The sequence below is a fragment of the Martes martes genome, assembly GCF_963455335.1.
Source record: "Martes martes genome assembly, chromosome: 14".
Taxonomy (NCBI): domain Eukaryota; kingdom Metazoa; phylum Chordata; class Mammalia; order Carnivora; family Mustelidae; genus Martes; species Martes martes.
This window is the reverse complement of record NC_137902.1, coordinates 4,373,752-4,443,357: the sequence shown is the minus strand read 5'-3', so window position 1 is coordinate 4,443,357 and position 69,606 is coordinate 4,373,752. Positions and strand designations below refer to the sequence as shown.

Below are 69,606 nucleotides of genomic sequence, written 5' to 3'. Positions count from 1 at the left end.
CAAACGGGTGTCCAGGGGAGACCGGGTAAGCCCACCGTGGCAGGCACACGTGGAAAATTCTTCCCAATGGAAAGGAACGGACACGGGCACGAGCGTGAACCTCCAACACAAAAGACAAAAAAAACAAAACAAAACAAAACAAAACAAAACAAACAAACAAACAAACAAAAGACAACACAAAAGAGTGCGTGCCGTACAGTTCCATTTATACGACGTTCAAGAGCAGGCGGAGCTAATCTGCCGGTGGGGATCAGAACAGTGTCGGCCTCTTGGGGTCGGGGGAGAGTAGGCTGACATTACAGCCTGGGTTGCGGGGGCCAGACGTTTGTCAGAAGACCCAACCATCGGCTTCAAGTGTGCGCGCGGACTGTATGGGATCAGACCTTTCAAAAAAGGAAAAGCTTCTGAAACACATCACGGGCCAAACGCAGGCTGTCTGTGGGTCGCCTTGGGTCCGCAGGCTCTGATCTGCGACCTCTGGGCTGCAGTGAACTTTCACCCTTAGAGCCCCTGGGACCCTCCGTTTGCAGGCGGAGAACCACATCCCTCCGAAACAGGTGTCTGTGTGGTGTGGCTCGGAGCAGGTGTGCAGTCAGGCCCCCATCCCACCAAGTCTTGGCCCACCCAGTGGTCCCTGCGGTGGCACTAGTTTGAATTCACGGCTGTGACTCGGTCTCCCGGAGGAATGTGCTCCCCTGGGTCAGGCCCGGCTGGAAGCTTCCGTTGGGTAGACCTTTTGCTGGCAGGTGGTTGTGCCAGCCGCGGTCTCAGTGGGACGGGGACGGCCAGGCATTTCGTGAGGTCCTTCCTTTTCCTTCTTTACTCTGAAAGTGGTTAGGAAATGCGGGCAGAGGATGGCGTACACCTGAAAAATGGAAGGTAGACACATTTGTGCGCGTGGGTTGAGCGCCTCCTGTTTGCCCACCAAACGCCTGAGCCGAGGGAGCTCAGATGCTGCGGGGGACGGACAAGTGAGGAAGTGGCCTGGCTACCGAGCGCCCAGATCACCTGAGGACACAGGCTCCTGGAGAGTGTGGCTGGGGTCCCAGAGATGAAGGCTGGAGGGGGTTTGCCCGACAGAGCCAGTGGGAGGGGCGTTGCAACACTGAGAGCTGGGAACTGCGGAATACAGAGGGTGGGAAGCCTGGCATGCTTTTGCTGGGGGCGGGGAGCACCATGCACAGGGTGGGGGTGGGGGCCGCCACCCCAGCTGGCCCACCGAGGAGTCTGGGCTCAACCCTTCAGGCAGCAGAAGCTGCTGAAGAGGAAGACGGGGTGAAATTCACCCTTTTTGAAAATCACTCTAAAAGCTGCAGGAGCTGTCCAGGGGGACAATCTGGGGACCGAGGCACAATAGGGGTCTGCTCTTCATTTCCCCTGGGACGCCTAAAGGTCACTGCAGCAGGCAGGGCCACAGAGTCCCCCATGCAGTTTTGGCACAAAACTTAGTGGGCTTCTCATGCCCACCACAGGGCCATTTGAGACCCCTGGCGTCTGCCCTCCACGCTCACCCGGGCCAGGCTGAGAGGGCTCCGGAGGTTCCCAGAGAGCAAATGACAGTAGCGCGTTCCAGAGGTGACCAGAGCTTTGGGGTGGGGAACGTGTGAGTGACGTCTGGGATCCATCCTGCCCCATCTGTGAACCCAGATCCAGTGCTGCCGGCCTCTCCAGCTGGAGGGCAGACTCCGATGCAGCCCACCTGACGCTGCTCCGGGGGGCTCGGGGCTCTTCTGGGGGCTTCCAGGCATCCAATAGGAGGACCGGTGTGCACAGCCGTTCCCAGCTCCAAGTCACACTGGAGTCACCAGTGTCTCCCAGCTCGGGCCACTCTTGCTCTTGGACTTTCCATCCCGAGGTCCAATCAGAACAGGTCTCAGGGACCCAGCCAGCATCTGCTCTCGGGTGGTCTCCACGATGCGCGCGTTTCTTCTGTTCCCGGAAGCTGAGCAGGACCGGAGGCCAAGTAGGTGAGCTCCTTGATGGCAGACGTGGGGAGAGGAGGCTCCCCACAGGCTCCTGTTCTTCTGTGATTGGGACCCCCAACCCCCCGGGGTTAAGTCTCCAGCTGCCCCTGCCCAGTGCCCCCTGAGCAGCCCTCCTGCCGTGTGCTCCCCCCCGAGATGACTGAAGTCAGAAAACAAGACAGCTGGGAAGGGGGGGCCTCTCGCCCTTGGGGGTGTGCTACCCGCAGGCTGTCCCATTCTCCAGTCCCCCTGGATTCCCCCCTTATGTCCCTTTCCCTCTGTCTCTGTCTCACACAGACACACAGACACACAGAGCGTTTTTAGTGGGTTTCTAGAGAACGATTCTGTGATGTGTGCGCTGCCCTGGGGAGACCCCACCTTAAAACCAGGGCTCTCACAGGTGCCGAGCTAAGGTGTTTCAGCTCAGCCTCTAGGGATCTCCCCAGTCCCTGGGCTCCACCTCCCAGGTAGGACTGTGCAGTGGTTCAAACAGGGCCTTCGGAATCTGGGAGTTCTGGCTTTGAATCCCAGCTCTGCTACTCACTGGAGTCCAGACGGCCTCCACGCCCGAGCTGTTACAGCGCCGTTGTCCTGGGCTGCCCGGGCCTGAAGCTCTGGGGAGGGAGTGGTCAGGGCCAGACCCGGTCCAGTTTTTTCTTGTTTCTCCAAGATACCATAACGCCCAGGTATGGGATTTGCCTCCAGGAGGCAGATGTGACACCAAGAGTATTAGCCTGGGCTTGGGTTTGCCATTCTGTGGCTCTTTGATTGTGTGTCCTGCTTAAGCCCAGCCCATTCATTCATTCATTCTTTCTTTCGTTCATCTAGTAATTAGTCCCCCAAACATTCCTGAGTATCCACCATGTGCTCTGGGGTTGTCCCCGAGGTGCCTCCTGGGGTCTCAGACCAAAGCCAGATTGATGAGTTGAGGTGGGGATTGGAAGGGGTGCCAGGCTGGGGTCCTGTCGGGGGTGCAGAGCACACAGTGTGTCTCCCGGAGGACCCTAGGCCCTGTATCTGTGCCGGGAGGGTGGAAGGTCGAGAGGGACAGTGTGTGTCTCCAACCCTTTGTGATGCTCCCTGGGGGACCCTTGTTATGTCCACAGAGAAGCACGAGAGTCCTCCCCGGGGGATCCGGATCCTTCCCTGGGGCTCCCCAAAGGCTTTGCTTAGAGCCGCGGGTGGTGCAGCTGTGTGGCTGAGAGGCAGAGAGATTGTGCTCAAAGCAGGGGTAACTGCTGGCTGCGGGCGGACCTTCTCACTGAGGGGTCAGAACTTGAGCCGTGTCGGGATGTAACTTCAGACACCGTGAAGCGTGTGAGTGCTGCGTCTGGCAGGAATGGAAATCCATTTCTAACTGATGAATGTAACCCATTTTCTCACTGATTGGGTTTTGTTGATTGATCTCTTGATCGCTGTTTCAAATATGTAAGCAGACCACAAATAGAAGCAGTTTTTTCACTAAATTTCTGCTGTTTGGCTGACCGTAACCGGAAATTTACTTAAGGACATTTTACCATAAAAAGACAAAACAACAACCTGCCTAGTGTCAGCTCGGCTCAGTATTCAGGTTTTAAGATTTTATTTATTTATTTGTCAGAGAGAGAGAGCGAGCGAGTGCACAAGCAGGCAGAGAGGCGGCAGAGGTGGAGAGAGAAGCAGGCTCTCTGCTGAGTAAGGAGCCCGATGCGGGACTCGATCCCAGGACCCCTGGGATCGTGACCTGAGCCGAAGACAGCGGCTTAACTGACTGAGCCACCCGGGTGCCCTAGTATTCAGGTTTTAGAGCATGCATCACTAAATAAATCTGGATTTATCCTCTCCTCCATTTATATTTAAATATGTATGGTGTGTGTGTGTGTGTGTGTGTGTGTGTGTATCCAAATAAAATACCCCAAAGCAAACGATTTGGCTTTGTAATAACAAAATGGCCAGTAGTCTTTGGGACCCGGAGGCTCGTGGGCCGGCTGCACTGGGACACAGCAGCCCTCCCCGGGTCTGCCCAGCGGGGCCCTCAGTTTCCAGCTGCACGTGGTCGAGTGATGGAGAATGATCACAGTTGCCGCTGTTCTCCTCTGTCCTGAAGGTTTCAGTATGGGTTCCCCGGGGAGTGATGGAATTTAGTGGGAACCCTGGGTTTCGCTAGGAGTGCGTTAGCCGAATTTCAGCCCTGCAAGCGTGCCGTCTTTCTTCACGTAGAGTTGTAGTGAACGCAGTGAGAGAGCCTTGTGCCCGCCTGCAGACCTCGCCTCTCCAGTGGCAGAGGGCATCGGTCCATTCGTCCGTCCGTTCCCCACATCCTGTGCTGGCCACCAAGGAGACTGTGACCTCATTGGGCAAGGGTGGGGTTTCGGACATCCGTGAGCCTCTGCAGTGTGATCATACCCCGCATAATGGAAAGAGGCGCACTGAACCGAGGCGGGCGGGAATTAACAGAAGCTGAAGCACTGGGGTTGGTTGGCACCTTGTCCTGTAGCTACGTGCGGTCCCAGGACGTCTCCTGTCCTCAGGCCACCTCCATCCTTCCCCCTGGGGAGTGGGTGCTCAGGCACATAGGCTGTTTCCAGAATTGTAGCACAGTCAGAGGACTGGTAAGAAGGTAAGGCTACGGCTGTCAGCCTCCCCGAGGATGTGATGCCCTGCAAAGCCGAGTTCATGCTTTCATTCCGTGTTTCTTCACCCGCTCCTTTCAGGACCCCAGGCACACGGAGCTCTCTTCTTGTTACGTCGTGCCCAAGAGTCTTGCCGCGGCCCGAGATAGATGCCTGACACAAGGGAGAGGACAGGGCTCCACGGGCTCCTTTAAAAATGCTGTTGGGGGAGAAAAAAAAGAAAAAAGAAGAATATTGGAGGTCCCAGTGTCCTCCTGGGTCTTTTAGCGCTCCCTTCCCATGAGGTCACTTTTAGGTGAAGGTTCAGCGTCTTTATTCGACTTCAATGTTGACAGCGCATTCCTCTCCCAGGACTTGACTTCAGTGTAATCAGCTGCAGTTTTCACTAACGGTTCTAGAATATGCATTTAGGTATTGATGTCTGATAGAATGCTGTGCCCCGGCGATTGACGTATCTCACCACGTAGGTGGAGGACGTTGGTTTGTCGTCCCACCTTGGCATCAGCCCTGGAGGCAGGGGAGGAAGTGCCGGTCCATTTATGGATCCTGTTTGAAGGATGGCAAAAATTGATTTACTGACCCAGCCCAGATGAAAGTCAAACGAAAGTCTGACGATATTTACCTGATTACCACCTTGAAGGTGTCCGGATCGTATTCTGAAGCCCTGGAGGTCTCCACCCACCATGCTTACAGCCTAGCTCCCTCCGGCCGCAGGGCCTGCCCTCCCCGGGGGCACCCAGCGCACCTGCTCCCTGCACAAGGCCCGAGTGAGGACATGGGGCGGCCCTGATTGCTCTAGGCCTCTGTGCTTGGGACCACCTTTCTACTGTGCATTCTTTGGGGTTTCAGTGAAATGCAGGTCCAGAAAAGGAGGTGTTTAACGGTTTGACAATGGCCGGCCTACCTGAAGAGGGTACATGGGACCTCTCCTGGCCCTCCCCAGACTCTCCTGCCTTCCCAGTCACAGGTGTAGCCTTCCACCAAGTCTTGTTCTGATACATCTCTGCAGTCTTACCGGCTGCTGCTATAGACTCTGCCCTCTGCCTGCAGGGCCCCTCCAAGAAGTACAAGGCCATGAACTGATCCCAGCTCACTGAGAGCTCACATTCAAGTTCAGAAGGAAGAGGAGACAGAAGATTCATGGAGCAGAGACCTCCAGCTGTGGGTCCCAACCCAGACCTCCAGGCCCGGGGACTGTCATGGAGAAAGCAGGGCTTCCCTGAGCAGTGGCAGGTGCCGGGCCCCGGACGTGGGCTAGACGGGGAAGCGGCCTGGGCGAGGCTGGCATCTGCCTGCGACAGCCACGTGAGCAAGGGTCAGGAGATGGCAGCTGGATGGAAAGAAGCCACCCTCGCCCCAGGGTCCCCCTCCAGGCACAGTGCTTTGGCAGGCTGTTGCCTCTGAGTATCTCTGTTAAAATTAAAACACAACATGAAGAGAATGAAGAATTCGCTGAGCCCTTTCCCGGGAGGAAAGATCACCGTTCAGATTTGCTGCAGAAAAATCGGGAGCGCCTCCGCCAGGGCCGAGGCCATTTCTGATCGAAAAAATGACAAGAACTGATAACGTATCAGGGGCAGCATCCTTGGTTTCTATTAATTATTGTTTACTTTACCTGTTCAGGTCAACTTTCTGTCCTCTGGGCCTTTCCCCCGCTCCTTTGAATTATAGTCTACTCTCTAATAATTTGGTTTGGGTAAAATCAGCACTCTATCCCGAACACAGCTGTCTTGTCACTGCTGAGGTGGTAATTTTTAATGAATACGGAATAAAGTGAAGTTATATCGCATAGGAAATGACAGTCTACAGGCCAGTACAGGTGTAGAGAAATTAATCACTGCTAGTTCGTGATGCTCATGAGCCGTGGTGACACGTGGTCCACAATGCTTGAGAAGAGATGGCGAAGCCTTCGGCGGTGGCGGCGGCTTTGTGGGAATGTTTTCAGGAATGAAGAGTTGCCAGTTACAGGTTTCCAGGGTTCCTTCATTTGTTTTATTTTTTTTTTTCCAATATAAGAGGGATGGTTTTCTTCAATGGAAAAAAATGTCTCCGAAAAGTCTAGCTGTAGTGCATTCTTGTCTTGTCTGTTCCCAGCATGGAAACTTGGTAAGTTTCCTCTGCGTTCACGGCGGGTGAGTGGTCCGTGGGCTTGTTGATGATGAACTAAAGGCAGGTGTGGCATTGGAATCCGTGACTATGTATCCTTGAGAAGCTTCCTTGCATCTGTGGTTCTCCTGTCTTTACCGCAGTGGAGGACTTCATTCCTACAGAATAAGCTCTTCTCTTTGTACTCGTCTTCGAGAGGGCAAGTCGCGTAATTGGAAATATGCAAATTAGCGTGGGGTCCATAGGAGATTGAAACTGAAATGGTCCCTTAACAGACTTACTGACATGCTGCATTCTTAAGAGTCTTTGCTGGCGGGGCGCCTGGAGGGCTCAGTGGGTTAAGCCTCTGCCTCAGGCTCAGGTCATGATCTCAGGGTCCTGGGATCAAGCTCGGCATTGGGGGGGGGGGGCGGAATCTCTGCTCAGCGGGGAGCCTACTTCCCCCTCTCTCTCTGCCTGTCTCTCTGCCTACTTGTGATCGCTGTCTGTCAAATACATAAATAAAATCTTAAAAAAAAAAAAAAAGAGTCCTTGCTGGTAGCCTAGGCAGAGGGCTCTCCTGTCCTCAGGATGGTCCAGGGCCCTGCTCAGGAGGGACAGCAGGAAGCCCATGCGGGCCAGGAGTACAGAAGAGGTTGTGATATGCTGGGGCTTTACAATTTTCTTGCATATATATGGGTTTTTTTTTTTTAAATTCTTTGATGAAACCAGTTTCAGCATGTAATCCAGAAATGTGCCCATGGGCCTTTAGCAGTGTGTAATGTAATAAAGCACAGAAAAGAACGATAAAGGACCTTTTACTCCTGAACATAAAGGATTTTCTAGATTCTTTGAAGACCAGTTGCCACTGTGTTACTCTGTCAGCATCAGCGGGGAGGATCAGCGGACTCCCAGCGAGGAAGCTTTGCTCGGCCTTCTCTGTGCCTTCCTTTGACGGAGCTCCTCCTCGGCGCAAGGCAACGCCTTCTGCAGATTCTGAGCCTCCCATAAGGGAGGGAGGTTCTGCCCCTGGCCAGCTGGGGATGGCCCTTCAAAAGATACTTACTGGCCTGCTCTGTGGAAGAGTAACCTGAGACCTCATACCTTCAGCCGCCCGCTTCTTCCGCTTTTCTGTTTTCTCATCTAGTAACTTGGGTTTCCAGGAGACCAGTGGAATCCGGGCAAAGGTGGAGCTTAGAGTCAGATCTCCACATTTTATGCTCTCTCTTCCAGAAGTTAACCGCTCCTTTAACACGCCATTCTTGTTCTGGAACGGAGACTCAATTACAGGGGTCAGCTGAGGAGTCCGGCGGACCTGGGAGTGAATACAGACCTTCCTCCCCGCCGCCTCCCTGCCCCCATGCCCCTGCTTCCCTGCAGACCCCGTGGGTTCTGCATGCTGCTCCCTGGGGGGCCTCCTTGGAGTCCCCAAAGCTTCCTGGACACAAGACATGAGCGACACGCCACCGGGACGAGAGAGAACAGCGAAATTAAATGTCATGTGGTCTCTGTCCTCTCTTAAAGAACAAGTTGCCCATTTGTTCGGGGAGAAAACAGAAAATTGAGTGGATAAAGATCCATGTCCAATCACAATGTCCAGTGCTACTGAGCTTGCTAGACAAGATTTCTCCGAAGACTTTTAATTTCAGCTCGAGCAGTCCTCAAACCCAGCCTGAGGCCTCTGAGAACTCCCATTCTGCTCTGAAAACATCCAGACTCCCCAAGAGCTGCTTCTGCTTGTGAGGCCTTTGACCTTGGTAACCTGACACCAGATGTAGGGAGCCCTTAAACCCTTTTGCACCTAAAAAGAGGCGGTCCTCTTGTCTTCCAGAAATAGCTCTTTGTCATTTACCTGGCAAAGTGCATTTTCAGATGCTATTTCATGATTTCATGAGCTGGTTTTATTTCCCCCAATTCACAGGAAGAGTAATGAGCTTTGTTGAAGAGGCTTTTTCTTTCTTTCTTTTTTTTTTTTCCTCCTAATGAGTTGAGAACAAACGACCTAAAAATATGAGCCTATCCATTACTGCGGGACCGTCTAACCTGGCCCAGGGTCGGCAGGGAGGTCCCCTTGCCTCCCCCAGGAGGGCCGTCCCACCTCCCAGAGCGGCCTCCTCCCTCGGAACCACCTGTGGCTCCTCCAGGAGCTCTGGTCCTCTGTGGCTTGTCTCAGGGATGCGCCCTCTCTCCGGGATGCGCCCAGAAGCAGGCGAGGTCCCAGGAGGTCCTTCACGAACTGGGAGAAGAAGGTCCAGGAGTTTCACTTCCCGAACCATCTTTTCATCCTGCCCCCATGGAGGAAAAGCAAAATCAAGAACCCAAAGAGCCCCCCTTAATCTCTCTTCTTGGTCTGCTTGGCCAACCGCTCTCTTGGGCGAGGGCATACCACCCAGGCTGGAGGCCCGAGCCCGTGGTGACCCGAGGAGAAGGAGCTCTCCTGTGCGGGGCTCATGGTAAGGCTGCGGGCAGGCAAGGGCAGCCGGGGGGTGGGGGGCGGCCTGTTTGGAAACGACTGAATCCAGCGCCCTGCTTGGAAGGCGCATCGAGACCTCCTAGTAGACTGTCTGTGCTTCGTTTATCTCACGGCTGCGTCGCGCCCAGGGATTTAAGTATAACGCGATCAGCACCAACTTGTGAAAATAATTTCCATCTCCTTATCTCTCTTTTAAGAAACACTGCCCCTTGGTGCTTGCATAGTAAGAGAAAATGCAAAGCAAGAAACAAAAATGAAGTTTTCCGGGAAGTCGGTTCATTCCCTGTGCCTGATTTCCTAACTGAGGAGGGAACTCTGGCTGGGCGTTCTCAGAATGGTCCCTGCGTTGGTGTGTCGTGCCCAGTTTCCATGTGCCCAGTACCCGGTGGTCGCAGGGCCTGGGGCTGACTAGCTGTGGTTCAGCGGGGGACACAGCGTGCGTGAGGAAGTGGAGATATTCTTGGGGCAAAGACACACCACTAAGCTCCCCAGCGTCTCAGCTCCTGCTGTCGTGCTCTGGCTGAGACCCTTTCCCTGGGCTGGGCCGGCAGCGCCCCAGGGGCCTCATGCCACCTCCCGGCCGCCTTCCCCGAAGGCCTGCCTCCCAGGTCTCCTCTGGTTCTGCGGGCCGAGAGCAGCGCCGTCCCCAGGGACCTGGATGACTGTTCCCCCAGGACCTGCTGCAGAGAATCTGTGGGCTCCGTGCCTCCCCAGCTCCCCTGGCCTCCTGGGCAGGCCCCTTCCCCAGGGCATGCTGTGTATTCCCCAGGGACCTCAGCCATCTCTGGACATACCTGGCCTGTGTCTCTGGGGGTCTAGGGGGCAAGGGTGTTTGGGGAAGGAAGCAAAATATGTCCCTGACTCCATTCCACTGGTCACCCCCAGCCCAGTACTTCAGGTATAGCCGTACAATTCTATGTGCTCACAGTTCAGTCTCCTGAACCCTGAGGGTTCTGTGTGTCCCAGGGGACCCCAACAAGACTCTGTGTGTGTGACTAGTGGGGAGCTGTGTGGTCTCACCCCTGCAGAGCCCGGGATGTGCCTCAGTCTACAAAAAGAGCCAGTGCTCTCTGTTCTGAGAGTCTGGGCATGGTGGGCAGGCACCTCACTGTCACTGGCTTCCCTGTCCTCGTCTGTCAAGGCCAAGGTGGCCCCTGCCTCTCTGAGTAGCTGTCTCATCAGGGGAGGAGCCACACAAGGGGCCTTTGGAGTGCATTAGGGGGGTGTAGGTCTCTGCCGGGCGACAGTCAGCCAGACCAGGGCAGGGACACGAGCCAGCAACTCCTCATCTCCTTGTCATTTCTGCGTGTGGGGTTTGTTTTTTTGTTCATGTTCTCTCTTAATAGGTGGACTTCTCTGCCCATCTCCTCTTAATGATGTATCAGTGCTTCCACATTTAGAGGTTTGCAATTACCTTTGTTCAAACGCAATTAAGTTCCAGCCTTCCCCTACTCGGATAAAAAGCAGGCCCTTTGTACCTTTTCCAACAAGCAAAACCTTCTCCAGAAAGGCAGGATCACAACGGATGCATCTGGAACACACTGAGGCTGCACGTCAGCCTGCTTGAGGGATTTTACAATTATTATCTGGACCTTGCGTTCATGTAAGTGTGTTCGCACCCGAAGCTCGGGCAAGTTCTAGATTTGTCCTTCCTTTACTGTGAAAACATGTCTTCGTTCTTTGAGGTTCTGTTCTTCCCCAGCGTATAACAAAACGATCGTCTTGCCCTGTGAGTGACGGCGCCTTGATTTTATGGGAAACAGGTGCAGTGTCTGTAGGTGCCAGACAGGTGGCTAGGCACGGCCCCGGAGGCTCACGGGGGTCCCTGGTCCCTCGATGACTTGCCGGGAGCCAATGGATAGGAGAGGGGTGGGGGGCTTAGCTCGGGGCTCGGGGCAGGAGGTGTTTGACTTGTGGTTTTAGCCGTGATTTGAGAAAATTGGTGCTGTCCTTCCCAGTCTGTTTCTGGAGTCAGCAGGCGGACGGGGCTTGTCCACCCACGAGTGCCTGCCGGGACCATCTCCCAAGCAATGTCTGTTCTCGGTGGCCGGCTGGGTGGAGAATTCACCCCTTGCACACCTGAACCCCCACAGATGTCGAGGCGATATCTGACCTGTGGGTGCAAAGAAGGGCTTCTCCGTCTTCTGGGAACATTGGGGTCCTGTGTGTCGTCATCCCTGTTGAAGTCGACTGACTTTCTGCTCTTGAGACCTGTCAGTAAGCAAAAGGGTTTGGCTCGGTCTTCTGGCCTTTGCTTTGCTGTCTAACCCAAAAGGTATGGGTAGCGCCTGGCTTGATTGTGGTCGCCCCATAAAGTGGGCAGCGGGGACATTGGGGAAGGTATGGTGCCCCTTCCGTGTCTGCACTCACGGGATTTCTTGGTGCACGGAGCGCCTTGAAGGGTCTATAAAGCAGCCGGGGACCACCTAAGAGGGGCCATGGCTGGTCTCTCTCGTTTGGCTCACCTTTCACTGGAAAAGCCTGGAAAGGCTGGAACAGAAGGAGACCCCATTTGGGATCAGAGACACCAACCCTGGCGGTTAGGCAGACCTGGCTGCAGAAACACAGAGGCCGAGAGGCCTGGCTTGCAGGAACATGTCAGAACGGTCAGCAGCCTTGGAGCGGCTTGGGCTTCAGCGGGGAACGTGGGAGCGTCCTCCTGCTCTGGAGACCAGAGGCAGCGACTATGAATCCTTGGACTCAAGGAATGCCGAACCTCACCGGGCGGTCATGTCCATTATCCTCAGAACCTTCCAGAAAGGAGCAGTGAACATTCTTGGCCACCTTTTCAGGCTCAGCAGCGGAGTGAGGAGCTGTCCCCATCTTCAGGTAGATAATGGATCTCGTGTCCCTGTGCCTGCCTCCTGTTTCCATGACGTAAGGTGACCGCTCTTGTGGGAGGCACACAGGCAGCCGTGCCCGGGGATTTGAGCACCGCCTGCCCAGACTGGGAGCAGTCCGCTGTCTTCTTTCCTGCCTCGGAAGGTCACTGTGACCCACATTCCCAGGAAAGACCAGGGCGGGGGCAGGTGCAGGACGCACAGTGAGCTCAGCTCTGCATCTGCCGCCACATGTGGAAAGGGTTCCGCGGGCTGCCGGCCACTGCCCAGCTGGACAAAGCCCACCCCCAGTGCTCAGTGGGACAGGGGGGCCGGTTCTGCTCCTGGGGCCCTGTCTCCCACCACGGCAAAGTGGCCTGTTGGAACACCAGGGCCAGAAAGTCAGGGTTCCTGCCTGTCGGCTCTGGCACCTTCACAGAGCAGCCAACCCAGGCCAGGAGTGGGGATCTGCTCCAGGAAGAAGCCCTCCCCGGGAGGCCCGGAGAGCCTGCCGCCAGCACGTCCACCCTGCCCACGTGTGGCTCACCGGCCTGCGCTCCCTGAATGTCCCTCCTGCTCCATTTCTCCTGGGGTCTCGCAAGCGCCCCCGCAGGCTTCCCTCCCGCCCTCATCACAGCGGCTGCCGCTCCTTTTTTCGTTCTGACCTAAAAGCCCCGCCATCCTGAGATTACTTACTCTACAGCCCTGTTGATGGCAAATTCTCGAGGCAGAAAGAGGACCCTGGCTTTTTCCATCCGCGACTCTTGGGCTCGTGCTGAGCCGGGCCAGGTGGCTGTGTGACGGCCAATTCAAAGGGTCACAGGACACCTATGCTGGAGCCACCTAGTGACTTGGTGTCTGAGCCGGAGGGAACAGCCCCGAGGACACCTGGGACCCACTTTAGCTCTGGCTCTTGGAGACTTACTCTGGGGCAGAGCCGTGTGGTTCCCCAAACACTACGTTTTCCTAATACACGGTGGGGCCACGGTTCACGGGACGTCACTGTCCGCCATCGCAGACTGAGCACCCGCTGTGAGCCAAGCCCAGTGTGGGCACCCACGCCAAAGTCAAGACGTCACCGGGCTCACGGGACATCTGGAAACAGGCAGCACCTCGGCCCCGCCCAGCATGAGCGCTGAGTGCCCGAGGTCACTGTCCCTGACCGCAGTCCCCGCAGATGAGATGGACATACGGGTCCCCCCAGGGGAGATGCCCAGAGCCTCTGGGTGCACTGTGCCTGTGCGTCTCCTTTCTGGATAATGCCAGATCCCAACAGAAGCTCTAGTCTATTTCTGAATACCGAAAAATGTGTTGAATCACACACACGCCCCAGGGGAGTCACGAGCCTTCTCAACAGAGGACGGGGAAGAGACAGCGTGTGTCCGGTTGGGGCTGAGCTGGGATTCTGAGCTTGGGTGCCTCTGGGGTCCCTACCAGGTGGGGGCTGGAGGTTTGGGGGCTGCTGGCCTCCGCCCCCCCTGCATTCCTAGGTGGCCCCAGGGCCTCTGCCCAGCCCCAAGGTCTGTGTCCATTATTTCTGAAACGGTCCTTCCTCGAGGGGAGAGGGTACTTCTCTCCCCCAATACCCACCGTCCGAAGACCCAACCTTCCCAGAAGAGGACAGAGCAGACATGGGTGCAGACATTCTCCGCAGGGCCGCAGAGTGGGCTCCGTGGTGGCGACCACGGGCTCACCCACAGCTCTGGCTGCTTCCAGAAGGGAGTGAGAGGCCGCAGGCTCTGTGCTGAGTTCAGAGCTGCCCGGAGGCACGGCGATGCCTGTGGGGCCGATTGGTTCTAACAGCTCAGTCTGGTGACTCAGGTTGACTGTCCCTGGGTCCTCCTGTTTGGCTCATCGGAAAGCAAGGTCAGAGAGGGGACGTGTTCTGGCAAAGGCTCTCATTGGCTTAAGGAGAGGAGAGGAGGAGGGAAGCGAGGATGACAGAGACCGAGTCGGAGAGACACTGAGCCCGGCTGGGCCTTCGGCGTCAGAGGCCCAGGCTCTTTGGAACCCGACATGGGCTGATGAGATGGAGAGAAATCTGCAGGGAAAGCCCCCGATGACCTGTTTCCTTCAAGAATGTTCATCGGGCGTCTCCGCGGTGCCAGATGGACCGGCCCGAGAGCTGCCCTGCCCGCAGAAACCCTAGGGCCTGGAGAATTCCGCCCAGTGTCATTAGCTTCTGCTTCAGAGCGGTCCTGCTGGGACGCTTCTCTCCCCCGCCCCATCCTTAAACACTGCCGTCATCAGTCCTGCCAGGAGACACTAGGCGTCTCTGGGCCCATGTGCAGGCTCCGGGGCTTCCTGGAGGCGCCGTGTTCCCCCCGGAGCCCCCCAGTTCAAGCTGCCCCTCCCTTCCCCTCTTCCTCTCCCCTGGACCGGTCGGCCGCTGCCCTAGGCAGCCTTGCGACCCCCATGGACTGGTTTGTCCTGCCTCCAGCTGGAGCAGGTGGTGGGTCGGCTGTACGGTGATGGATTCTTTCATGTCTCCAGGCGGAAAGCAAGCCCCAGGGGAACAAGGGGGGTGCTTGTCTTGTTCACGTGTCTCTTGGCAAACAGGTCTCCTAAATATCGCCGAATGAATGAGTGAGCAAATAAACCCGCAGATACTTGAAGTCCACAGTTCCACTCGTTTCTTTAAAATCAAAGATCTGCTGTATGCCCAGCCACGGAAGTCTAGCCCCCCTGCTTCACCCAAGGTGGGTGGCGGAAGCATGACCCAGGGCTCACCCAGAGCGGGGGGCTGCCCCACCCCCGGAGTTGGCCAACGTCTCTGCCATCGTCCGTACTGCCAAGGGGAGGGTCCGTGGAGGCAGTGACCCTCTGTGCTGGGTGCCTGTTCCTGGGGAGAGGTGGGGAAGGGGCTGTGCGGTTCCAACATTTATCATTACCTTTTTCCCCACTATTGCTGGGTCCCAAGGGTAGATGGGTGGGGCTTTGTCTTGTTTTCCTGCTCAGGGACTTTGGGCAAGGGCTTCCACCTCCGTATGGACCTTCCTGAGGGGTCCGTCCGGGGGTCCTCTGATAAAATGTATCTCTTCTGAGTGTTGGGTGAACAGGCCTTTGGGGAACATGGAGGACCCGTGGGTGTGAGTCAGATGGGGGAGGGGTGCCAAGCCATTGGTCAGATGTGAGCGTGACTGTGCTCTCTACCTGGCTCTACCTTCAGAAGAGATGAGATAGGGTGACCCCCAAGGTGTATTTTGGTGAGAGAAGGAAGACCAGAAGCTCGTGCTGACGACATTGGCCTCGGACTGTGACAGTCCCGGAGAGCTCACGCTCCATTCCCGACACCCCACCGTGTTCTGTCCACGTGCCTTCCCAGTTCCTTCCGGGGGCCGTCGTTACCTCTCTCTCTGTGCTTCTTGTCCCTGCATCCTATCCATTGTCATGTTTCTTCCATAGTTTTCATCTCATTGTAATTAAAAATGAGAATTTTAGTTGTGAAAGGTTGCAGTGAAGGAGTCCAGGAAAGGCTTGGTGGCCCGTCCCCTTGGCTCCCCCAGCTTCTCCATGGTCTCATCTTAGGGCAAGAAAGCCACAGGCAGGGATTGCCTCTGTTTAGGGGCAGTCACATCTGAAAGAGGAACCCCTGTGCTCTGCACTCTTTCACTACCCTTCCCGAGCACGGTGGGGCCAACACTTCCGTTTCAAAGATGCGCCGTGGTTAGAAAAGAAAGCGCGAACGCGTGCGGAGGCGCCTGGATGGCTCAGCCAGTCAGCGGCAGGCTCTGAATTTCGGCTCAGGTCAGGATCTCAGGGTTCTGGGATCGAGCTCTCCAGGTGCTCTGTGAAGCGTGACCGTTCATTTAGATCAAATGACTGTCTGTAGTGATCCCTGCTCAGTATCCAGTCCAGGTCTCCTTGCGCATTTACAGAAGGTGAGGTTCATAGCTGCTCGTGCTCCCGAGAGCAGGTGAATTTCACAAACGGCCCAATGATGCTGTATGATGCCCAATGATCCGCATCCTTTTCAAGCCGTGATGTTTCCAACGGAAAACGAGAGAATTCCCAGACTGGTTCTGCTGTTTTTCATCCATTTCACGGAATCCAGCCGTAATTGGGAGGCTCCTTCTGTGAAAGGTGAGCCCTTGGCGTGATTGCGGAGGTCCCCGGAATGCAATGAAAGAATTCCGCCCCGACGCTGTGGCTGTCTGTTTTCTGGGATAACGTAAATGTAGACTTGTTTGCGGAGCTCAGTGTTTGTGGTGAACACATCACACCTAGAGTGGATGGGGACGCACAGATCATTTTTAATTGTGCCCACACACCAACTAAATATTCCGTCAGTTAAAATAGAAGCCATGGATGTCAGATTTTACCAACAGTTCCGCATACTGAGTAACGGAACTACACATTTACATAATGAAGCTGATGTTGAGTTTTTAAAAATACTTCAACTTGGGAGTGTACATGTTCTCTTCTCTGCTCGTCAGATTATGGAATGTTGGGGCCTTCAAAAAACTTGCTCTGTAAATCAACCCAAGTGTCCTACAGAGATGGTGAACTTTTCTGTAAACAAGGCCCTACGTGTTGGTTGCATTTTGTTCTTAATTAGTTGAATAAAAGTATTCAACAGAGCAGCAAAAAATACAACCACAAAAAAAAAAAAAAGGAAGAAACAAAAAAACTCTCAACAATTTAAACTTTGGTAGAACTACGACTATTGAAAACATAGGTAGTGAACATGAAGACATTATTATCTTTTCCTGTAAAAGCCAAAAAGGAATAAAGCAAATGAAACGAGAGCTCACAAGATACTCATTTGGCAAACTCTGAAGATGATTTTGTGAAAACGTTTAAATAGGAAGGATATTGTAAACTATATTAGAAGTGAAACGTATTAAGAGCAGACAAGGCTAAGATACTGATCGAAGCCGGTGAACATGGACTGCGAATAGGTATTCTGTTCATGTCCTCATTTTATTTTCATATAACCAATTTAAAAAGGGGTTGTTTTATTAAAATATATTGCTTTAATGTGCCCTGGTCGTTTTATTTTCTAGGAAGGTTGTTTTTTCTTTTTTAATTTTTTAAAAATAGTTTTCGAATAAAGCTGCTTAGTGGGTTCCCATTTTAGTAAAACCAACTGCTGACCAACAATGAAGTCTTGTGGGAAAGCATATGACTTGAACTATTTCAGCTTCTCGTTCGCACTCAAGAGTCCTGTTTTGGGTGAGAAATTGCACGTGGCCCGTCCCAGGGGCTCTGCTCAAAGCTGGTGCGAATCTTTATGTCTGTTCCTTTGTGGAGGAGCTGAGTCTCTTTCGTGAGTGAGAGCGGAAGAGCCCGCCGTTCCAACCACACCTGGCGGGTTTGAGGGGCAGGGGGCAGCCTGGCACGATCGTCTCCAGGAAACCCAGCGCGCCTTTCCATCCCTTGGGACGGGAGGGGTCAGCCAGGTGGCCCCTCCCCAAAGACACCGGCTCAGGGTCTGCTCCACACCCTCAAAACCCGGCAGTTCCCAGTCAGCTGGGAAGGCCAGCTTGGGTGTGGCGGGAGATGGCCCCTGTCCTCGGGACACTCAAGGATTCGGTGGGACATGCAGCGCCCAGACGGGTTCAAACAAATCGGTGTATCCCAGGATGAAAGGGCGCCTCACTGGGCAGAAGCATGTGAGCAAGGGCTGGGGGGAGTGGACAGGGGTGAGGAGAGTCCCTGCCCTGCCTTGAGGTCTCTGCCTGCACCAGCCTCCTGTCCTCCTGTCTCCTGGCTGTCATTTTGCAGACGCTCAGCCTGGGTCCTCTTCCCCGGTCCCTACGTGTAGTGGCCTCCTTCGGTGTTGCACCGCCACCTCACCTCTGCCCCTCCACACACCCCCAGAGTGAACTCACCCACACCCTGAGCCTTCAGCACCAGCTCCAGCCGAGCCCTAGGCCCTGAGTGTGATTCCTGTTGGCACTCTCCACTAGAATGCTCCAGAACCCCGAGATGCAACAGGTTGTCTCTGAGGACAGCAGGACGTTCGACATAGGATGGCCGTGAGGACTGGGGAGGTAACTTACCGCCGAGGCTCAGACGGCCTGTCACACTTTATAGGAGCTCAGTAAATGGGAGCTTGTATTATCACTTTTTACCGAGCCCAAATCATCTCTACCCCCAGGCCGGGGACCCCGTTCCCCCGATGTCAGCTAATGAGTGATCCCCTGGGATTTCCCAAGATGGAAATCCCAGTACCTCTGACGCCCTTACTCATCCCCACGTCCAGGTGAACACCGTTCCTACAGATTCTGCCTTTGAACCCCTTTCAAATCCCTCCCTTCTTGTAATTCCCATTGTCCTGGCTTAGTCCAGCCCTTTCTCTGCTGCAGAGGCCAGTGTGTGTCAGATTGTATGTGCGTGGGAAGCATGCAGGGGTCTGGTGAAAATGTGGGGGGTCCGGTGGCTCCTGAGAGGCTGCCTCCCTAGCAAGGTCCGGGGGATGCCCCTCCCCCCGGCTGTTCTGGGGCGGCAAAGCCTAATGCCGGGTCTCTGGTGGCTCCTGACCGGCTCCCAGCTCTCCCTCTGGAAACTTCAGTGGCAGCTCGCAGCCGAGGTGGTCAGCCGCGGTTCGTACGAAACCCGTCGCTTGCCCTTTACTTGGATGCTTTGCATCTGGAGTTGGGCCCAGGAATCAGCGTCGTTTTGTCATGCACTCGAGCGGTTCTCGTAAGAGAGGCTGTTGATGGAAAAGGAGACCGTACTGTCGAGTTAAACTCTTGAACATGACCCTCAAAGGCCTTCTGGACTCAGTCCTGGGAGAACCGAATCATCGCCTCGTCCTCTTCGAGCTCGGCACTGTGGACACTCGTCTCCAGGGCACTGCGGCCGCTGGGTGGCCGCTTTGCCGCGCGTACTTCCCGCTCCGCGAAGCTGCTGTGAACTTGCCCAAGAACGAGTGTTAGAAAGACGACAGACGGAGTAAAAAGGCGATTCTAATCAAACCGATAGCGGGCTGGCTTTCGATAGGAGTCAAAGTAAAGCTGCTTCGCTGCAAACTACTGTGATAATCTCAGTTCTGAGACCCAGCGTGTAAATGCCCAGAATACTTAACATTTGGTAGATTCACGACAAATCCTTAAAATTCACGATGGATTTAACTACTGTTTCCAGGATTATTTTTGCAAAGACTCGTGTCTATGCTTATTGGTAGCTTGCACAAACCCTTTGAGGGTGAAGAGCCAGGGACAGGAAAGTTGTCATCGGTCTGGAAATAAAATGCTGCAATTAGGGAACTCCCGGGGCTTGAATTCAGCAAGGTTTAGTGCCCCCTGCTGGCCATAGTGGCCAAATCACCTGCCGACCCAGGAGATGCGGCCGACCCCGGGGGTCGGATGGGTGATGAGATGGTCTTTGTCTGGCTCACAAGTGTCAGCTTTCTCTTAGGTAGTTGGACATTTGGAGAGGAAGGTTTTGAATGAATGCACGTAACAAGAAAATACGCTTCGACTAGGAAGTCTGCGTCTCTGAGTTGTATTAAACCAGTGGGTACTTCCTAGTCAATTGCTCTGCAGCTTATTCAATCACGTAAAAGCTTTGTTCAAGAGGAGACTCTGTTTAATGCAGCCTGTGCAGAGCTGCCCGTCAGGGCTTGAGGGCTTTTGTCTCTGGCGGTCCTGGGTTCGAATCGCGACTCCTCCTTCTCCTCTGACCCGACGTTGGGTCAGTTTCTCGTTCTCACGGGGCCTCAGTTTCTCAGTCCTGGAGGGTTACTGTGAGGGCAGTGCCTAGACGAAGGGCCTGGTGGTGGTGGGTGCTCCCAGGACACAAGCGTGTGTGTGTGTGTGTGTGTGTGTGTGTGTGTGTGGCTCACTTTAAAAGTCTAAAATGTATTTGGTAAAGAAACAAGAAGAAGGAGGTGAAAGGATTGATTGTGGCTGTCACTGTCCCTGGATAGTTGCGGCTCAAAATGGTTCCATTTCAGCTGAAACATGATGACAAGTTTTTGTGCTCATTCAGATGTCTCCTCTAATTACAAGGGACGGTGCTTCTGGGCCTCGGTCCGTTTGTCTGGGTCAGCGAGGCTTTTTGCAGGGAAGTCCTGTGTGAGCGGACAGGCACCCAGGCTGACCATGGAGTGGGGAGTGCAGGAGCGGGGGAGCCCACCCCTCCATCCACCGTATCACCATCACCACCGCCAGGTCTCCCTTGGCTCCGATGGCCATGCCCCTTCTCCGGGGGCCAGTCCCCCCTCCACCACCAGGAGGTCGATGCCACATTTCCTCAGGATCCAAGGCTATTTTGGGAATATGGGACACCAAGTGGGGGTCTGAGGTGGGCCTTACAGGTCTGGGTAAAAGAACCTTTTCCTGTGTTGAACCTCATCGCATTAGCTACCCACCCAATAAAGACTGACCTCCGTCCCCAGGGTGCCCACGTGACTCCGTCAGAAAGGAGCTGATGGTGGCCCCTTGTGGGGGACAAGGGGTCTTTCCTCTGCCTCACCTGGGGGCTCAGACGGGAGGCAAGGCCATGTTCCTGGAGCCACACGTGAAGTTCAGGAGAGCAGTGGGGAAGTACAGGGCTCGAAGGAGCACTGACCAGGCAGGCCGGCCCATCCCCGTTCTCACTGTTAACATCTCAGGCCTGGGGGGACGGGCTGGCCTTTGGAGGCTCCATCAGGCTCCAGAGTGTGGGAAAGGCCTCAGAATAAGGCACTCAGAATAAGAGACGGGGGTATGGGTTGTGGTTGTGGTCAGGGGACAGCAGAGGTGGACCCTGTGCAGGGAGGCTGGACCCCCGCTTCCCAGCACCCCCCCATGACCACCTGCCAGTGACTCTGACTCCCGAGCCCGCAGTTCTTCCCAAGGGGGTGCTCTTCTCTGGGCTGTCATGCTGCAAAATAGAAATGCTACACCCATGTCACAGCAGACACCATAGAATGTACCCGAAATGTTGAACAGATCATTCCACGTGGCAATCCAGAAGCTGTGGGTAAAGGGCCTCGCTGAGGCTCTGTGAAGCGGCCTTTCAGAATCATTGATCTGGTATTTTCAGACTTTACCCTCCTTGGGTACCTCCGCATCCTTGTTCACCTCCTCTCTCCCTGCAAAACCAGACAAACAAACAAGAAAGGAAATTAGGGGCGCCTGGGGGGCTCTGTCGGTTAAGCGCCTGCCTTCAGCTCAGGTGATGATCCCAGGTTCCTAGGATCGAGTCCTGCATTGGGGTGGGGGGTCCCTGCTCATCGGGGAGCCTGCTTCTCCCTCTCCCTCTGCTGCTCCCGCTGCCTCCCTCTCTCCCTGTCTGGATATAAACAAATGGATAAATAAAATCTTTAAAAAAATAAAAAGAAAGGAAATTAGCCTGAATAGCAAGAGTTTTACAACCTGGGAACAGCTCCTGGAGTTGTTAACTTTTTTTGTCCCAAGGTGAGATCACTTCCCTAGTGCAGGAGTAAACCACGCCAGGAGTGTCCCCAGACCCGCCTCCCAACCCAGTGCTCCCCCACCGGCATCCTGTCCCCAGTCCGCGCTGTCCTCCATGAGTGGCCCTTCTCAGCAGGGGGCCCTGCCACCCAAGACAGGTGGGGGGCACCTCTGAGGCTGTCCCTGCTTCTTGCAGATTCACCATGGAGCCCTTCTGTCCGCTCCTGCTGGCGGGTGTTAGCTTGCCGCTCGCCAGGGCTCTCAAGGGCAACGAGACCACTGCGGCGGTCAGCAACTGGACCTCGACGACCTCAGGTGAGGCCCCGGCCGCCCCCCCTCCCTGGCCCTCTCCTGCCCCTCCAGGTAGGCTCTCAGACTGGGATGACATGGCTGAGGGAGGAGACACAGGGTGTGGCTGACTTCCTTAGTGAGCAGAGCATCTCACGCGTCCCTCCTGTCCACACCAGCTGGCCAGACAGGCCGGTTGTGCGGAATTGGAGCAGAACAAATTACGATCCGGGGCAGCAAACACGACCCTGTGCTAATCGTTGGTGTCAGCTTCGGTGGGAGGCAGGAGAGCAGCGGTGACTGTTCCCGCCCCCAACTCCTGGGGAGCTGATTGAAGCAAGCCTAGAGGAGCAGTGATGAGTCCGCAGGGGATACTGACCCACTGACATGACCGTTGCTGCGGTCGAGAAGTTAATATTAATATTCTTGGGCAAGATATTGTATAGTGGTTAGAGTTATACTTTTGGAAGAAGAGCCCTTACATTTTAGAGAGGCATGTTGAAGCCCTTGTGAGGTCTAGGAGTGACTCGGGAAAGAGCAAATGGGGAGCAGAGGTGGGGGCGCTGGACCAACAGAGCCTTCTCGTCCTGATCAGAGAGGTGGGTGGCAGACACGCGGGGGTTCATTGCTCTGTTCTCCTGCCTTTTCCATATTTTGAAAGTTAGGGGTAGGAAAGAGTGAACAGACATGGATGAACCCCAGAAACCCGCTCAGTGAAAGAAGCCAGACACGAGATCCCGTGTTGTGTGGCTCCATTGAAGGGAGATGCCTGGAATAGAGAAGCTGATGCCAGAGAAGGGACAGGAGTGCTGGGCCGGGCTTGGGGGGCAAACGCCAAGTGACCCCAGGTGGCCGAGAGGTGGATGGAAATGTTCTGGAATGCTGAAAAAAATCTGTGAATTAGCTGAAAATCACTGAATCTTAAGCTTAAAACAGGTGACTGTGTAGTATGTGAATTTTACATCAATGAAATGAGATACATGCTGTGCAGAGGTCAGAGGAGGCGGCGGCAGGAGGAGGAGTGGCAGCTAGAGTGAAGGCTCTCGAGACACGTGGCCCAAGTTCGGTTCTAGCTCATTGGCCGCTCATTGGCCGAGTGATCCGGAGTAAGACCCTGAACCTCTTTGTGCCTCAGTGTCCCCGTCTGTGAGACAGAGGTGGTAATAGTGCCTGCTACTCAGCAGTGCAGATTAAAGAGACAACCAGCTGGGGTGCAGGAGCTCGTCCATGGGGCCACTGCTGCGCTTGGCAGGACACCCCGTCAGAGGAGGCCTGTCTGTCCCCCGGCCGATCTCTGACGGCCCAGACATTGGCTCTTCAGTGTCCCTTGATCTCTCCTCCTTGGATGTTTGCCCAACACAGAGGCCCAACTGGTGTTTTCAGGGTCCCCAAGGACTGGGCACAGAATCCCTGGGCCACACCTCCCTAGTAGATCGAGGCCCGTCTGGCTGCCAGCTCCGGCCCATGACCAGGGTGGTAGGAATCTGTAACCAGCAAGATCTGTTCCCCCGAGGGTGCCTCGGAGCCTCTTGCCAGTCCCCATATGCCTTCTCCATGCCCCCCTTCGTCTCCATTCCCGAGACTCCCAGACATAAAACTCAAGGACTTCTCTGATACGGTATTACTTGGTGAATTGGTTAGTGTTCTCTAGAGACACAGAATCCATAGATAAATATTTATATTTTCATTTATATCTGCACCTGTGTCTATATCTGTAGTTATATTTATTATAAGGAATTGGGTCACACAATTGTGGATGTTGTCAAGTCCAAAATACACAGAGCCAGTGTCCTAGTTTGAGTCTGAAGGCTGGCAAGTGGCTACAGAACCAGAGAGAGTGATGCCCCAGTTGGAAGGCAATCAGGCAGAAAGAATTCCCTGTTACTCACAGAGCGCCTAGCACTTTTATTCTATGTGGGCCTTCAACTGATTGGATGAGGCCCACCTGCAATGGGGGGAGGGGCTGTGATTTTTTTTTTTTTCCTGAGACACCAATTTAAATGCTGACTCTCATCTGAAAAGCAACCCCCCTCCCCAGAAACACCCAGGACAATGTTTGACCAAGTATCTGGCAGCTCGTGGCCCAGCTAAGTTGACACACACCAAAAAATGCTTATCACAAGGCCTTGGGAAAACAAAAATGATCAACATCCCTCTGGAAGAGAAAGCCTGGATGAGGTGACTAGAAGTGGTGCCATTTGGGCTGTTGTCAAGGGTTCAACACCCATCCAGCTCAGAGCTTTGCATGATTTTCTAACCCCACAAATGTCCTACAAATGCACCCTTAGTCCCCAAGAGGAGGGAGAGGTGGGGCTCAGTCTCTGATGCCCGCCCCCAGCAGGGGGTGGCAAGCATAGCATGGTCCTTGCATGGAAAGCCAGAGAAATCTAGAGCCACATGAAAGGAAAGACAGATGCTTCCAGCACATGGAAACTGCATTTGTCATCCCACATCACCACCAGCTGGTCTCTGGGAGCCGGGGCGCGGGGATCGCTGGCACTGTTCCACAGCCTGGACCGTCCAGACCCGCCCTGAGGACAGTGTGTCCCTGCAGCCCGCAGAGAGGAGCTGGCTGCTGCTGGCCCGAGGCCGGACGCCACCTGCAGCAGCGCTTACAACAACAGCAACAGATCTACCAGGCAGAACATCATTGGCCCAAAGCGGAGAAGTGACGTGGGGCTGTGTGGGCGCTCCAGAGAGGACATCTGTCGGGCGGGGTGACTCAGCCTCACCCCTCGGCCTCCTCAGTTCACTTGAAAGTGAAATGATTGGCTCATGAGATGGCTGTGGGTGTTGGGGGCTCCTTTCAGGGAGGGGGACTGTGGTGAGATCTCATGCCCATCAGAACGGATGTGACACTCGCAGCTCTGTGCTGCTTCTGCTGGGGGCCTTCTGGGCGGGGCGGTGGCTGCTGGTCACACAACCAGGAGAGAAGGTCTCGGTGTTACCGCGTGGACAGGCTCCCCTGACCTAGAATCCCAGGGCGGGGGGGAGCCTGACTGTGTGAAGGTGCCCTTTGCAACTTTGTTCCCCGAAAGAAGGATTATTTGGGATAATCCCAGCACACCGCCCTGGTGTACCAATTAACCAGAAATCATCTCATTTGTTCATCGAACAGAATGTTTTAAATAATCATCAAGAGACATTCCTTTACACAGGAGTTGAGGGTAAAGATTCACAAACAGTGTAATAAACGTTCTGTCCTTGTTACAGGAAGGATTCCTAAAAAATTAATAAGAAATAGATGACACAGGAAAACGGTGGAGGTTGTGACCGAGCCAAATGCAAATATTGAATTGATGATGCTTTATTGATCATGAGATGATGCTTAACTCTATAGAAGGTAGGGAAATGCAGATTATTCTACTTATCAGATTGACAAAAAATAAGAGGATTGCTCATAGCCGGGAGAAATCACTCCATCACCCAGTCGACGCGAGTGCGGAAGCTGGAAGTGCTGCAGGGGACGTTCGAGCAGTTTCTACTACAATGCACTGTGTGTGCACACAGAGGCACAGGGTCCCCTTCCGGAGCCTTCTACAGAAGCACTTTCAAGATACACCGAGATAAAGATACAAGATGGAAAGTTGTCACAGCCAAAGAATTGGAAACAACCTAAATGTCCATTGAAATCTCAGGTTATTCAGAAAGTGGATGTCCAAGCAGGCATGTGTGTACTGGCGCAGAAGCTTCCCAGGACAGACGGCCCAGGACAGACGGCCCAATGAGGAAGGCAAGTCACAGAGCTGACTGTTAGCCAATGTCATCCGTTTTTTTTGTTTTTTTGTACATTTCACTTGGCGCAGAAGTCACGGCCTGTAGAGGCTTTTTTTCTAGACCGTAGTGTTTTTCAAAAACTGCATTTAGGTTGCATTACTTATCTACATTTAAAAATCAGATCATTTTTTACATGAAAATGCGAATTTCTTCTTTTGGCAAGCTGGAGGAACTGGATAGTGGCGGGGCGGGGAGGAGGGGGGGGAGAACACTCTCGGTTCTCCAGGCCCCCGTCAGGCCGCCAGCTCCTGAGTGTTCCTGCCGGATCTCTGCCTTCCAGAAAGGGGCAGCTGCTGACATTGGACCTTGTGATCTGCAGATTCTGCCTTGCACACAGCCCCACTCCGGATCTGTGGGTCGTTCTGCCTGGGTCCTCAAGGGTGTGCTGTAACGGTAGCCTTTACTGGAGGCAGCCTGAGCCTGGAGGCCAGACCCTGGAGCCTCCTGACCCTAGGGATGGGCTGTCTGTGGTCCAGGCGCCCCTCAGAGCTCCAGGTCAGGCCAGGTCCCCCCAGCCCTCAGACAGGCAAGCTAGCCAGGCAGCCACTGCCAAGATGGGTGCTGAGCTGGGGCCGCCTGACCTCTGTGCAAATGCAGAAGTTGGAGGAGGCGAAGGGCACCCGCCCACGCTCTGTGGTTGCATTTGGCAGGACAGGGATAGAGCCCTGTCTGGGGTGTGGGGCTGGGCCCAGCTCTGCCCCTTGGTGTCAGGCATCTCCCCCATCAGCCTGTACTTGAGTTGGCGCCAATGCCCCCGCAGAGCAGGGAGGGTACTCACTGGATGCGGAAGTGTGGGAGCCTCAGGCCAGATCTGCTCCCCGGTGAGCTCTGCAGTGGAGGGGGCGGGGAAGAGGAGAGGACTCGGGGCTCTTAGCGGCTCAGCCTGGGTCACCCTGGCTTTGCCCTCTTGCTTGGCTGGTAGGTTGCTAGTCAGAGGGGAGAGGCATTGGCTCAGCCTGGAAGGAGGGTGTCTTGTCGGTTGGCCCCCTTCTCCTCACAGACCCGCTGCCCCCCAGGGCACTTCTGCATCAGCTGGTCACTCGAGTCATTGACATGCTGTCATTTCTTAGAAATACCTGCATTAGCCGCTTACAGGGACAGGAGTCAGCATGAGGTCCTGGGGGGAGGTTGCTTAACACCTGGGACATGAGATGCACATTAAGACCTTTAGAATACACCAGGACTGGGATGTGGGGGAAGGAGGCTGCAGGCCTGCAGTGCCCCCCACTGGGCTCCAGGCTGTGCTTGGTGCTTCTGGGAACTCAGAGCCAAGGAAGCTGAGTTGTTGCCTTTGAGGGGCTTCCGCTGAATCTGAGGGAAGGCAGTCACCCCCCCAGGGCCAGTTCACTCCAGCCGAGTGGGCTCTGTGCTTATAGAGAGCCTCTGGGATCCACAGGAGGAAAGCCAAGTAGGCTTCCTGGAGGAGGAGGCATTTGCTATGCTCCTTGGGAGCTGGTCCATTTTGATGAGGAGAGGGCGGCACGGCAGTCTGGGGTGGCAGGGGCTCAGGCAGAACTTCAGGGGGAGGGGTGGGAGCGAGGCCACCAGAGCCCCTCAGGATCGGGATTCGCTGGGCCGGTCCCAGGGAGCCACAAGGCAGCTGCTCTTGGTCCGAGGACATGCGACCTTCTGAATGAGGAAAGTCAGCCGGGACCAGTAGGACTGGGAGCTCGAAGTTCCGGAAGACTTGATCGTGGCCTGGCCACAGACCATCTGACCCAAGGCCCAGGCTGCACCCCGTGCCCTGAGCTCCTGCCCGAGGCCCTGGGAGCTCCCCACGCTGTCCTCAGAACAGAACGGTGGGCAGCTCATCCCCCACCGTCCTCTACTTCCCCATGATGGGGAGAGGCAGGTGCCCCAGGAACGCAGGGAAACAGGTTACTTGAGGGTCAGGGGCTCCCCACTGTGCCTTCACTGGCCCTCCCCAGCGAGTCTGGGATGAAGCCACCAGGCCCTAAGTTCAAGCTCCCTTCCGTGGACCAACACCACTCATCTCTTCGATGGGGAGCACGGCGGACGGGGCCGGTGGCGGCCTTTGCAGGCTCTCAAGTGTGGTGCTGGGGTCCAAGAAGAGCTGAAGACGGTTCTGGTGTCAGGGAAGAAGTTTTAATGGGACGGAGGGGCAACAAATTTGCAAACTGTAAAGTGCAGCCTAGTGTTGGGGATCTTTCCTTGCCCAAACCCCGCTTTCCCTGTTATCTGAGTCCTTGCCTGGGGTCTCCCATTGCGATGGGGCCCGGCTCCACCCGCAGGCCCTCCTGCCCCGGGCACGCCGCAGCCGCTGCTGGCCTGGCTTCTGTTACCTCTGATGCTGCTCGTCCTCCTTCTGCTCCTCGCCGCCTACTTCTTCAGGTAGGAGTGTCCCTGGGGCGCAGGCGGACTTGCCCCGACCAGCTCTGAAGAGGAAATGAGCTGCTCGAGGCTGCAGGGCGGGTGTGGGCCCAGACAGAGGGTGGCGGGGCTGGTGACGGGAGGGGCTGGGGACCCACGGGGCTGGGGACCGGAGGCCAGGGTGGCTCGGCCCAGCCATGAGCAGCAGGAAGAGCTTCTCCCGGCTCACCTGGTGGGTATCGCCGCGCAAGGTCCCTGTGGTCTGGGAAATGCCCCCGGGCCCGGGGCTAACCGGTCTGTGTCTCCAAGGTTCAGGAAGCAGAGGAAAGCTGTGGTCAGCGCCAATGACAAGAAGATGCCCAACGGGATCCTGGAAGAACAAGGTACGGGAGGCGGGGGCGGGGGCGGGGGTTGCGCTCTTCCTGACCTCACTGGGGGCCGTTGTCTGCCTTTTGTTTTAAACGTTAAACTCCCTCAGCTTTGAGACTCCCGTCTCGCTCTCCCTGGTTTGACGCTAGCCTTTACGATGGTAGAATTTTACCATTTCAAGACTTTTCTCCATTTCTCTCTGGTGGGAAACAGACACTTGCTTTCAGTTTGTGGCTTTGTTGGAAACGCTGTTCACATCCTGTCGTTTTTTACAGGGTTTTGACATGTAACGTTTTTCAGTAAGCCCTCACGCTCCTTCTAGGACGAGATGGCCTGGCTCTTACTCTAAAGCGCTCCGAAGGGTTTCCCTGAAATTTGCACTGTTTTCGGATCGCGATGCAAAAAGGGAGCCGACATGTGTGTATGTGTAGCGGGCGTGGTTGCCGTCGGCGGCGGGCCTTCCAGACCTTTCTTTCTCCGCGCTGAGTCCAGTTCAGAAAGTGTTAATGCAACTTACAAGGCACATTGGTTCTTGCCCCCCCCCCCCCCCATCCAGATGGCCGAGAAAGTTGTGTGAGGCAAAAGTTTTCAAAAGTCTTGGTTCACACCAGTGGCTGTCACTTCCTCCGGTCGCTTGCTGCCGGCTTGCTCCCCGCTAGGAGGGAACAAACACGCTGTCAGACTTCAGACGCGGTGGCAGGACTGGCAGCAGAGACGGACTTGGGGGCGCTGGAGGGCAGTTTCTCAGGCTTGGGGCCGCAGCACACCTTGTTAGGTGCTAACGTGGCCTCTGGGGGCCCCCTTCCTGCCCCATCTCCCTGCCCTGCACCTTTGAGCAGCCTGAATGGGAGGGAAGAAGGTGTGGCTGGTGAGCCCCGGAGGCCCCCGGCAGACTCCTGACACATCTTCTCTCCGAGGAATGAGCCCGGGGAGGAGTTCTTGGCTGGGCTGCCGAAGACGCTGCAGGTGGGGACAGGCCCTCGGCAGGCATGACAGCAGAGGTTCCGTGTTAACCGTGTCGAGAATATTGGCGCATTTTCCAGGGAGGGGAGCACATGCCAGGGATTTCTCCGTTTGTCTCACTCTGAGTGGATGGAAGGAATTTGTCCAGGAATTGCCCTGCAGCCAGCCCTTCCCGGGCCTCCCTGTGCGCTCGCTGCCGAGCAAGGGCAGTGTTTGCCTTGTTTCTGCTGGAGCCTACAGGCTGTCCGCATCCAGGACCGTGCGTGTCACAAAGAAGACAAGGCTGATGGAGACTCATATCCTAACCGATTCCCGGTCTCTTCCCAACTCGAACCAAAATGATTCTTGCTAGTTTATTTACATAATCATCCTCCTTATTTCGATCCTGGAACATTGAGCTGACAGGCAAACTGCCCAAATCCTTTGCAGAAGGAGCTGAGGCCAGGGGACTGAGATAAGGCGTCTGTGGTGGGTGGGAGCTGGTCACCCCCCGCCCCCGAGGAACGGCTTGGGTGTATCACAGGGGACAGATCTCCGCACTCAGGTGCTCACACCTTCTCCCCTGCAGCCCGGGCTACCTGATCTAAGAGCAGTGAGCTCCGCCCCCCTCCCCCCTCCCCCCGCCAGCTGTGTCTTTCCTCCAGGAATGCTGTCAGTCTATCTGGTTAAGGAGTCAGCTGTCCTCCAATATGGCTCAGTGGCCCCCATGTTTCTTTTGGTCCCACAGAGCAACAAAGAGTGATGCTTCTCAGCAGGTCCCCCTCCGGGCCCAAGAAGTACTTTCCCATCCCTGTGGCACACCTGGAGGAGGAGATCCGAGTCCGCTCCGCAGATGACTGCAAACGCTTTCGCGAGGAGTTCAATGTGAGTGGGGAGTGAGTGTCTTCTTGTCCTGGGTCGAATACGCGGACAGGTGGTACCGTATTTCAGGATCCATTGCCCGAAGACGGGACCTCTTGCACCAGTCATGACCCTGCTCCAGAAGTGGGTTTCTGGAGAACTGATTTTTGCTGCTGGACGCCTCCCCACCCTTGTTGATCATTCCTAAGATGGGACTCTTGAGGGAGATGTTCCCGAAGGCTCCTTTCAGCGCTCACACTCCGACTGCCTTATCCTAAAATCTAGCATGACGGAGACTCAGGAGTCTTGTGAACATGGAGGACCAGGGCCTGAGCAGGTGGCAGTGGGACAGTCCCGTGTTGAAAGCGGGGAGCCCCGCCCCACCTTTCATGGGCTTCAAAGAGCTTACGCATCTCACTGGCAAAGGAAATATCCCTCTTCTGACCCCTGCTCAGAGCATGAATTAAGCAGTCGTGGGGCTCTGGGGGGTGGGGGGGCATGAAGTCTGCCTCTGAGAGCCCTTTGGTTTGAGGTCTGCTCCAACCCCTTGCCTTCATTCGGCTACTGTGACCTTCTCTGTGACCTCAGAGATGCCTGTCGGGACAGTCCCCATGGTAGCAAACCAATTCTCCTGACTCTCAACACAAAGTACGGACGTGCGTTCACCATGCTGCTCTTGTGTTGCTCGTGTTATAGTCAATGTCCTGTGACTCTTGAACGTGTTGGAGAGACGGGGGGTGGGGGGTGGGTAACACAGACACTGGGAAGAGTCTCCTTGGGTTTAGCTGCTCAGAGTTGATCCCTGACTGTGTTTTGAGTTTTGTTTTATGCATTTTCCTCGTGTTGTGCACGGCCGTGTGCCGAGCGTGGAGGTTGCAGGAGGAGCGGCCGAGCTGACCGGCTGTGGCCCGGGGGTCCGCTGCGTTTGCTCCGCTGGCCTCCACCGTGGGGGTGCGTCTTGGGAGCAGAGGGGCCCGTCTTCGGGACCTCACGGCTCCCTGCGAGGCCCCGACAGCAGGCTTCGTAAAGAGCAAAGCGTTGTGCGGTCGTTTTACCCAAAGATGACACTGCTTCAGCCCAGGGGACGCGTCACAAGGAAGCGTCCGGTGAGGGCCTGGGAGGTGACAGAGCATTTCACCTGCACTTGGCTTGTTTTTTAACCCACGCCTTGTCCGCCTTTATCCGGCTTCCTTTTAATTGTTTCCAAATGTATCCCCCCCACACACTTTTTTTTGAGAAATTAGGTCATATTGAAAGACAGCTCTAAGCCATATTGTTTTGCAATCTGTCAGCCACATAAGCGGAGTGAATTCTCCACGTCCGAACTATCCGGGTTTGCAGCAGACTTTGCCCCTCCTGCCTGGTCCCAGTTGCCCTCGCACTTGGGTTTCTGCACGCCGTTTGGGGGCGGCCGTGCCAGCAGGAAGCTGTGAGTCAGAAGCAGCGGGCTTTGCTGCCGTCTCGGGGAGGAGTGAGGGCCACTCCGACAGAGCAGGCCGGAAATAGGGTCAGGCAGGTGAGGCCAATGCCCCAGGCACAAAGAAACCTCCATTCCTCAGGAGAAATAATATTTAAGACAACAAGCAAATATCAAAATCAGAGTGAACAATCCATGCTGGGTGAAATAGTACAATTGCAAATAAAGACGAGGTCATGCCGACGGGTTGCTCCGACGTGGCCTGTCTCCGCACTGTCACCCATCCTGACAGTATAGAAAAGTTTCATGATTGGGTCATCAACAATTACTTTTTGGCTTTGATTTTGAGTTTAGAAAGAAATTAAATATTCAAATGCATTTGAATATTATTTTACTTGATTTTTTGGGCAGTTTTGGGGGCACCACTTTAAATTGGGTGCCTCACGCTTCTCGCCCTGCCCCACCCCTCCCACCAAGCGGCTTCCCGATGGCCCCCTGGAGGCCTCGGTGCAGGGCAGGGTGGGCAGATAAGCAGAGGGGAGGAGGGCCTGGGCCTGGCGCTGGGGGACCTGGGGCGAGCTGCCGGGACTCTCTGGACCCCAGTTTGCTCCTCTCACGAGTGGGAGCCAGCCGGGTCCTCAGCCACGTTTATGTGGCTTCCCCCTTGTCAGGGCCCCGGAGCCTGCCAGGACCAGCCCAGGCCTGGCTCCACACTTGAGCTGGACGACTACATCTCATCTCCCTCCTTGGCACCCGCTGTCCTGAGTTCCAGTCCCAGAAACTGTGGAAGGGACAGACGAGTCTCAGAGCCGTCCACCCAGACGAGTTTGGATGTGTTTATTTGCCAACCCAGAGCTTCAGTGGACTGAAAGCGTTTGGCACCAGGGTCCGCTCGGTGGAGCCCTCAGGGAGGGGATGCTGGCTTTGGCCTGCCCAGATTCCTGGCCCAGCTCGTCTCTTACCAGCCTGGAGGGCTTGGGCCATTACTTAAGCTCTGCCTGCCTCAGTTTACTCACCCATAAAATAAGGATGCTGCCTGCCACAGGACATCCCCTGGAGTGTCCTAACGTGTAAGAGAAGTAGTCGTGGGCCTAGCTTAGCTGCGTGTCTGCACAGGAGGGGGCTGGGGCTGCCATGCTTCCGAGGACCCCTCCTGGGAACCCCCAACCTCAGTCTCCACCCTGCCACGCACGAGAGCTCCCCCAGGGAAATCTGTTCCAGGCTCTCAATTAAACCCCATCAAGGGAGTGCCATTCAGACCCTGAATAGCCCACTTCCCCGGACAGAGTCTTCCCAGTCTCAGACCAGCAGGCTAGCCCAAGCCGAGGCCCGGATGCAGCCTGTCATTACCGTTGTGGAAAGGCGCAGGGGCGGGGCCGCTAGGAGAGGGCCGGACAGGGCATGCAAACCAGACCTGTCCCCAGAGCTTGCTGGCACAGCTCCCACCTGGCACCTCTCTGCCCTTCTCCCCACCTGCCCAAATGCCAAGCAGGGAGGATGGGGAAGGGGCGGGACCTGGGGCTCCTCCCGTGTGTTCACGGACATGAAATCTCACCTCGCGGGAGCAAACAAACCCTCTTCGGCCAGCGTATGTAACTGGACGATCAGTCACACGGTATTGGGTGACCAATTACCACGTGTGTGGCTCACGCCCGGCGCCGCAGGGGTGACCCAGTTACGGCGGAGCCTTCCCCCGGGGGCTGTCCTGCTTCCCCTGTGCCGTATGAGCAGCTCGGGGTCGCGGGTCCACGGGCACACGGACAGCAGGAGAAAGGGATGAGCCGGCCCCTCTCGGCTGTTACTCTGTGTGTTGGGCTACGGAGACGTGTTCCCTACGCAGAGCACCGGGCCTCTCACGCCAGGTGCCCCTCTGCGCTGCCCACGAAGCCAGTGTCGCCACCCCCGCTCCGTGTTCCAGGTCTCAGGTCCCTGTGGTGGGGAGGGGTGGCAGGGCTGGGTCCACGCTCGCCCCCGAGACCCCTCCGGCCTCTCTACCCACCACGCTGTAGCCGTTCACCTTCCGAGGAAGAGGGAGGCATCCGGGTCCTCTTTTTCTTTGTCTTTTTAATGTATTATTCGTATAGACTTTGATTTGTAGAGCGGTTTGAGGCTTACAGAAAACTCGTGCATCGGGTAGAGGGTTCCCGTGTGCCCGGCCCTCCCCGCACACAGCCTCCCCGGCTGCTCTTGCCCGGTGCGTCCCAGACGGTGACTCACGCTGACGTGTTGTCGTGCTCTCAAGTCCACAGCTCGGGTTCCTGCGTCATCCATCGTGTGGGTTTTGACGAACCCGTGACATCATGTACCCGCCTTTATAGTAATATACCTCATTTTCATTTTCAGGGCTGAGGTCAAAAACAGCTTTCAGGTGTAGACAATGAGAAGTCTGTAGAACGTAATCACCAATTCCCTGTCCAGGGCGGGTCCAGGAAGTCAGTGTCAAGACAGCTTTGATAAGAATCAGAAACTCCAGGCAGAGAAGGTGCTGATCCCAAGTACCCCGCCCACTGTCTGCCCCCTCCCAGGCTGGCCTCCACACCGGCCCTGGCAGGTCCTCTGCCCATGGCCAGCCAGTGTGATGACCCCAAAACGGGGAAAAGATGACACTGGCTGGCAGGGGCTGAGTCAGGGATGGAAAAGCCCTGTAATCCGGGAGAGGGAGGCTCTGGGCACCTGTGCGTGGTAGGTTCATCCCTCCTGACTCACGGGGTGAGCAAGCCTAGAGTCTGGGCTGCACTGTGAGCCCTACCCCCATGCCCCTGGGACTTCATACTTGAAGAAGGAAGCATCCTCCTCGTGGCCTCGTGCCAGCTCCAGGCCAGACAGCAGGCCCCGACCCCATGTCTGCCCCTTGCAAGCCGGGGGATTCTGGTCGCATCTCCAGCAGCCTTGGGGGGCAGTTTCCTCATCTGTAAAATAGAGGTGACGCTCGTGTCATCTCAGGATGGCTTGTGACGGCTGGGGCCCCTGATCCAGCTCCTCCTATGGGGCCTGGCACACCGAAGATGCTGCAAATACTCACCTAGTGCTTGAATTCCTAGGGTTCCTGGTCCGGTCAATGTTTAGGTTAATGTTGAAAGGCATGATGTGGGGTTTCAAAAGGCTCTTTCCCTCTGTGCACTGCAAGGGGGCTCATCTGAGTGCAGAGGATGGCCCAGCAGCCCCCAAATGCAGGAGCACAGCCGGAGCCGGCAGGATGGGAGGGACCCCAACTGGTCAAGGAATGGAAGTCAGGGAGGCCGGGTTCCCGTCCACCGAGTGGCACAGCGGTTACAGGGTCCGAGTGGCCCCTTCGTGTCGTCGTCCAAGGCCAGCTTTGGAAGCCAAGGGTGCACACAGGCCCCCTGGGGATCTTTGTGCTTGTCTCGGGTGGGGCTGGGGTCGGCAGTCGCCGCGGGGCCCCCTCTGAGCTCTCACTGCTGGACTATAAGCACACGGCATCGCAAGCAGGGGCCCCATGGCTGAGTTCCTGGTGCATCACTGTGCTCAGCCCTCAGACCAGCCCCAGAGGCAGAGCGTACCTTCCCAGCCCCTCTGCACAGACGCCCTTGCTCTGCCCTCTCCTGGTCCCAGGCTCTCCTGTGATCGGCCGGATTTGTAGTGGGCCTGTTCTGGGCCCGGACTCTTGGCTCCAGGGGACTGGGTGACAGTGCCTGGGCAAGTCCCTGCCTTCATGTGTCTTCGGGTCCAACCATGGGGTCAGCACTGTGTCCACGGCTCCCTTGGCCTGCTAGCCAGAGTGCCTTTCGTCACGGCTCTGCCCAGCGCCCGGCACAGCCCACGGGCAGAGAGGGCCGCAGACTGGGGGGCAGGGTTGGGGGTTGTCCAGACGGAGTCTTCCCCCTGCCCGCGCTCGTTAGGGCAGCTGACATGCACACGGTGTCTGGATCCAGGCCCTTCTCATGCTAACTGTGTTTTCTTTTCTAGTCGTTGCCATCTGGACACATACAAGGAACTTTTGAACAGGCCAATAAGGAAGAAAACAGAGAAAAAAACAGATATCCTAACATCCTTCCCAGTAAGATTTTACCTTTCTTGCATGATGGGTAGCATTGGGAGTATGTTCGACCTTCCCTCGCAGGTCCCGGGGACTGTGCCTGTGGGGACAGCATCGTGGTCGAGGGCTCGGAGATGGGGGCCCGCACCCGCACCGCTGCTTGGCGTTTGCACCGGAAGTGTAGATGCCCATCTCCCACGGGCGCCTTGGGCCACCTCTGTCATGGTGGGTCTGGCCACCAAGCCCGTGCTCGGTGTCGAGACCCGTGCTGTCCAGGAGCCAAAGGGAGTGCCACCTGCACGGGCTGGTGGGGCCCTCCTACGGGATCCAGTCCTGAGCCCGTCTTGTGCTGGTGATGGCCCTGGTCCTCTCCTTGTCTCAGACTCTGTGCTCCTGGCACCAGCAGCATGTGCCCTGGACTAGGGACAGAAACAAAAGAATAAGAAATGCCTGGGAGTTTGGCAACTTTGTAGGAAGGCTGAGAAACCCCAACCACTACAGGAAGCCAGGGGAGGCCTTTGGGGCCAGGTGGCTGACCAGTCTGTCCAGGGATGTGGCTGGATGGGCCATGCCCTGGGGGTAGCTCTCACAGCCTCCGTTGGTGCCAGGACAAACCTGAAAGTTCCTAGTTGCCCTTATACAAGCTGGCCGAGGAGGGTTTCCATACTCTTTGTGCAGCTGGACCCCACTGTGGGCTTTGCCCAGTGGGCTAACAAAACGATAGCCAGGAAGTGTTTAAATCCTGAACCCCAGGCCTCCCAGGCATGCCCAGAGAGTCTCCCTTCTCTGACAGAGCCTCCGTGGGAGCGAGGAAGCCAGCCTGTGCAGTGGACTCTTGGTTGCATGTTCAGGATCAGAGTGAAGTCCGTGTCTTCTACAGGCCAGAGAAGCCATGGTCCGCCCAGTTTGTCTGGCCTCTGGACTCTCAGTGCTCGATAGAAATAATTCTTCCAAACTTCGCATGTGTTTTTTGCGAAGGCCCCTGTGAGGCTATGATCCAGCTAAAATGAGAAATAACCAAATAGCCTTTGGGCCAAATTGTATTTGTATAAGTAGCCAAGGCAGCAGCGGGAGATGTGTCAGGAAGTGGTGTGGCCGTGCCGCTGGGTGGGGGAGGGGACTTGGGCCCACGTTAGACTCTGGACATGCAGGGGGACGGTCTGGGAGGATCGGACGTGGGGTGTCAGAGAAGGGAGGAGGCCAGCCACTAGGATTGACCAGCTCCAGTGAGAGGAGAATCGTGGTGGGAGGCTTGGGTTCTTTGGAATATTTTGTGTCAAATAAAAATTGGGATATTTGGAAAGTAATATTATTATCTATTATTGGCTTAACTAATTAGCTTCATTAATTAGTTTACTTTATTCATCGAGGTGCTGAATGTATAGGTTGAGGACTTAGTCCAAACCAAGCGTTTCCTCAGGTTCCTGTCCCCCATTTGTCTCTTGCTTACTAAACCCCTATAGTTTTTATTTTATATTATTTTTTACTTATTTATTTATTTTTAAAGATTTTATTTATTTGTCAGCAAAAGAGAGAGATTGAGAGAGAGAGAACAAGCAGGGAGAGCAGGAGGCAGAGGGAGAAGCAGGCTCCCGGCTGAGCAGGGATCCCGATGGGGGACTCAACCCCAGGACCCTGGGATCATGAACTGAGCCGAAGGCAGACGCTTAACTTACTGAGCCACCCAGGCGTCCCACCCCTCTAGTTTTTAAAAGGTGACATTTACACTGAAAATTAACAATATTTTTGGTGAGGCCTCAGTGGGGGCGGGACTAATGGCCAGGTGTGGGAATTAGCTGCACCCCACCCCGCGTCGCAGAGGTGATGGCCCAGGGTGGGGGATTGCCTCCCCCAGCAGCCGAGGCCACCCCCTGCACGTTTGCTCCAAGCTGTGTTCTCCAGCTCATGCTATGCAGGGAAGTGGGGCTTTCCGGCTTGTATAAACATGTGACGGGGCCAATCCTGCGTCCTCCCACGCTGGGTGAGGGTCCAGCCCCAGCCCTCTCCTGCCCAGGCGCCCCGTGCCAAGGAGGCAGGGTGCTGGCAGTGGTCAGGGGCCAGGAAGTTCTGCCTGGATGTAAGGCGTTTCGCGTGGATGGGACACGGGATCTCTGGGATGATGGCATGGAGACACTTGGGATGTGACCTGGAGGGTCACCAGCGGGGGGGATCCGGCATCAGCAAGGCACAGGCTGAGGGAGGGGGCGTCTCCTTAAACTGAGCAGTTGGCCAGAGATGCCCCCGGGGCCGGCTGGGCCCCGGGACAGGAATGAGCTGGTTCACTGGAGGTGGTTCAGGGGGTCTCAGGTCCAGGAGGCCGGGCTGTGGAAAGCCTCGATGGTTAGTCAAGAGACAGCATCCTCTTCTCCGGAAAAACAGCAGCAGCTGATCATTTCAGGAAATAATGTTTTGAAAGTGAAGTGTGACTTTCAGAATAAAAAGACAGGAAGCTCTTAGAAACTGTGAGATTCTAAATCGAACCAGGAGGCTATTTTTTGCCCTCTGCTTTCTATAGTTGCTCTCAAAGCGTAAACTGCTCCAGATGATTTTCAGCTAGCTTTACGCACGTTCAGGAAGAGCTATTTCTGCGTCGGGGCTTTCGGGCCCTGGGAGCGGGAGGATCTCACAGAAATGTCTGCCTGAGCTGGACCTTTGGGGTTTGATACCCTGACGGCCCCATATAGGTCATGAATTTCCCTGGGCACCTCGCTGCGCCGTCCTGCTAGGACAGGACGGATCTGGCCCAGCAGTGCGATGTCCAGACAGCGGTTGTCTGAGGCCGGCCCGCCTTCCAGGCTGGCGCGGGAAACAGCAGCTAGGATTCGGGGTCCTTGCCCCAGAACCACACCACAAACGCAGCCTTCTCAGGTAGTGTCAGTCCTGTGGGGGGGTCTAGGGAAGATAAAGCAGGACGAGGATACAGAATTTCTCCAGAATCCATGCAGTAAATGTGTACGAAGCTCACATCCTCTACCGATCTCTGTGCCCGGCACAGCGTGACTAACCCCAGGAGCACCTGTGACCCTTGACCCGGGCCCTGGGCTGAGTCAGGGCAACCCCACTATCACTCCTCCCCGGAGGAATAGGAGTACCCCAGCGAGGAGACCCAGGCCCGGGCCTGCAACACTTTTAAGGTCCCATGAAACCATCTAATTTCCTTTAAAATCAGAAAATAATATATATGTAATCCAATCTGGGTTACATTAAGCTTCATATTAACTCATAACACAGTCATAAAATAAAATGTTTCATCTTTTTTTTTTTTTTTTAAATGGAGGACATGGCCTATGAAGGTAGGAGTGACAAGCGTCCCCCGAAATCACAAGGGAACCCTGGCTGGAACCTCCCTGAGGTGTGTGGCACACACACACCCCACAAACACACACTCAGAAAGAAAGAGAGAAAACACACTTACACCACACACCCACGTATCACACCCTCGCACACAGAGAAAACACACCCCACACAGACCTCTCCGTGGTCGGCCTTCCCGCTCTGGGCATTGCTGGTACAACAAGCCAGAATCTTCCTGGCAGGTGGCCCCCCTGTGAGCAGCCCAGGTCTTCACAGACCACTTCTGCCCACTTTCCATCCCTAGAGATCTGAAGGCTGATGGTTGGAGTGTGGAGTCTGCTTGTCCTTTCCCTGGAAAGCCTGGGGGAGGGGGTCCCCCGTCCTTCCATCCAGGGTTATCCTGAGTGCACCAACTGGTGCCCAGCTGGGGTTTCAGAGAAGCCTATGGCGATCTCACTGTAGGGTCCCAGCACGTGCTGCTGCTCCGGGTCTAAGGGAGATCCAGCGGTCCCCACTTGAATCCTTACCTCCGCTGTCATCCCGGCGGTTTTACTGAGCAGCTGGCTAGGGTCTGGCACTGTCTTCCATGCTGAGGCCCAGTATTCAGTGAAACAGATGTGTTCCCACCGTCATGCCACGCGGGGTCTCCTGACACCTCCTCAGTCCCTGTGATCATCGTGGGAAACCCGGTCGTGTCCTTTGCAGTGTTAAATGCCGTAGATGGAAGATACGTACGTGTTATGTTTTGTTGTTTCTTTTTTAAACAGATGATCATTCCAGGGTGATTTTGAGCCAGGTGGATGGAGCCCCGTGTTCGGATTACATTAATGCTTCCTACATAGATGTAAGTCTGCCGTTGTCCTGTCCCCCCGCCCAGCATGACGCGCACGTCTGGACCATTTGGGGGCTCAGTGTGAATCATGACTTTTCTCTGGAGGGCCAGGAATTAAAGTATCACAACTTTTGTGGGCCATTTGGCCATAACACAGATAGCGTGGATGCTACCAGGCCTTTCGAATTAGCATCTGTCCGGGGATTCATTTTTAAGAAGCCTAGAAGCCTAGGTTCTTTATGTCACTGATAAAACCGGTTAGGAGGGACCAGGGAGACAGGTTTATGGTCAAACCATATCCACTGGATTAAGAACCCACTTGAACTGAAACTTAAAAAATCATTTAACAGTAATTATAAAATTATCATGAAAACACAGTGGAGGAGAATTTGTATCTATTAACCAGTTAAGAATATTTAAATTGTGTGTGTGTGTGTGTGTGTGTCTGGGCAAGTATTCACAGAAACTCAACAGAGGGACGACCAAAAGTAGCACAATTTCTGAAATTGCTAGTGAGTTTTCTTCCGATTTCTGTGTTTTCCAAGATTTTCGTGATTACTATGTTACTTTCCAAACAACAATGAAATCCTTCAGCAGAGGTAATTACGAAAAACTACCAACCTGATTTTATTGTTCTAGGGTTACAAAGAGAAGAATAAATTCATTGCAGCTCAAGGTAAGTTTCTCACTGTGACTTGCAGAAGATGATTCGGGTAAAATGACGTGGATGGCGACCGTGTCCTTATCTGATGGCCGGAATGCGGGGGCTTCGTTTCGGCTTCCTGTCAGTGTGCAGTGCTGTGTCTCTGTGGCCTGAATGCTGTCTGTCCCACCTGTCCCTGTGCGCAAGGCACGCGGGGGTGTCTCTAGTCTCACGGAGCCTCGCGACGCAAGGTGGTGCTCTGCTGACCCCGCGTGTCCTGGGAGCTGGGCAGAAATGCTGGGCTAGAGTCTGCGTCTTTGAAAGCATCCCGAGGTCATTCTGTGCGTCTGTGTGCGAAGCCCGTAAAGCTCATTCTCTGAACAGAGCTTCGAGAACGCAGACAAATTGGAACCTCTGGGCGCTTTGTCCCCCTCTGTGGTCAGGGCCGACCCATAAGGAGCGTGGCAGGCGAGGTCATTTCTAAGTGTGGGTGTAACAGGCATGCCGGGTGCTCGTCTACACAGTGTATAGGTGTAGACAGACAGACACACCTCTTTCCCACATCTGCCTGAGTCAAAGCCAGGGCACGCAAGAGCCCAGCAGTGACCGTCTCAGCGGGCTGCTTGTTAATTTAGACAGACTCGAATCTCCTTCAGCTGGTTGAGCTCTGTGTGGCTCCACCGTGGTTGTTGTTTTTTGGGGGGAGGGAGTGGGGAGCTGAGTAGCTTTTCAGATCAAGGCCATAGCCATGAGGATGCTTCAGCCCAGCAGCAGGCCCTTAGCCTTGCACACGGGCCACTTTGTGTGTGTGTGTGTGTGTGCGCATGTGCGCGTGCGCTTCTGATCTGGGCTACCATCCATCACCCCAGGAGCTGGGGCAGGCCAACAGCAGGTGTCTTTAGCAAGAGTCGTTCAGAGAGCAGGTCCCAGAAGTCAGTGTACATCAGCGTCACTTGAGAACTTACCAGAAATGCACACTCCCTGAGAAACAGGGAAAGGCACATACACGTACACCCAGAGGACAACAATGTTGGAAAACTTGACAGACGTTAGCTGACACAGGTAGAGGCTCCTCTCTCTCTCTCTCTCTCTCTCTCTCTCTCTCTCTGTGTGTGTCTGTCTTGTAAGCAGGGAGGCAGCCCAGGGCTGAGGCGGCAGCTCCAAGGAGAGGGGCCTCTGTCCTCTGGGTCTTCCTGCTCCGCCCTCCGTGATGTGTCACCGTCTTCCTCCGGGTCACAAAATGGCTGCTGCGTCTCTGGGCTCTGTGTCTGTATTCAGGCAGGAAGGAGGGCAAAGGGCAGAGGACTTTCTTCTGGGGATGCTTTATCTTTTGTTCCAGCGCTCCCCAGGAACACTAGCCCGCGTCTGTCTGGACGGCCCTGACTACGGCCCGCTGCAGGGGTCTGGGACACGCGGGCAGGGGCTCAGACACGGGCAGGGGCTCAGACACGGAGGGCGAGTCGGCCCGCCTGCAGTGTGTGTGTGTGTGTGTGTGTGTGTGTCACGCACGGACACCTGTGCCGTTCTGGAGTGGGCTCTGGTCTCTGCAGGCTTGACGAGCCCCAGAGTGGGCACAAGCCGCTGTGACACGCAGGCTGACCCGAGCCTCATCTGAGTACCCTTTACTGCTTGTGAACGGGGTCACCCCCAGGCGCAGATGCGCAGCCCCCCAGGACTCCCCAGCCCCAGCAGGGTAGCGGGTGTGGTCTGCGGTGGGACCGGGCGGGGAAGCGGCAGGCCTCCGGGTCCGCTGAGCAGCGCTGCCGTGCCTCAGAGCAGCAGGGCGGTGGTGGCCTCCCCGGGGCCCCACAGCCAGGGTGACGGGGGCTGGGACCCCCAGGCACCCTCTTCAGGTCTGACTTTGGGATCATCCCCTATCTTCAGGCCCCAAACAGGAGACAGTTAATGACTTCTGGAGAATGATCTGGGAGCAGAAGTCCGCCACCATCGTCATGTTGACGAACCTGAAAGAAAGGAAAGAGGTGAGCTTGGCCTTCTGACTCACAGAGGACGCTCTAGTAGCTTCTGGGGCTTCGCTGGGGGGCGTGCTCACCACATCCTTTTCCTATTCCTCTCCCTTACCACCACAGAAGAAGAAGAGAAAAAAACAAAAAGCAAAAAACCCACCAGTGGCTCGTAGCAATTTTATCTTGAAATAAATGTGCTGTGTCCCCAGCATCTCCCTGCTCTAGACCATGACACAGAAATGTCACGCTGTTCATCCTTTCCTCAGCCAAGGCTCCCTGGTCAGCCAACTGCTCTCACCCCTTGGTAGGAGCCACAGATCTCAGGAGTGAGAGGCTCAGAGTGTCAGGCTGGTGGTACTGTGGGCCTCAGACTAGAATTAAAGGTGGATTTCCCGCTTCTTACCCAGACGAGAGAAATGCATTTGGAAAACAAGGCGCATTGAGGGCGCGGCCCTCGTCATCCCTGTGCGAGCTTTTCTGAAGTAAAACGGGATGTGCGTACTTTATACGAACTTGAAACCTCTAGAAAGAAGAAGGGTACATGGATTCACTTCCTAAATGTGACAGATGTTCCTTCGCGTCCACTCTCCTGTACAGACAGTGTGGGGGGGGGGCGGTGTGTGCTGTGAACCAGCTCACAGACCCTGGCCCCCACGATTTCTGTCCCCCTGCGCAGAGCAGACGCCAAATAGAAAGCAGATCAAGGTAAACTGTGTCAGGAGGTGACATAAAAATAGCAGGGGGCCCAGGGCCAGTGCTGGGCAGGGGGGGCTCCGAGGGTGGGGGTGGGGGGCGGGCCCGCCTTCTCGGCACTGTCTGGCCCTGCCCTTCTTACGCCCGGGATTAAGGCAGAGCACAGCGTGATTGTGGCTTCGGGGGCAGGAAGGAAGGAGACCCACAGAGGGAGGAGCAGCCCCCCTCCTTGGGTACGGGTCAAGGCAGGGCCCGGAGTGGCACCGTATCTCCAAGGCTGGAGGGAGCTTGACCAAACGCAGCCCAAGAGAGGCAGCCCCCGGCAGGGTGATGGGACTGTGAGGCCAGGAGTGATCTGCTGGGCCTGCAGCCATGCTGGGAGGAGAATGCGTCAGGGAACCGGGCTCGGGCCTCCGAAGGGAGGGGCCTGAGTTATAGAAAGTGAGCTCGCTCTCCAGAGTAGAAGAATTGGAGGCTAGAAGGAGACTTGCTAGGCATGGGGAGACTGTTCTAGCATGTTCCAGCGTGCGGGCCAGAACAAAGTGGTGGCAAGCAGGTGGAGAGGAAGGGCCAGCGTGCTGGGAGACCTCTGTCCTGCTGGTCCCCGCTGGTCCCCACCCCAGCCCTGCTGTCACTCACTGGCCTGGGACCCAGGCAGCTAGGCTCCAGCTGTGCCCTTTGAGATGGAAGTCGTGGGCCAGGCCGGGGCAGCTCAGATGGGGCTCAAGGCGGACACGGGTCCACAGGCAGGACAGGCAGGGAAGAGCCCCCTCCCGGTGCCACCTTCACTAATTTGTTTCATACGTGCCAAGCGGTACAGGAAAAAGCCTTCAGTTACCATTTCCTGTTGGGTAGGATGGGGCTTTTGTTTTGTTTCCAAGGGGGTTGGGACTGGGCTGGAGAGGGCCACCCCCTTCCCACAGAGTGAATCCTGCCCCGTGGATGGAAAGAGTGCCAGGAGTCAGGGGATTTGAAGCAGGCACACTGAACCCTTCCCACGCTCCGAGCAGATGCCTGGCCAGGACCCGGCCCCCAAAGAGAAGGAGGACGCTGCCCTGGGAGCCCCGGGGTCCCCTGGGACCAGCGGCCCCCCTGCCGCCACTTGAGCAGCGCGGGGATGGGGGGGCGAGGAGGAGGGCTTCTTTCCAAACGGGAGACCCAGTGAGAGCAGCCCAGGAGCAGCGGGGCTCAGAGGACGCCTCCATTTCCTGCAGCAGGCGTCCTCTTGCCGGTACTGGACGTTTTCGCTCTGATCTGTCTCCGAAGCCTCCTACTGGATTTTTCCATTTCTGTGACTCCGCGCTGGCCGGGTTCCGTATCTTGATTTTCACCATTTCAGACGAGATCATTTCTCAATAGAGTTCCCTTTTCTTACTCGCTGACACTTCTGTTGTCCTCTCCCTGGCTTCAACATTCTGGCGAAAGGTTGTGAAATGCAGTTGCTCCAACATCTCATGATCTGACCAGAGGGAGGGGACCGCGGCCGCAGCGGGACCGGGAGGCCGAGGCCGAGGGCGGAGGAGCTTCCACGCGCACAGCCCTGTGGGGGGCCCCAGACTCAACCCTCAGGCCCAAGCGCGGGCCTTTCAAGGGAAGCATCTCAGGGGGTCCTGGAGGGTCCCCAGGGGGCCAGGAATGGCCCAAACCAGCACCTTTGAGATTCTGATTCTCCTCGGGATGCTTCAGAGATGTCCTGGAGAAGGGAGGGGACAATGTCCTGTTAGGACGGCGTCCTCATGCCCTCCTGCGTCCTGTGCTCACATCGGCCTCTCTTGCCTTAGGCGGCAGGTTCACAGTCTCCATGTGTAGCCACCAGAAGCCCAGAGGGGGGATGAGATGGCGCTGAGATGGGCCTCTGTGTGCAGGGCACCTGTCCTCTGCGGGCCCCTGCTTCGGCCAGAGCACGGACTCGGGACTGCCCCCCACCAGCTGCACGGCCTCACATTCTTGGCCCTTTCCCAGCTCCGGGAACCGCCTGAGGGAACCCGGTGTGTGCCGATGGCGGGGCTGGGGGCGCCCCCAGACCTGGTTATCTCTGTGCAACCATCCCGTGTAGGAGAAGTGCTCGCAGTACTGGCCGGACCAGGGATGCTGGACCTATGGGAACATCCGCGTGTGTGTGGAGGACTGCGTGGTTCTGGTAGATTACACCGTCCGGAAGTTCTGCATACAGTCCGTAAGCACTTTCAGTTCCTGGCTTTCTGGAAAGGCTGTCCTGCAAGAGAGCAGTGTCAAGAGCAAACATGCATCTGATTTTTTTTTAATATGAATATTTGCCCCCCTCCTCCACCGCTGGTGCTGTAGGAGCTCTCGCTGAGTGGCGGCTGGGGAGGGCCAAGTGCAGGGAGGGGATGGGGTCGAGCTTAGTGGACTGAGAATGTGGATCTACGCGGGAGGAGACAGGTGCCCAGGGGTCTGCAGACAGCCCCAGGCCCCCCTCACCATCTTGGGTGGAGGAAGTTGTCACTTGGGGGAGGGGCACCAGGACTGGCGGTTCTCGCCCAGTAGCATGATGTCATTTCACACGCCGAAGTGGTAAGGTGGGATTTTTTTTTTTAACAGTCTCAAAAGTATTTCTGTAACGTCCTCAGTGTTTGTCATACTTACTTCCTGCTCGTCCCTGCCCCATCCCTGCCTAAAAGAATGCAAGGCATTCTTCCATACAGATGCCTGTGTCCAAAACAGATGAGCAGAGATCTAAGATATATATATAGATATAGATATGGATATGCATCTATATCTATATCTATATCTATATATAAAAGGGAAAAACAGAAGGTCATGGTGTCAGGAGTCAGAGGAAGAGGGGTTGGCATCGTGAGCTGCACGATGAGGTTTCTAGAAGCCACAGCAAAGAAGGGAAGAGGATGAGCTTTATCGTTTTTACTGTCCCCTGCTTGTGTCCCTCACGGTCACACTCACACATGCACGTGCACCTGCGTGTACACCACCTAGCCCTCCGTGATCTGGGGCAGAGAGCCATGCTCACAGGCGGTAGGTGGGCTGGCCAGCCACATCATCTTTTCCCTCCAAATTAAGACACCGTGGGGAGTGAAAGGGCGCACTGCTGCGGGAAGGAAGTGGGGCTGCCAGGCCGACTGGGACGTGGCCGCCCCGCTCGCAGTGGGGGCTGTGAGCCCAAGGGCCAGCTTCTGGATGTGTCCGACTGCCCGGGGCCAGCCTGCCGTGGGCCTGGGACAGGCTGCAGGTCACGCTCTGCCAGTCCTGCACGCAGGTAGCGTGCCACCGGTGTCCTTCTTGCTGCCCAGCGTCTAGACGGTTGGGTGGGGCTATGGGGGCGGGAGGGAGCATCCTCAGAGAGTGATGTTGGGGGAGGGGGCCCTTGCCCCCACTCACACTTCCCCATCCCCCGCAGCAGCTCCCTGATGGCTGCAAAGCCCCACGGCTCGTCTCCCAGCTGCACTTCACCAGCTGGCCGGACTTCGGAGTGCCTTTCACCCCCATCGGGATGCTGAAGTTCCTGAAGAAAGTGAAGGCCCTCAACCCCGCCCACGCCGGGCCCATCGTGGTCCACTGTAGGTATGTCCGCACGGGGCCGTCGTGGGTCATGCCCCGTGGGCCGCTGCCGGTGTGGGCAGAAGGGCAGGCGGGGCGGAATGAAGCAGCCTCTACTCACTGGGAACAGAAGTGACACCTCAGAGACCCCCTTGGCGTGAAAGCTGGGGGGAGGTGTGGCCCACTGCGTGAGAGCAGAACCCTTTCCTTGGCGGCATCTGAGGGGGAACCCCAATACCCAGCACAGACAAAAGCCAAGAGGCCAGGTAGAGGGAGCCAGTGGGGCTCTGGGCAGGTTCACTTGGCCTCCCCTCCCCTGCCTCAGAGACCCCCAAGTCACCTCTGAGGACAGATCTGGAAACCACACTTCTATGGGGAGCCCCCTGTCTTGAGAAAAGAGTGCTCAGAGGGGCTGGGGCCACGGTCCAGGCCCAGTGAATAGCAGCCCCGAGCAGCCGTCCAGGGCTGGAAGTCCTGAAGGCCTGGTTCTGTGGTCTGGGCCGCCCGTTCTCCTGCCAGCTGCGTTCTCCCCCTCTGCAGTGGGAGGGACCATCCTGGAGGGCCCTGGACTTGCCCCGGGGCTGAACTTCGCACAAAGCTACAATCGGCATAAACTGTCAACACTGTGATTATTCCTTGGGTTGTGGGAAAGCAGCTTCTGAAAGAGCCCTTTTTCCTGAGCAGGTTGTCCTCTGTCTTTGCGCACCTGGGAGTCCCTGGTAGTTTTCGTACTGAGCTTTCATTTCTTCTGGAACTTGTGGAGCCGTCGAGGCAGGGCATAAATCATCCCCTCTGTGTCTTATATCTCCATGCCCAGTTTGGCTTCTGATGCAGAAGGTCATGTCCGAGAAAAGGCCCTGGACTTGGAGTTGGTAGACTGGCCTGTGCCCGTTCTGGCTTTGGAGAGAAAAGCAGAAAGATGAAGGGTGCTCCCTTGCCAGACTCCCCATCCTCCCAGTGGGTGCTTGGTTAGAACCTGCAGACAGTTTGGAGATCAAAGGGGAAAGCCTTGTCATCCTGGCCGGGGAGGGAGTCCTGGACCTGCCCCTTGGGAAATGAGGGACCCTGGGGCAACCGTGCATTTAGTGAGGTGGTGTCTAGGATTGCGGGGCCCGGCCCTGCCAGCCCCGCCCAGGAACTGTACTGGGGCGGGGACCTGCGGGCCAGTCCTGCTTGGCCCCAGCCCCGGGTCCTTGTTGGCCACTCCTGTTCTTGCCCAGACCTCACGGAAGCCAGAGTCTCCATGTGGCTTCTTCCGAACACCTGTGTGATGGAGTCAGAGCATCTGGATCACACGTGCAGGTGCCTTCTGTCCTTTGTCCCCTTTGTCCTTTGGCAGTGCCAAGGTCCTCCCAACGACCTTGTCTGTAATGGCCAAAACAGGTGTAATCAGGGTGACAGCGCGGTGAGCAGGGCCCTCCCTCGTCGAGGTGGAGCAGGCCTGGATGGAAGGGCCTGAGTCCCCGCCCAGGGACTTCCGCGACCCCATCGGAGATCCGGGCCCTGCTTGTGGCAGAGACCATAGGGACTTCGGTAGCCTGTCCTCAGGATCCAGAATCCGAGCTGGAGAAGTCCTGGCAGGAGGGGCCCTACCAGATCCTTCCCGCTGCTGCCTCTCCCTGGCTCAGGCTTCTGGTGGTGGCGGCCGCTCAGCTCCGGATGGTGGGCATGGGGGGAGGATGAAGAAAAGGCCTTTGGGTTTGGGTCAGGGCTGGCCGCAGGGAGCAGGCTCAGTCCTGCTTTGTCCCGATCTGTCCAGGTCTGTCGTGCATGGGAGACCTTAGGGAATGACCACTCTCCTTCTTCTGCTTACTTCCTCCCCACCTCTGGGCCCCAGGACACCTGCACTTGCCATTTATCTTATTTTCATGCCGGGTCCCCCTCTGTGACCTCGAGTCTCTGCCTTTGCTGTCGAACATGCAGTTGTCTCCCTGTGGCAATGTTTTACTTCCGCCCGGCTCCCGCGGTTCCTGGGGGCTCTGGTCTTCTTTAATGTTCTGTTTGGCCACGGGGGTTGTAGTATCTGGGAAGTGGGAGGAGGGGCACCCTCCGTCTCCGGCTTCCCCAGGTCCCTCTCCTCCCTGGTGGGTCCTTCCCCTCCCAAGCCCAGGCCCCTGTGAGCCACCCCGGATGGTGTGGGCAGATGGGTGGTTCTGGACGCCCGCCTGACTGCAGTCATGTGATGATAGGAATCCCTGCCAAAGGGTACAGGCCTGCCAGGAACTGGCAGAGTGGGGGGAGGAGACTCGTGCTGGCCGGACCGCCCTCCCCCTCCCAGAGACTCAGGGTGGAGTTGACTTCACGTCCCGCCTCCAACTTCGTCCTCACACCGGAGCTCCTCAGCTCTAAGCCATGTCGGGCCGGGGGTCTGGCTCTTCCTGGTTTCCATCCCCGCTGACACACTCGTCCGGAATGACATTCTCTGCTGGAGTCCTCTTAGGAACCGCATCCCCATGGAGGCCGGCCGAAGGACCACCTGGCCTCAGCCTTTTCCTGGGGCGCAGCGCAGCCCCTGTCCCAGTGGCGAGGCGGCCTCTCCTGCGTGCACCCTGGGCCAGGCAAGGGGTCCCGTAAGCGGCCCGGGGACCCTGACCACCTTGCACTAGGCGATTTTGTGGCCTCCTTCACATACGTATTGGGCAGGGCGTCTCACGGGGCTCTGCACCTGTAAGAGCTAAGACTCCCCAAAGGGTGCCTTGTGTTTGACCTGCTTTCCCCCCTGAAATGAGGGGGTCTGGCCCGTAAGAGGGTCTTCGCTGCTGTTCTCAGCCAGATTCGGAGACTAACTAGAAAGAGCAGAGCAGGATCTCCCCCCCAACCCTCCCAAAGGGGAAAGTGGGGGGACGTCACTCTTTAAGTTGTGAGTCTTTGTTAGAGAGGTGACTTTCCTTTTGCGACAGAGGTTAACGCTGCAGGGGCCGGAGGGAGCAGGCCCGTTCTCACGACAGACGCTGCACACACCAGGCCGCCTCACGAGGGTTTACTCGTTCAGCATGTGTTGGCTGAGCGCCACCGAGTGCCAGCTCTGTCCTGGGCACTGGGGAACAAACATGCACGGCCCCGCCATCTGGGGGAGACCCACCCAGGACAGCAGGTGGAGGAGGACAGACCCGAGGTCCCGGAGGTGCTGTGGGGCGTGCGTTGGGAGGGCAGGAAACTCAAACCCAAGAATCTAGTCGGGCTGCTTCCGAGCCAGGAGACGGCAGAGACCCTCCTCTGGTGCTGGAGAACACGAGCCGGTGCCTCCCCTTCCGGCTGACCTTGGCTCAAGAGCCCGCCGACCTAGCCTGGGAACCCCCTTTTTGTAAAGAAGCTGGAAAAGCCATTTCAAGTGTGACATTTCAAAAAATCCACTTACACACGTGACAACAAGATAGCATTTGGCAACGGAAGAAGATGACTCGCACAACGTCACGGGCAGCTGCTACAACAGATCATTCCGACGCTCCTTTTAACAGTTTCTGTAGTTCTTAGAGAAGGATTTGGGATAATTTCACTGAGACTATGGTGCCCTCTGGTGGCTGCGCCCAAGATTTGCTCTTTATCGATGGAGGAAAGGGGGTGTTGAGGGCTGGGGTGGGAGTCCCCCAGGGGAGGGCAGAGCTGTCCTTCTGTCCTGGCACACAGGTAGGTCAACTCTGCAGTCCCGTCATTTGCTGCGGGCGGGGTGGGGTGCTCTGTGCCTCACGATGGGGCATCTCCCCTTTTCCTGAAAGCGCTGGCGTGGGCCGGACGGGCACCTTCATCGTGATCGATGCCATGATGGACATGATGCACAGCGAGCAGAAGGTCGATGTCTTTGAATTCGTGTCCAGAATTCGCAACCAGCGCCCTCAGATGGTGCAAACGGACGTAAGTAGCGCCTTCCCCCGGCCCTGTACCCATCCTGGTGTGAGAGGTACAGTGCGAACCCAGAGCCCTGGGCCACCCCCAAACCACACGACTGTCCCCGACGCGGTGCATATATAACAGAGCCTGGGGGGGACAGCACACTCAACAGTGCCAGCTGACCTACTCCCCTTCCTCGACGCCATAAATGGTCATTATAAATGGCTCTCAGCCTGACTGCCCCCAGACCTCCTTCCCCAGGCAACGCGTGCAGAAGGGGAAGCCCCCAGGGGCAGCAGGGCGCACGCGAGGGTGCCGGTGCTCGGGGTGTCTCTGCAGATGCAGTACACGTTCATTTACCAAGCCTTACTGGAGTACTACCTCTACGGGGACACCGAGCTGGACGTGTCCTCCCTGGAAAAGCACCTGCAGACGTTACACAGCACCGCCGCCCACTTCGACAAGATCGGGCTGGAGGAGGAGTTCCGGGTGCGTGTGAACGGACCCCAGGGGAAGGCGGCTGACGGGTCGGAGGAACCGCTTTCAATCACTGCCCTCCTGTTGGACCCCAGAAAAAGCAGGGTGGCTGCCCTGGCCGTGCCGTAGGGGAAGAACAATCAGGGACTTTGAGACGGGAGCAGCAACCCGCGTGGGGGAGGGTGTCGTGCCCACGGATTTATTTCCCCAGATTCAGGAAACAGCGGGAGGTGGAGAAAGATGAACAGACGCCCTTGAGAGAGGTGCCGGTGCGGGGCTGAGGGGATCGCTCGCGAGTGTCAGTGTTGTGACTGCGTGGTTCTTGGCTGCAGAAACTGACCAATGTCCGGATCATGAAGGAGAACATGAGGACGGGCAACCTGCCTGCGAACATGAAGAAGGCCAGGGTCATCCAGATCATCCCATGTAAGGCAGCCCCGGGGGATTTCAGCCCTCAGGGCCGGCGGGATTGGGGTCGGCACCCGGTGGAAGTCTTTGACCACCCACTTCCGCGAGCCAGGGCCCCAGGGCAAGACACCCTCTGGGCCTGCGGTTAAGGGCTCCCGGGAATGATGGCGAGGGAAGGAAAGAGAAGCAAGGACAGGTGACCCAGACAGTCCTCGGTGTCCGACCGCAGCTCGTGATATGAGACATAGATGACGGGAGAGGGAGCAGTTCCTGGAAGTAGAGAGATTTGCTTTGGCCATGAGTCGGGGGCCACCCGATTCCCATGTCATCCAGGCATCCCCTAAGCCTGTACATGGGGGAAGGGGTCCTCCTCCAGGCCTAGAGGAGGTGGGAAACGGGCAGGGGTGCCGTCAGGACCCTAGCCTACGGAGGTCCCGGGTAAGGGGGGGGAAGGATGCCTATGTTTGTTGAGGGGGGAAGCAGAGAACTTCACAGGGATCAGAGGAACTGCAGGAAAGGAAGAGAGAGGGTCTGCTTTGAGGAGAGGGAGCGCCTCGTGGCAGGTGGACCCCAGGCTCCGGACATGCCCTCGTGGTCACCAAGCATCCAAAGTGCACTGGGGCTAGATGAAGCCTGCTGCAGCCTCAGACCCCAGCTTCTTGGTGGCTGTGGCCACCACTCCAGGCCACCTGCCTGGCCACACTCCTTTCCCTCCTGAAATGTGATTTTTTTAAAGATTTTATTTATTTATTTGACAGACAGAGATCACAAGTAGGCAGAGAGGCAGGCAGAGAGAGGGAGAAGCGGCTCCCCGCCGAGCAGAGAGCCCGATGCAGGGCTCCATCCCAAGACCCTGGGACCATGACCTGAGCTGAAGGCAGAGGCTTAACCCACTGAGCCACCCAGATGCCCCTGAAATGTGATATTCTTAACGCTTCTGTTGTGGTATGAATTACTTCAATTCACGACAAATGAAAATGTTAACCGCAATATTTTCAGAGCTTTCTCTCCTACCAAAACATAATTTTCTGGACCAATTTAATTAACCTATTTTATAAAGTAAACCTTCCAGGGACTTGACTTGACATAGCAATTTTATTAATAAGTTTTATATTTCGGGGGCACCTGGGTGGCTCAGTGGGTTAAAGCCTCTGCCTTCGGCTCAGGTCATGGTCCCAGGGTTCTGGGATCGAGCCCCGCATCGGGCTCTCTGCTCAGCGGGCGAGCCTGCTTCCTCCTCTCTCTCTGCCTGCCTCTCTGCCTACTTGTGATCTCTGTCTGTCAAATAAATAAATAAAATCTTAAAAAAATGAGTTTTGTATTTCGGAAGCTGGTAGCAGCACGCTGAAGTTTGCAAGGCAGGGCTGGCGTGCGCGCTCTCTGAAGGCACATCCTGTTTCGTAGATGACTTCAACCGGGTGATCCTCTCCATGAAAAGGGGTCAGGAATACACAGACTACATCAACGCTTCGTTTATAGATGTAAGTACAGGGGGCCCCGGACGCGCTTTGCGAAGATGTATGTTTCCTTCGTCTGTGATCCCAGGGACTCCTAATTAACTGCTTTCGACAATCCGGAAGGAATCCTGAAATCCAAAAGATTTCGTTAGCAGAATGACTTGCATGGAAAAAAAAAAAAAAGAAAGAAAGAAAAGAAAGGATAATGAATTTTGGGAATAAAGAGCGTAGGCGCCCTGCTAAGTAATTTGCTAGTTTCCGTTGTGTTTTTAAGACACAGCGATTTTTCCGTTCTATCCCTAACACGCTCGGGTCACCCACCGGTACTGCCTGGCTCTCTGTCCTGCACTGTCTGCGACCCGCTCCACGGGGACAACGTGCTTGTGTGTTCAGGGCATGGTCACCGGCTGTCTCCACACACGGTGGCGTTAGCCGAGGAATGGGTGGGGAAGGACACGGTGGCCGAGTGTACATCAGAGCTCCCCTTTGTGGATGAGAAAACTGTGCCGGAGGTCGCTTGGGCTGCATGGAGGAACTGGGTTTGAATTCACTTCCTCTAAGTCCACACCCAGTCCACCCCCATGAGGCTAACTGAGCCGAAACACAGAAAGATGGGAGAGCAGAGCCACGGGTGCTGTCACAGGGGACCGGTGGGGGCGTGTGTGTGTGTGTATGGCTCGCCATACCTGCTCAGAGGGGACCCCGGGTGCTGCAGGGGAGAGAGCGGGCGCCCTGACCCGTCGCATGGTGCACGTGTGCATGCGTGCCAGCCAGAGGATGCTCTCCATCCTCGGGCCCTGGACTCTCCTAAGCCAACCCCTGCATCTGCACAGGAACCAGCACGAGAGGAGGGCAGACTCTAATCTCTGTCCCCTGTTCCAAGGGCTACCGACAAAAGGACTACTTCATCGCGACGCAGGGGCCGCTGGCACACACAGTGGAGGACTTCTGGAGGATGGTGTGGGAGTGGAAGTGCCACACGGTTGTGATGCTGACGGAGGTCCAGGAGAGAGAGCAGGTCAGTGGTGCTCGTGGCCGGCCCAGGCCCTTGAGGGGACAGTGTGCACCCCGGCAGTCCAACCTGCCGGCGGTCCCCTGTGATGGGCCCACCCGTGGTCAGCTGCGGAGGCCAGGCCATGGCCCAGGCGGGAGACAGGCAGGAAATGGAAAAAAGATCCCGTTTGCTTAGCCATGACCACCCACACTGGCTTTTGGTCTTACCCAACGTTTTACTTAGCCAGCCTCGTAAGTCTGTCATTTTGTATTTTCCGCAAATGCAAATTTCATCCAAATCTGTTGAACAGAACAATATTTACTCATTTCCTTCAAGCCGTAAGGACATAGACATTGACATGGGCACCTTACGGATGGTGTCCTGGTTGAACTGGATGAGTCAGTGTTTCCCTGTCTCCAGAGCTCCATCCGGGCCCTGTTTACTGAGTTTAGTTAACAGCACAGTAAGTGCTCATGAACCCACTCTCCAAACGAAAAACCAAACTTTGGTCAGTGATGTACACCTATCTGGGGGCTCTTTCAAGACAGAACCACTACCCTGGACCCGTGTTTTGATTTCTTTGCTTCTTTTAAAAACAGTACATTGAGTTATAATACACGTACGATATTTTTAAAGTGTACAAGACAGCCATTTTTAGCATATTTATGGAGTTGTGAAACATCATCATTATTTAATTCCAGATCATTTCCATCAGCCCTTTTCTTTCTGTTAAATCAAATGGGGCTTGGTCGGTCTCAGAACAAACCCCCGCCCATGAGCTGCCAGGCCCCATTCCTTCCTCCTCCACAACCACTCCTCTACTTTCTGCCTCTGTGATTTGCCTGTTCTGGACATTTCCTGTAAATGAGATCATATGGTCTGTCTTTTGTGATTGAATTCTGGTGCTTAGCATGTTTTCTAGTTTTAACCACGTCGTATCCAAAACAGGTTCTTTTTCTCTTGACGACTCGCATTCTGTTGTCGGGGCCGCCTTGTTTGGACATACCACACCATTTCCCATTCGTCCGTTGATGGACATGTGGGTTGTTTCCACTCTGGGGCTATTATGAATCATGTTGGAAACGTCCATGTTGGAGTCCTTACATGGATTTGTCTTCATTTCTCTTGGGTAGACACCTTGGGGTGAACTTGCTGGGCCACATTGTAACTCTGTCCCTCGAACTCATCTGGCTGCACTTTCGGAAGAATGTCCTCAGCAGCTGCGCCGTTTCATACTCCCACCAGAGTATACAGGGTTTCCAGTTTCTCCACCAACACTTATCACTGCTGGTCTCTTTATTACTTTGAAGATTTTTAAAAATTTATTTGAGATAGAGAGAGAACAAGGGGAGGGGCAGAGGGAGAGGGAGGAGCGGGGGAGTCCGCTGAGCTGGAGCCCGACGCGGGGCTCGATCCCTGGGATCATGACCTGAGCCGAAGTCAACCGCTTAACCCACTGAGCCACCCAGGAGCCCCACTACTGATCTTTTTAAAGCCATCCTTGTGGATGTGGTCTTGGCTTTTTCAGAAATCCTCTACGTGTATGTCTTAAAGCGACTGTTCAGTTTTGCTCGCTTTCGAACTTTCTATAAGGGGTCATTACAGTGTGTGTTCTTCTGGGACTTGCTTTCCACACTCTGAAGGACGCTTCCGATGCGCTCCTGCGTCGATGCCTGTGGCCGTGGCTCATTCCTCAGTATGTCACTGTGTCTCACTGCACACAGTGCACCCTGCATCCATTTATCTGTCCCTTCTCCTGTCACGGGCATTTGGGTCAATTGCATTTTTTTTTTTTTTTTTTTTTTTTTTTTTTTTAACAAATGGTGCTACTAGTACATTCTCCTACACTTCTCATGCCACACAAGGAGTAGCCTGTTCCAGGGACAGAATGCTACATTGGAGAGTGACGGTTTGAATTGACAGGATAGTTCCTAAAGTGGACACTGGCAATGGAGGAGAGAGACTATTCATTGACTTGCCTAGTATTGTTAGGGCTCCTTGTGTTTGCTGACGGACTAGGCGTACGTATGTATCACCCCTCCTGGGCTCTGATTGGCATCCCCCTGATTGCTCTGAGGTCAAGCATCACTTCATACATTTATGGATGGCATGTTCCCTCCATGCAAGACGCCTGGCCATGCCTTTCCCCCATTTTGCTAGTGAGTTTGTCTTCTTGTGTTGACTTGTAAGAATTCTTTACATATTCTTGATCCCAATCCTTTGTCAGTTGCGTGAACTACAAATATCTTGTCACCATTGATGGCATGTCTTTTCACTCTCTCGGCCATGTTGGTTGATGAGGGGAAGTTTGTTGTGTTCTTTAAAAAAAAAAAAAAACATTTTATTTATTTATTTGACAGACAGAAATCACAAGTAGGCAGAGAAGCAGGCAGGGCAGGGGAAGGAAGAAGACTCCCTGCTGAGCAGAGAGCCCAATGCAGGGCTGGATCCCAGGACCCTGGGATCATAACCCGAGCTGAAGGCAGAGGCTTTAACCCACTGAGCCACCCAGGCGCCCTCACTGTGTTCTAATCTGATGTCATAATCTTCTTGTCATGGGTGGTTCACTCTTTTGAAGTCTTATTTTTTAGTAAGTCTTTCTGTACCCCCAAAAGCAAAGACATTTTCGTCTAAGGCTCTCACAGTTTTGTTTTTGACTTTAAGTTTTAACCTGTCTGGGTTTACTTTTATGAAGGTTCAAAGCTACCAGATATGGTAGGGCATGTTGTGCACTGCCCAACTCCAGGAGGGCTGGACTGTTCCTATCAGTCCTGGTAGAGTGTGAGTCAGGGACCCACCCCTTTTCCTATATGGAAAACCAATTTTCACAGCTCCATTGATTGTGTATCCGAGTTCCGAATACACACCTGTTTCTGGATTCCCTTGGTCAACAGGTGTTAGCCGGCATCCATACTCGCGTTTGTTAGTGATTTAATGCGTCAGATGAGATGCGCTAAACGGTCTGAGAGCCATCCTGCAGCATAGCGTCAAACCGCTAACAGTGCATTATTTCGTGTGAGACTTAAAATTTCATTTTATCCCCCAAGGATAAATGCTACCAGTATTGGCCAACAGAGGGCTCCGTGACTCATGGCGAAATAACAATCGAAATAAAAAGTGATACGCTTGCGGAAGCCATCAGCATACGGGACTTCCTGGTCACCTTCAATCAGGTATTGTCTCCGGTGCTGTGGGCTCTCGTAGACAGACGGCCCCGAAGCGGCCGTCGGGGGCTCCTTACCGCGGTCCCGGCACGTCCCGCTCCTCCAGGCTTTTCTCACTGGTGCATTCGGGTCAGTGCTCAGCGGGTGGACGGGGAGCCCATGTCACCAAGGGGCAGATCTCCTCTAACATTCGGACCTCCGTGGTCGTGTGCGCCCTTGGCGGAGCACGAGGGAGGGAGGGGGAGCAGAGTGACCGACTCTAAGAGGCGTTCCACGGCCACAAACACCAGCTCGGGAGAAACGGCAGCGGTGGGGACGGGAGGAGGAGGAAGGGTGTGGATGAAGCCGCGGAGGCCTCTCCAGGCTTTTCCAGAGCGTCTGGCACAGGAGGGGTCCTGGCTTCTTAGGAAAGAGACGATCCTGTTCCCTCAAGCGAAGCTGCCAGGACCATCCCGTGTCCGGCGGGCCCTGGCGGGGTCTCTGGGGACATCCTCTGCGTATCCTGCTCCCCACTCAGAAGGAAATTCTGCGGCCTTCTGCTCTGGGACGCACACGGCCTATAGACAGCCTGGCCGGGACCCTCAGGCCAGCCAGAGAGGGACTGTGCTGGCTGTCGGAGGACCCAGGGGGGCCCCAAGCCTGGGTCCCGGGCCCTGGGAGGGTGGGCCTGTTCCTGGGTGGTCGGGGCTGTGCGAGCAGAAACGCCCTCCCCCGCCCGCAGCCCCTGGCCCACCGGGAGGAGCAGAGCCGCGCGGTCCGCCAGTTCCACTTCCACGGCTGGCCCGAGATCGGGATTCCGGCCGAGGGCAAAGGCATGATTGACCTCATCGCGGCTGTGCAGAAGCAGCAGCAACAGACGGGCAACCACCCCATCACCGTGCACTGCAGGTGAGCCGCCTGGGCCGGGGCACCCCCTCCTGGGGGGGCGGTGCACACCCCACGCCCAGCCTGCGGCTCCCAGCCGCATCGCATCGGTCCCTGAGACTTTCCCCCACACAGAGGGCTTTAGGTGCCTAAATGTCATCTTAGCTACACACAGGAGACCTCGTGGGAGGAGGAGCCGGGAAATGACTCAAACACACGTTTCCACGAGCTTCTAAAGTCCTCCCCAGACCAGCCAAACATAGCTCAGACTGACCTGTTCCCAAAATTCAGCTGCTTGTGTTTGCTTTGAAAGATGGGCTGGCTCCGGCTGATGCGCCCACCCCTCCCTGTCCTCCCCGCCCCCTGGGGCTCCGGGAACCAAGGCAGGGCTACAGCACGTCCTCATGGAGGGCAGATTTTTCTGGAGCCCCCAAAGACGTCCGGGCTGGGACCGCTCCCAGAGGCCTGCCGCCCACTCCAGCCCCAAACCTTTCAACCCGGCGGCTCCCAAGCCAGGTGCCAGGGAGGCCCGAGGAGGGGCATGTGCTCGGGGCAGTGCCGGGAGACAGAGGGCGTCCCCATCAAGGACGTTGATAAGTGGTGTTGCGAGAGTGGAAGGGGAATCTGGCGAAATCCAAATGCGAAGATGTGCAGGCTCCAGGCCCTGGTCAGGCCAACCCCTCCCCCATGCCCACAGGGGGCCTTGGCCCCCACTCCAGAGCTCTCCCCAGCAGGAGTTTGGGGCATTTTCATTCTCGGGGTGCTGATTTGCTTCTAAAGCTGCGCTTCCGTTTCTTCTTCCACTTGTGGCTCCCGCTGGTTTTGGGCCTGCCATTGCCCCCTTGCTCCTTGGGGCCCCCAGAGCCTGGGCTGAACTTGGAGGGTTCAGAACGCCTCACCTGGGACCGGCCTGGGTGCACTTCTGGCCTGGCCAGCAGGGGGCGCACAGAACGCGGTTTTCGGTTCCTGGGGGGCTTTGCAGGCCTCCTTTGGAATAAACTAGAAATCCGTTCCTTTGTGTTCTGCCTCCAGAGACCCAGACAGTTTAGCACACGGAGGGCACCAGGGAGGCAAAGGTGAACAAGGTCCCACAGGGCAGAGGTGGGGACAGGGCATCGAAACAGGTCAGGAGCCTCAGAGTCAGCCCACGTGCGGGACTGTGGGCCCGGAGGACTCGGGAAGAAGCCAGCCGGACCTGCCCACTTTGGGCCTGCTCTCTTGACTCTCCTGGGGGTGCCGGGGCTCTGCTCCTGTAGGCTCATCCAGCACATCAAGAAGACGCTCATCTTAAAGGGAGTAGACCCGGATCTCCACTGCGGGGAAGTGTTCCTAGTCTAACCCTTCCTGGCAGGGGCCGTCCTCTGTCCCGCCTCACCCTTTGTGACCCAGCACCTCTCCGAAGGCGGGCACTAGCCCAGGGGAGTCTAGCCAGAGAGGACCTCTCCCTAGTCCCGAGCCAGGACTGTCTGCAGTTCTGCCAAGTGGTGCTGACGCTGCTGGTCCTGGGGACCGCACCCTGAGAGCCACGGGTCTCCACGAGGGAGGAGGGACATGGTCGCCCTGGCTTGAGAGCTTGTAACCGGCCTCAGTCCAGTTTGAGAGACACCTTTCTGCGCCAACGGGGCAAGTTTTAGGAATTTCATGTTTCCTGACTCTTGCTCCGTGTGGATGAACCTTAGAAACACAGACTTTGATCACTTTCAGCGATGATGGCCTCTGCGTGGATGTGTAGGGATGGGCTGTGGGCTGCCCCTTCCTCATCCCCAAGTGTGAGTTTCCTTGTCTGCATTAAGCACTTTCCCTCCCCAGTGCTGGAGCCGGGCGAACAGGCACCTTCATAGCGCTCAGCAACATTCTGGAGCGAGTCAAAGCCGAGGGCCTTTTAGACGTGTTCCAAGCTGTGAAGAGTTTGCGACTTCAGAGACCACATATGGTGCAAACCCTGGTAAGAGACGGAGCTGTGGGGATGTTTCTGGAAGGGTCAAGAGTTGTCTTACATTGGATTTGATGTCTGTTTCATTAAAGGAGCTCGAGTGTGTGGGGAGGGAGGAGGGTGAGTTCCCACGGGAGAGAGCTCATGGTCCTCTGCGCAGTAAAGCTTGATGGACCCCCTTCCTTCCTCGTCTCTGCTGGGGACTGTCCCCTGGGCAGGACGTAGGAGGAGGGGTGAACTCATGGCTTCAGACTGTGAGACCCCTCGGGCACATGCACTGATGACGGCAGCTCGCTGTGTCTCCGTGGCTCCTCCACCATTTCCTGGCGCCGTTCTCTTGCATCCTGTGACAAATCCACACACTTCCTGGTTTGCAGAAGACACGCCTCCTCGCCAAACTTGGTGATGGTTGTACCCCAATAAGTACAATTTCAGAAACTGTTAGAACCCGTCATTTTTCTCCAGTCTTCCCGTTTTCACATGTGCCCTCCTTGTGCACTCACTCTGCATGGCTGACGGGATCCCGACTCCAGCAGGCTTAGAAGGTGGCAGGAGAGACTTCTAGAACCTTCCCATCACGGGGGAAGCTGCTAGAATCACCGAGTGGAGCGGGGTTGCCCTCTCACCCCCAGGCTGGGAGGAGCATGGTTCTCACCCTGAGGGCATCCCAGGGAGGCCTGGAGAGAGTTCACACTCCTCCATGGCCAGGCCGCCCTCACGCTTTCTGGGCCTCAGACCCAGGCAGGCATCAGGACAGTTAAGGCTCTCCCTGGGGTTCCCAAAGCACCGGCAGGTTTGAGGACCACTGTGACTAAAGGAAACGGGGTGCCTGCCGGGTCCCCACACCCCTGCCCCACGTGCCCTCCTTGAGGCCAGGCCATGACTGAGAGCAGGAAGGAGTTGGTGCTGGGGCCCCTCCGCTCTCCTTAGAGCCCTGATCCCAGTGCGGACAGTCCTTCTTGCTAGAGCTCTATAAGATGCTAGAAGGGCCCTTCTAAAAGCCGCGCCTGCCTCCTGCTAGCTAGTGCGGCCTAGCGGCATCACAAACGTGAACGACTTCGGGTGTGGAAAGACCAGAGGCAGACCCCTCCATGGAGGGTTTTCCAGGTCAAAAGAATAATAATGAATGGGAACATCCTCCGAAAACATTCCGTCGTAAACGCTGAGCCACGGTCTTTCGTCTTCTTTCCTGACCGCTCTTAGGTCCGCTACAGGCTTCCCCAGGCAGAGCTTGTAGCTTTAGTCCTGCGTGGCCCCCAGTAAATAGGAAAGCTAAGCCAGGGCCTCCCTTTGATGCTCAGACTTCGGGCTGTCATCCAACACGCAGGGCTGCCCCCTCGTGCCTCTGCGGCCTCGAACAAGCTCCTTCCACTTCCTGGACTTTAGTTTTTTGTCTGTGGAAAATGGGGGGTTGGCACCTGCCTCTAGTTGGCATGCATGTTTGCTTTGTGTGTGTCCGTCGGAGGCCCACCAGTGCCTGGCCCAGGCCCCTGGCGACCGTGGCAAAGGACAGCTCTAGTCTGGCTCAGCGTGCAAACTCCCCCTCGGTTTTGAAGGGACCTGAGCTCTCACAGATTCGTGGGGTCTGGCCCACGTGTCCTATCTCCAGGAGCCCGTCTTTCTGAACGCGCCTGACTCAGCTCTGCTCTTTCCACGGCCGCCTCTCCCCGCACCCCTCCCTGGGAAGCTGCCCGTGGCTGTCGTTGGGCTTGGGTCTGTACCCTCTGGTCTGGCGACACAGTTTAACAGAGCGTTTGTAACCCGACTTGGAAAGTCAGCCAATTGCTGGCCACTCGGAAAGACTCCTGAGACAGGCTTTAGGGCAGCACACATTCCAAGGCAAAAAGTGGTTGTTTTTTTTTTTTTTTTCCCCTGGGAGCTTTGTTCCTTCATGGGAAGTGTCTGTGACCTGAGGTGTGGCCTGTGTCATCTCAATAAATTGCCAAAATATACACCATTGAGCATTGGCCACCAGTGGCTTGGACCCAAGACACAGCGTGGATGGGTCACAGTTAGCTCTTTGTGTTTGCTGCTAAAACAGAAAGGGGTTAATGGTGTTTCCACTTCCTCCAGGATGGGAGACAGCTTTGATGTGAGGCTGAAGTAACTTCCAAATTCGGGAGAGAAGATGGACGGGGCTGGGGAGCCACACTCGTCTCTCCTGCTTCCCAGGCCTCTCCCTCGAGGGCCCAATTGCCATGCGCCAGTCAGCCAGCAAGTACCGGGGTCCGCAAGGAACCAGACCCCGTTACCTGAGAGGCAGGTTAGCTGCCTGTGGCTCCTCAAACCTCCGGGGTCCTCTCCCCATCTGCCGGCTGATTGTCGTGCACGCAGCTCTCCCGAATCTCTGGCGGCTGCCCTTGGTTCCCGTTACCTGGCTTCCTATGGAGTGCCCAGTACTGGCGGGCACCGCAGGTCCTGCGTAGCCGCCCCCCCATCCCGCCCCTCCCTCCGCCCACCGCCCCGGCTCGCTGCCTCACCCCTCCAAGAGCCGTGTTTTCATGAGTTGAATGCCTTAGACAGAGAGAGGCAACATTCTCCTGATTTCTAGTAAAATTTATATAAAACGATGTCCCCTCTTTAGAGTAAGCTTAGGCTAAAAAGTAGCCTAGATTTTCATCCTTTTTAACTTTCATAGATTACTTCTTTGTGACACAGTGAAGTTCAGTATCCCGACTTCTCTCATTGTCTTTTCAAAAATACCTGTTTTCCACTTTAAATATGAAAACTGAAGACCTTTTACTCAGACTGTCCTAAAATACAACAAGTTGAAGCTAAACATTGATATGTTCCATATAAAACAATAACTCTAGGGCCGCCTGGGTGGTTCCGTTGGTTAAGTGTCTGGCTTGTGGTTTTGGGCTAGGTCATGGTCTCAGGGTCCTGGCTTTGAGGCTCGCGTCGGGCTCTGCGCTCAGCAGGGAGCCTGTGTGGGACTCTGTCCTTCTGCCCTTCCCTCACCCTGCTCACTCTCTAAATAAATAAAACCTTAAAAATAACAACAACAACAACAAAAATCCAGCTTCATTTTGAAGTGCCCAAAAAGTAAATTTTGTAACCGGTCACACTCTTTTATGTCTTCTTTTTAAGTGTTTCTCCCAATTAAATTAATGGATTTTTTAAAAAATGTATCATTTTAATGTATTCTTGTTTTTTTTTTTTTCAGGAACAGTATGAATTCTGCTACAAAGTGGTACAAGATTTTATTGATATATTTTCTGATTATGCTAATTTCAAATGAAAATTCCTGCCTTAAAATATTTTTTAATTTAATGGTCAGTATATTTTATAAAAATCATGTTAATTTATTTCATAGTTGACATTAATGCCCGTCCTAATTTCTCTGTATATATTTTGTTATGCTTTGAAGGCCACCTGCTGTAAAAACTGGAATCGTGTATTAAGGTCAAGTAATATCCCATAAAATATATTTCTGCTAATACCAGTAAATATTTTAATTTTGCATTAGATGCATCCCATTGTTGAATTTCACACATGCAGCACTTCTAAATGTTAAAAATCTTAATATGCAACGTATGCTTACGCAGGAGAGAAAACACAAAGCCTGCGCTGTTAAGAAAGCAGTCGAGACTCAAGAATCAGTTGAAAATTCTCTTTCCTGACAATGTTTTTACAGCCCCGGGGCCGTGGCATTTGGGGGAAGGTGAAATGTTCACGAGGATACACTGTAAATAGGGAATCCTGTGAAATCCTCTGTTGGAACTCATGTGCTTGATTTTCACGTTTTAAAGATCAAAGACTACAGCCTGGTCGCAGGTATAGAACACGTTAGCGTCGTTGGTGGCTGTGGGGTGACACGTAGACATGCGTTTACCCAAGGCTGGGTCCCTGCCGTCTTGCTGGAAGAAAGGAGATGTAGGCGTGGGTGGAAAGGTTCCCCTACGGCTCTGGGTCCAGCGAAACCAGCTCTCAGGCTGTGCTCCCACGTAGCCACTTGCCGTCCGTCTGTCGGGGCGTCTGCCTCAGACGACCCCCTGGGAATCAAACCGACTGCCTTTCTCAGCCTCGCCTCCCACCCTGTCCCGCCCCCCAGCCGGTTTGAGCTCTCCCCGAGGCTCAGCACCAGCCACTTCCCAGTCCTCACGTTCAGATAAAGCTGGACGGGCGACTCGCACAGCCGCAAGGAGCACACGCTTGGGGAGAAAACCACAAGCAATTATGCTTTCAACTTTCTGAGAAACATTTTGGTATTAAAAAAAAAAAATCTTGTAAAAGCTAAGATTGTTTGTAAGAAAAGAAATCTTAAAATCTAGATTTATACAGTTTTTTTTTAGAAGTCCCACTGCCCAATATTTAAATAAAAGAAAAAGAGAGAGAAATCTTTAAATCTAAAGGCTAACTTATTTTTGAATGGAAATACTACTGAGACCTTTGACACTGGGTAATAATGATCTCACTGCCCGATAGGATCGGCTTGTGGGGCAAAGAAAAGAGCGGGGGGATGAATGTAGAAAAGTTTAACTCAATGACAGTGATGTTTCTACGCCATTTGGGAGCAGATGAGCACTATATATATATATATATTATATATATATAATATATATATATTTATAAATGGCACCTGCTCTAACTTACTAAAAGCATTTAACATGTACATTTGGGGTACTTTTTTTTTTTTGCTTTTTTTTTCGCTTTTTTAAAGAAATATAAAGGCCTTATGTGACATTTCCACTGAGAAGTGATTGCCCCCTCCCATCGCACTGTTCACCCTGTGTCCGTCCCTGGTGTGTACCCTGCAGCCCCGGGCTGGTTACATGCTAACAGCAGCCTCGCCCTCATCAAGCCTCCGCTGCTCCTCTGAGCCCCGCCCCTGGGCAAGAGGAGGGCCCGCTGGACAGGCACGAGCACAACTTGGTGACCCGGGCCACCGCCGCCGCCAGCCGCATCCCTGGGCCACGCACGCACTGCTGAATGCAACCCTCTCTCTCCTTCCGGTACAGTTAGAATGCGTTGGGGTTGAGGAGGAAAACGGAGGGAACATCACAAGACGCACCAGTTGGTCCCATATGTTTTCATTGTTAAAGTCCCAAGTCCAAAGCCTTTCTTTGACTGAAGGAGAAGAGAGGGAACCAAGCTTTCATTTGGCACCAAACCCTCGAAACGGAGTGGGCCAGTTGTGACGAAGGTGACTAACATTGTATCTGAGGGTTTAAAGTCAAAGTCGAGGGAATGGATTTGGGTCTAATTTAGGAAGCCTCATTAGAATCTGACAGGCCTTTCAGTGGCCTGCCTGCCATCTTTTGGATGCAGATTAAGGTCAGCCTTACCCAGGGTGCCCTTGGGAAAGTGCCCCATGTGTGTGTTCTTCTGTTTCCCTGATCCACTGCAGGCATCCCGGCACCCACTGCGGCCCTTCCAATTCTGGAGACAAAACAGAAGCCACGGTCCCTTGGAGGGACGTGCCTTTCTGGGGGCCTGGGAATTGCAGCCTCATGGCCTCTGCCCAGCTCCTGCCCCCAGTCCAAGGCCCCCCCGGTCTCTTTGGGCGCTTGGGGACTGGCCATGCTCTCTGCGTCAGCCAGGAAACTGACCTCTTCTTCCTCCTCGGTCAAAGTCGGTCCATTGTACATAACAAACAGCCCCACCCCCACAGCGCCGCCGCCGCCGTTCTTCCCTTCACGTTTTTGTATGTTGCATGCGGTTGCATTCAAATGCCAAATAGCGATTAGGAGCCTACCGTTCTGATCGACAAGCTGTACGGTCACTGTGTGACTCACTTTACTGTTTCCCTCCACGTGCTAGACGAATGAAGAATGCATACCAGTGTTTTAAAAGGTATTTTTATGTGTTTTTAAAAACTTTTTAAAATGAGCCTGACATGTCTGTTTCAGCATTCCGAAACATGCCCATGTTATTTTTAAAATGTATGATTACTGATACTTTTGTTTAACTCAGTTGTGTTTAATTTATGTGCAATCTTTATAATGTATGTATGTATTCCTGTTTCAACGATCATATTTTCTTTTATTACATCTATAATTTGATCTTGCTCTGATTATAATGCCAGTGAATGTTGCTGAATTCTTTGTATATGCAAATTGCAAGATCTAAAACATTCTGATGCAAGGATAAATCTTTACTTTGACTTCTAGCCTGTGTCTCTTTCTTCTGTGAAGTCTCTTCATTGCATTCAAACGGTGCCTTACTTCCTTTCAGACAAGACATTCATTAGGAGGTAGACACTGATTTATGTAGACAATTAATTTAGGACTTCTAAAATCTAGCTTAGCTCTGGCATGAGGACAGCCTGGACACTGGGCATGGTGGCCAGGGGCTTGGCCCAAGTTCCCAGCTGCTCTTGAGAAGGCGTGAGCTGGGTGTGCAGCACAGGGTGATAACTCGCCCTTCTGGGAGCCTGTGCTCCTCGTAGAGTCCAAACAGGGATCTATGCTTTGAGCAGTGGGTTCTCCGAGTCCCCAGGGAAGAGGACAGAATGCTTGAAGTCCACGGCCAGGTGGAATCTGAAAGTCCTTCCCACGCTGCTTTTCCTCCTAAAATCTGAAACCTTGTCAGACTTCCCTTTGCACATCCGTATGTCTCTGGTCATCCCCAAATCTCTCTCTGCACCCGTCCACTTTCCCTTTCCTCCTAGACCCACACACCAACATCCTCTTTCAGATATTCTAGGAATAATGTGGAATTTAAACATATGCTTCTTAGTTTTTTAAAGGTTTTATTTATTCGACAGAGAGAGAGAGAGAGAGAGAGTACAAGCAGGGGAAGCAGCAGAGGGAGAGGGAGAAGCGGGCTCCTGGCTCAGCAGGGAGCCCAATGTGGGGCTCGATCCCAGGACCCTGGACATGACCTGAGCCGAAGGCAGAGGGTTCACCAACTGAGCCACCCAGGTGCCCCCATATGCGTCTTATTATTTGTTGTATTTATTTAATAAATTTTATAAGGCTTGTTATATTTGTTAAAATGGACGATTTTATAACCTTTTCTTTCCCTCTCCCCTTCCTCCCGGCCCCAAAATCACCTGCTGTGAGATACCATTTGCTCCTGTGGGCTGTTTAATTACCGGGTGTTCCTCGTGGGTCTGTCTGCCTGTCCCTTCTCAGCTCTAGGTACAGCAGGACCTGGGATAAAGGGACCAGAGAAAAGTGTAGGTGCAGACAGGAGAGGTTTGGGAGAGGGATGGTGGGGGCAGGAATGGTCATCAACCAGACAACAGGGGACCAGGGGACTCAACCAACCTGACCGAGCCCACAGCCTCAGAAAAGGAAGAAAAGTTAGGCTGCTGGGGTTCCCCTCCTCTCCTGCCCCAACAAATGGAAACATTCAAACATGACTTCACATGCTAATGACCTCGAAAGGACTGGCAGGTTAGGGAGCCAGTTAGCAAAGGGCTGAAGGAGCTTAGCACCTGGCCAGGACTGAATGGTGCAGATTAGGGACTTGTCTTCTACCAGGCTATGTGGCATTTTCGAGCACTGAAGGACTCAAGGATGAGATACATCCCAAACTTAGAAAACTCCTATGTGAAAACTTTGCATCTTAGAAGTGACAAAACCTGTCCCCTCTGGGCAGTTGTGTGAATCGCCTTTTTGCTCAGTGTTCTGCCTTAACATCTGGCCACGTCCGCATGTATGCAGCTTCCTCACCCGCCTTTAAAGGGCTACTTGGAATTCTCCAAACCTCACAAACTCTGACGGTCATCCCTCCATGAAGGACAGTGGCTTGTACGCTGCGCTGTCATGATGGAAACACTTGCACACACGTGCGTTTGCTCTAGGGTACAGAGTACTTCTCGTGGAGAGCTTCCAAGGGGTGAAATTTCTGGGTTATACGCATTTTAGTATGTATCATCTTAAATATATATAGTAACTGCCAAATTGCCAGAAGATGTCCCAACTCCTTTACCGCCCGCGGCGCAGCTGGTGCCTGTTTCCCTTCGCATCACTACCCCTGGGGATGAGCAAACCTCTCAGTTTTTGCAAAACCGTAAGGCAGAGAAGTCATATTTCATTTCACTTGCATTTCCCTGACTTCCAGTGGGTCGAGCATCTTTTCACACTCTTATTACTTGTAGTTTATCTGTGAATCACCAATTCATGTTTTATCTGTTTCCCAAATTTTTTTTGTCCATTTCCAAAAAGTCACTTGACTTTTTCTCATTGATTTATTGTGATTCTTTTTATCACACAGACACCAACGCTTTGTTATTCAAATCAGAAATATTTCCCTTCAATACGTTGTAGAAGATTGTCGTTGACGCTGCTTAAACCCCTCGCGCAGGAAGCTCTGGGACCCTCCAGCTGACAGACTGGGTTGGTGAGCACGGCCTGATGCTGCCCGACAGCAGGGCCCTCTGTGGGGCCCAGTAAGCGCGCCAGATAGAACTCTCATTCCCACGAGATCATCATGGAGACACGAGGAGGGGCTTTGTCACGGGCTTTCCACTCCTTTGTAAAGACCAACAGTCATGAACTCCCGGTTTACAGATACCGGATGCTCATGGCCCAGGGCCCGAGGCACCAAGACAGGGAGGGCCGTGACCGTGCCCTCGGGGGCCTGGGCCGTCTACACAGCCCTGGACTCCGTGGCGGGGGTTGGGGGGGGGGTCTGGAACTGTGGCTGGAATACGGTGTCGGGGAAGATGATTCCAGCAGCTCATCTAGGGACAGGTCCTAGAAGGCCCAGCAAACGGTAGTATCCCAGCCACGTATCTTGACTCATTTTCAGGAAAGAGGCAGCCTTGCTTTATGGAGTTGACATCTGTGGTGTCCCTCCGTGACAGCCCGGAAGCCATCACCCGGTCTGTGAGTGCCGGGCACTGGAGTCCCAGGCTCCCTGTCCCGACTTGTATTGGGATTGAGGGAGGCCATCCCTTCCCTTCTTCTTCAGCCCCTCCAGTAGGGATCGTTCCAGACACACGCAGACACCTGCCACCTTCCTCGACCTCCGGGCAGATCACTCTTCCCCGGGACCCACGCGGTCCCCGCCAGCTCCCACCCCTAGGGAACCCCACATTCTCTCTCAGGATCTAGATCGGGCTCAGAGGCCAGAGGAAAGACTGAGTCTGACAGCCGCGGCTCAAATCCTCGTCCCTGGACCCACCCCTTCTGCCCAGACTGATCCCAGGTGACCAGGGGCCCGCGAGTCCCCTTCTCTACCTGCGAGGGCCGCTCCCCCCGGGCTAATGGGAGGGCTCACTGGCCAGGAGAAAAAGTCGCGGTCCCACCACAGTAGACTCGTAGAGACGCGGACACGCTGGCAAAGCGGACCCGCTGACTCAGCCCCGGTCTGCTGCTCCTGCTCTTGGCTCGTTTCTGCCTCCAGTTCCCCTCACCCTTCCTTTAATAAAAAGCCTAAGTCTGTGCGTTTTAAAATTTCATGTCACACACACCTGGCTGGGCACGTCGTGTGGCCTGGGCCCGTGGAACACGGGCCTGGTGAGTACTTGGTGTGCCCGTCGTGGAAGGACGGAGCTTCGTCCAGCAGAGGCGGCCGCTCCGCTCCCGTTTCCAGAGCCGCGTGCCGGCGGCCTCCGGGGCAAGGCACGGGGAGCCAAGCCAGCCGGGGAACAGGTGACCCAGTTCCTCGAGAAGTCTCACCAGGGCCGAGCTCAGCACTGGAGGGAAACTTCTGTGACGCGGGGTGGTGGGCAGGGAGTCCTGGGCAGAGACAAGTGCAGTGTGTGTGTGTGTGTGTGTGTGTGTGTGTGAGTAGTTTGTATGTACGAGCATTTGTACGAGTGTGTGGATGGGAGTACGTGTTACTAGGAATGTAGCATGAATAGTAGGCGTGTAGGACTGTGTGTGTGGGAATTATGTGCTCGTATGAGTGTGTACATGTGTTACTAGGTGTGTACGTGTGTGTATGGGGAGGAGGTCTGGCCTAAATGAAGTCGGCAGCTGGCACAGAGTCAGAGCACAGAAAGTCAGAGGCTCCGGGCGGATCGCGCAGAACTGTGGAGGCAAAAAAGTAAGAATAGTTTCTGTCCCCCGAGAACTTTCTATCAGAAGGGATGTTGTTCACTTGGAGTCTCGGGCCCGGAGACGTTACCAACCACCCGGCAAGTAGGTACTTCGGTCTCCCACCCTGTTCTCAGGCTGGAAGTTGGCCTGGTTGGTCACCAGCTGTCTGAGGCGGACCCCCAAAAGGCCAAGTGAAACGTGTGTCCTCGGGCGGGTGTTGTCAAACACTGGCTGGAAGGAGCTTTCCTAAGCCAGCATCGACAGGCCTCAAAGATGAGCGCCGCCCTGTGCTCTCGAAACACTGCACCGTCACAGA

General features: G+C 55.1%; 1 protein-coding gene across 1 annotated transcript; it reads left to right on the top strand.

Annotated features, from left to right (window-relative positions):
- The first annotated feature begins 27,757 nt into the window (after nt 1-27,757).
- Nucleotides 27,758-63,668, top strand: PTPRE (protein tyrosine phosphatase receptor type E). The gene is made up of 18 exons (XM_080823186.1): nt 27,758-27,928; nt 28,006-28,079; nt 29,756-29,892; nt 35,213-35,303; nt 39,344-39,420; nt 40,048-40,084; nt 41,936-42,033; nt 44,768-44,887; nt 46,088-46,251; nt 49,944-50,079; nt 50,395-50,544; nt 50,865-50,958; nt 52,345-52,421; nt 53,281-53,415; nt 56,439-56,564; nt 57,277-57,443; nt 59,229-59,364; nt 62,519-63,668. The coding sequence occupies exons 1-18, from the start codon at nt 27,894-27,896 to the stop codon at nt 62,591-62,593; spliced, it is 1,929 nt and encodes a 642-aa protein (XP_080679312.1). The 5' UTR covers nt 27,758-27,893; the 3' UTR covers nt 62,594-63,668.
- Nucleotides 63,669-69,606: the final 5,938 nt, after the last annotated feature.

What these genes read in the sequence shown, in the direction of transcription:
- PTPRE (XM_080823186.1), top strand. Translation starts at nt 27,894, where the DNA reads ATGAGCAGCAGGAAGAGCTTCTCCCGGCTCACCTG. An exon ending in CGGGATCCTGGAAGAACAAG is followed by an intron (nt 28,080 to 29,755) that starts GTACGGGAGGCG and finishes TTGGTCCCACAG; the next exon opens with AGCAACAAAGAGTGATGCTT. An exon ending in CCCATCACCGTGCACTGCAG is followed by an intron (nt 57,444 to 59,228) that starts GTGAGCCGCCTG and finishes TTCCCTCCCCAG; the next exon opens with TGCTGGAGCCGGGCGAACAG.